This window comes from Spinacia oleracea, chromosome 5, assembly GCF_020520425.1.
Source record: "Spinacia oleracea cultivar Varoflay chromosome 5, BTI_SOV_V1, whole genome shotgun sequence".
Taxonomy (NCBI): domain Eukaryota; kingdom Viridiplantae; phylum Streptophyta; class Magnoliopsida; order Caryophyllales; family Amaranthaceae; genus Spinacia; species Spinacia oleracea.
This window is the reverse complement of record NC_079491.1, coordinates 12,214,279-12,285,521: the sequence shown is the minus strand read 5'-3', so window position 1 is coordinate 12,285,521 and position 71,243 is coordinate 12,214,279. Positions and strand designations below refer to the sequence as shown.

General features: G+C 39.2%; 4 protein-coding genes and 2 long non-coding RNA genes across 12 annotated transcripts; 3 read left to right on the top strand and 3 right to left on the bottom strand.

The window, feature by feature from the left end:
* The first annotated feature begins 20,534 nt into the window (after positions 1-20,534).
* Positions 20,535-23,712, top strand: LOC110789846 (uncharacterized). The gene is made up of 3 exons (XR_002533671.2): positions 20,535-20,674; positions 21,845-21,973; positions 23,140-23,712. It is a non-coding gene; the product is annotated as an uncharacterized lncRNA (long non-coding RNA).
* A 7,713-nt stretch (positions 23,713-31,425) lies between these two features.
* Positions 31,426-33,177, bottom strand: LOC130461318 (uncharacterized). Its single transcript, XM_056829365.1, has 3 exons — positions 32,608-33,177; positions 32,001-32,526; positions 31,426-31,433 (listed from the first exon to the last, which is right to left on the bottom strand). The coding sequence occupies exons 1-3, from the start codon at positions 33,109-33,111 to the stop codon at positions 31,426-31,428; spliced, it is 1,038 nt and encodes a 345-aa protein (XP_056685343.1). The 5' UTR covers positions 33,112-33,177.
* A 61-nt stretch (positions 33,178-33,238) lies between these two features.
* LOC130462007 (uncharacterized) lies at positions 33,239-34,481 on the bottom strand. Its single transcript, XR_008922102.1, has 2 exons — positions 33,385-34,481; positions 33,239-33,306 (listed from the first exon to the last, which is right to left on the bottom strand). It is a non-coding gene; the product is annotated as an uncharacterized lncRNA (long non-coding RNA).
* Positions 34,482-44,914: 10,433 nt separating this feature from the next.
* Positions 44,915-48,255, top strand: LOC110789879 (protein Asterix). Its single transcript, XM_021994582.2, has 3 exons — positions 44,915-45,122; positions 45,345-45,445; positions 47,962-48,255. The coding sequence occupies exons 1-3, from the start codon at positions 44,979-44,981 to the stop codon at positions 48,023-48,025; spliced, it is 309 nt and encodes a 102-aa protein (XP_021850274.1). The 5' UTR covers positions 44,915-44,978; the 3' UTR covers positions 48,026-48,255.
* A 2,618-nt stretch (positions 48,256-50,873) lies between these two features.
* LOC110789877 (pentatricopeptide repeat-containing protein At3g12770) lies at positions 50,874-58,122 on the top strand. 5 transcript variants are annotated; one of them, XM_021994580.2, is made up of 6 exons: positions 50,875-51,124; positions 51,610-51,722; positions 52,131-54,102; positions 54,686-54,739; positions 55,931-56,055; positions 57,966-58,122. In XM_021994580.2, the coding sequence occupies exon 3, from the start codon at positions 52,164-52,166 to the stop codon at positions 54,003-54,005; it is 1,842 nt and encodes a 613-aa protein (XP_021850272.1). In that variant the 5' UTR covers positions 50,875-51,124; positions 51,610-51,722; positions 52,131-52,163; the 3' UTR covers positions 54,006-54,102; positions 54,686-54,739; positions 55,931-56,055; positions 57,966-58,122. The 5 variants fall into 5 exon arrangements, with proteins under 5 accessions (XP_021850269.1, XP_021850270.1, XP_021850272.1 ...); XM_021994579.2 differs by having other exon boundaries at positions 52,114-54,102; XM_021994577.2 differs by having other exon boundaries at positions 50,874-51,124; positions 51,610-54,102.
* A 125-nt stretch (positions 58,123-58,247) lies between these two features.
* Positions 58,248-61,250, bottom strand: LOC110789876 (uncharacterized). 3 transcript variants are annotated; one of them, XR_008922245.1, is made up of 3 exons: positions 61,038-61,249; positions 58,809-60,023; positions 58,248-58,716 (listed from the first exon to the last, which is right to left on the bottom strand). XR_008922245.1 is itself a non-coding variant. In XM_021994576.2 (3 exons), exons 2-3 carry the CDS (start codon positions 60,018-60,020, stop codon positions 58,661-58,663), a joined length of 1,056 nt encoding a protein of 351 aa, XP_021850268.1. In that variant the 5' UTR covers positions 60,021-60,023; positions 61,038-61,250; the 3' UTR covers positions 58,248-58,660. The 3 variants fall into 3 exon arrangements, 1 of the variants encoding a protein (XP_021850268.1); XR_002533675.2 differs by having other exon boundaries at positions 58,949-60,023; XM_021994576.2 differs by having other exon boundaries at positions 59,021-60,023; positions 61,038-61,250.
* Positions 61,251-71,243: the final 9,993 nt, after the last annotated feature.

Sequence of the window (71,243 nt, the reverse complement as noted above, 5' to 3'; positions counted from 1 at the left end):
ACTTGACTTGTATTTATTTTGCATTAGTGTGGGAAAATAAAAAATGAATGGAAAGCATTTTTTTGGTTCAATGAATCATATGAACCCGGTGCATGCATGACTTTTCATTTTGTTCACTTACACACGCTTCCCACACACACCAATTCCCAACACCCAAACCCTTCATATTCCAAATTCTTCGCCTATAAAGTTAAGAAGCATCAGATCAAACCCCTCACACTTCCCGGAATTTTGAAATTCAAACCCTCATCCTTATCACTCCTGATTTCTCGTCAACCACCTCTCCTATATAATTATGACCCTCTACCGCCTCACCTTTCCAAATTCCACAAACCCTCATTCTCCCTCAATTCCGATTATCACCGCCGTTCCCCTTCAAACTATTCCACCACCACCCACTGATCACATGGCCCCTAAACCTCCAACTAAGCAACCAGCTTCCAAGTCTGCTGCAAAATTGACAACAAAAAGAAAGTTCTTAGTGAAGAAGGAGCAGCCAGCACCTGCTCAGGGGGAACTCCAACCACCGATGGAGAAGAAAGTCAAACCAGAGGAACCTAGGTATCATTTCTTTCCTAATGATCGCATGCTTCAAGGGTTAAGTGTCGATTTTGCTTGGTGTAGGGAAGTAGGGTTTGTCGAACTATTGGAATGTCTAGAGTCACAGGGGTGGACGTTTTTGTTTGAAGTCTGTTCAAATACTTGCATGTTTCCAGAAGCTATGGGGGAATTTTGTTCGAATTTTGTGTATTCTGAAGGGGTCTGTCAGTCCAGTGTCAATGGGACAAAAATTAGGTTTACAGCTGAAAAATTGGGATCATGGTTTAAGGTTCCTGTTTTGGGGGAAGAAGTGTATTATAAGGGGAAGGGTCAAATTGAATTAGGGAGCACTACAATGAAAGAAGTCTACTCGTACTTTGGGGGACCAGGGAAGGTACCAAAGGCCCTTAACCAGTCGTCTCTCACCCCTTTTCAAAAGGTTCTATTCAATGTGGTCCGCAGGGGTCTGGTTCCTCGTACAGATAAAAGGGCCTTAGCTAGAAGACTCGATCTGATCTATATCTATCTCCTTGAAAATCAACCTCAAATAAACTTTCCTGCTATTTTCATCGCCCACCTTACCCACTGCATTTCCCAAAATAACTTCATTGGCTATGGGTCTCTTCTCACCTTTATCATGCGAAAAATGGGAGTTGATCTTACCTCTTACACCTCTGAGCCACTTACCCAAGCCCATATCCTGTCTCGAGCCTGTCTAAATGGGATTAGTCTGAGGGTCGTAGATGGTGTTGTCTGTGTGGGGAAGATGGGACCAGGTGACCAAGCTCAGCTTGAGGAAGAAGAAGGTGAGGAGATAGAGGAAGAGGACGATGTGTCTGAAGAACAAGGTGAGACTGTGTTTCCTTGTATGGTCAAAGGAGGGAACTCGGAGGGAGGGCCAGTTGATTTGAGGCCTAAAGAAATATCCCCCCCTCTGTTTCCTGCAAAATCACAGTCTCTTCATCATTCACCCGCTTTTAACCCTCCTATTAGGCGCAGTCGTCGCATAGCTAGCTCCTCAAAGGGTGTTCCTCCATCAGCATACCATGTTGATGTATCTGATTCAGAGAAGGATGGAGAAACCCAGTCTGCGGCACCATCACATGACACCACTCTCAACATGATAATGGACAAGGTGGATCAGCTACAGCAGGACAACATTTCCATTCAAGCCTCAATCAAGTCACTTCAGGACCTGATGGTTCAGGTGCAGATGGATCAAGCTCAATTCTTCAATGATATGACAGAGCGGTTAGCTGATATGATCCAGGAGGAGGTGGTCCATACTGAAGAGGTTGCTGAAGATGATCCTGCCACTCCTCACCCCTGATCCTGCCAAATCCTTACTACAAAAATCCCCCCTTCATGTTACCTATAAACAATTTTTTTTGGTTCTTGGTGTTTGTTGCGTGAAACTTGAAACATTGTGTTTTGTGTTGCTGCGCCGGGTTTATCATGGCTAATTTTATTAGCGCGCTTTTCCTACGTTCTGATGGTTTGATCTCACTAACTTGCAGGGTACTTACATATCTTGTTTTATATGCTGTTTTTGCCTAAGTTTTGCTTGCAGGGGTGCGGTCAAACTCGTTGACCGACCTGAGCTGCAATGAGGTTCACTGTTTGGGAGGGTAATATTATTCTGCATGCTTTCCTTCTTTAAATCGTTTTTCACATCCCCTCTTTTTGATCATTCCAAAGGGGGAAGAGATTCCTATATTGGCAACTTGGTTCATTCTGATTTTACTCATACATGGTTCAAGCTATAGTTTCGAAATGTCTGTTTCCATGCTCATCACCATGTTATTTTTAAAAAGAATGTTATGTTGTCAGTCAAGTTGAAAGGTTGTCATCATCAAAAAGGGGGAAATTTGTGAGGGGGTCGAAAAAGCGCGAGGCTAATGCGTGACCTTGTCCCTCGTGGGTGTGACGATTCTTTTTATTCAATCAAGTGTAATTGGATTTCCTGTGAGTACACACCCAATTGACTAGTAATATAGGAGTCGCCATTCATTTTTTAACGACAATGAGAAAAACTGATAAAACCCGGTTATCGCGACATAAAGGGAGTGCAATTATGTTTGACCACAACGGCCGTAGGTTCCCTTGTGATCCCTGGTGTGGGGATCTCTCAATATACACCCGCAAGGTAGAGATTGAGGGTTCGGGGGACTGTAACTACCGAGAGGAGTACTTCACTCGTCGATAACTCCAGAGGCAGGATATCCTTACTAGCTCAGCATAAATAATTGAAGGGACATGCGTTAACTATTAAACTAATCTGAGTTGATTTTAGCAATATGCAACATATAATACTAATTCGATCGTGATTATCTGATTTAAATAGCATTAAGGGACCTAGCATGATGATCCGATTTCCCAAAAATATTATATTTGTTAGGCGTGATAGAACAATCAGATTAGGTTAGTTTAATAGTTCATAAAAAGGGCGAGGAAAGCAGTTAAATCATCGAAAAGGGACACATTACGACGCACCCTTGAGAGGTGCGTCACGGTTCTCAGAAAACTAACCACTTTGACTTTGCTATTTCTCCTTTTTATTTAACGAATCTCAATTATGGGACAGGATACGTTCTGTTCGATTTATGGATCGATTGCGACAGAACGCGTGAACAGTTTCGCAGCGAGAGGCTTAGGCTAAGGGTTGGAGTCAATACTCAGAATATAATTATGTGTTGTTGTGTGTTCTTTCACGTCGAAACTAGGGCCTATTTATAGGGAAGAGTTCGTGGAAAGATAGAATTGCAGAGTTCTAATCCACAAAGAATTAGGAAAAGAGACGTACACAGGTATTTTCAGCGCCCAGGCCTGGGCGCCGAAGATTTCGGCGCCAAGAGCCAGGCGTTGAAAATAGGGTCTGGGCAGTTTTGTTTAGTCAGATTCGGATTACTAAAATCCGTAGAGTTTGAGATTAATTCGAGTCTTTTAGCGCGTATCAACTTTACGACGGAATGCGTCTGGGCCCGTTACGAACTCTAGGCTCGTTAGGATTTTAATTAATACGTAACTCTTATTTCCGAATCATATTAGGAATAGGATTCTCGCAGTTTTCTATCTCATTTACGATTTACGTTGGAGTGCAACACCTAATTCTGACAGGTTTCTATCTTTTATGACTTGCCACTTTTAGAAGCTACCCTTTACGGCAGTTACTATTTTTAGCAGGTTTCCATAAATAGCAGGTTTCGGGTGAAATTAAATGGGGAATCGAGATTCGTTTATTTTATAGGAGATGCGTTGTCAAGTGGAGATTTATGCTTTCATCATCGAACCTTTCCCTTGCGGGAACGGGGACAAAAGTAGGTGTCTACAGTTAGCCCCCACTTTGACTGAGTCTTGGAGTAAGACGATGGTCAAAGTATTAGACGGAGTGCGTCACACAAGCCATGGTGTATGTGACCTATTTTGCGAGGGTCTCACGAGCCCCCGAGTGATAACATTTGACTTAAGGGTCATCACTTGAAGTGTCGACATATCCCTCACGTGTCATTGGGATTTGTCAACTGATAGCATAGAAACTTCCTCACTTTGTCATTGGAAGGATCTAAAGGTGCGTAGAAACTCCCTCACTTTGTCATTGGGAGTAACTACAGATGTTTTCGAAATTAAAGCTGTAAAGTGTAATTGGGCCTGGCCAAGCCCAATCACGAGGTAAAACGTTTTTAAAGATTCTCATTTTCAGGGCTAGCTAAACGAGAAAACCCCCTTGTTTTTATAGGACGTAAAACGAAGGAAAATCCAGCACATCGTTCTTTTTTGGAAAAACGGAAAACCAATCCTTTAATTTTTGGAAAAAAGGGAAAACCAATCCTTTAATTTTTGGAAAAAGGGAAAACCAATCCTTTAATTTTTGGAAAAAGGGAAAACCAATCCTTTAATTTTTGGAAAAAGGGAAAACCAATCCTTTTATTTTTGGAAAAAGGGAAAACCGATCATTTAATTTTTGGAAAAAGGGAAAACCGAAAAAAGTTATCGCTGCAGCGACTAAGGACCTGCGCGGTTAGTGGCGCAGACCCCGCCGGCTGAAGATGGCGAGCCTGTCCGCTGAGGGTGGACGCCCTGTCCGATAGAAGTGGACGAATCTGTTTTGAAATCTGCTTGCGGTTTTTTGAAAATAAGGACCTACGCGGTTTGTGACGTAGACCCCGCCGGCTGAAGATGGCGAGCCTGTCCGCTAAGGGTGGACACCCCGTCCGATAGGAGTGGACGAATCTATTTTGAAATTTGTTTGTATTTTTTTGAAAATAAGGACCTACGCGGTTTATGACGTAGACCCCGCCAGCTGAAGATGGCGAGCCTGTTTCACTTTGTTTTTGAAGACTTCATTTTTGGAAAACTGAGGACCTGCGCGGTTAGTGACGCAGACCCCGCCCGCTGAAGGTGGGCGAGCCCTGTCCGCTAAGGGTGGACATCCCTGAATTCGTTTTTTCTTGATTTGGAACTTGCGCGGTTCGTGGCGCAATCTTGCCCGATTGAGGTGGGCAAGTCCCTATTTCATTGGTTCTTGTGATTTCTTTGAGAATTTCTTTTCTTATTCATTCTCGTAAGAGCGAATTCTTTCGAGGGATGCTCGGATTTAGTTGTTAACCTGAATGTGGGTTGACAACGTGCTTAGACGGACCATTGTCTTGTGGTCATCATCTTTCATGGTTTTGAGCTAGTCTTTATGGCTCAATCTTGCCATTACCTGGGTCCTTGATTAGGGGACTATGTATAAGTGTCAATGGCGACCTTTGTCTTGAGGTCGTAAACTGGTTTTATTTTTTTGAGACATCTAAACACGGGACTTCGTACAGCGTAGTCTGGGAATATTGTTTTAACTTTGCATACCCTTTTTTTGAGATATATTTTTTCTTTCGAGCCACCAAGTACTCGTGCTTGGCGGTCAGTTCTTGTCAAAGAGGTTCTTTGGGGATACGCATTTTGTAATGTCCTTGATTGTGTTTGGGATCGTGCTCGTAAGTGCGAGCGATCATCGTAGTGGTGTGCTACTCTTGACAAAGTCGTGAGGTGCAACTTTCAGTAAGGTAATTGGCAATTTTCGAGTCAAATGGATGCGGCAGGGCCCAATAGAAGTTAGGGCCTTTTTTTTGAGCCTGGGTTCATTTTCGGCGCCCAGGCCTGGCCGTTGAAATAATTCACGCCCAGGTGGGGCGTTGAAAGTGTTGTTTGGGCTGGTCTTTTGATGACACAGTCGGCCTCTTGTTCATTCTTCTATTTCACTTGGAAGTTCTATGTATTCTCTTCTCTTTTGTTTTTTCTTTATTTTTAGAACGTGATGATTTTCTTGAGAAGCCGTAGCCGATCGGTGGACTACGGTGCTTGTCGCTTTGGGGCAATTATATTAAGGAACTGTTACTTTTTAAGGCGTACAGTTATTGCAACAGTTGGGCGAGTCTATATGGCCCGAGGAACATACCTTGAGGCGTAAGACTTTGATCGCTTTTGTATATATATATTTTTTTCTTTTGAATGCGTTCGTGAATGATGACATGTATGTGCGAACGAGTGTTCATAGAATGGCCGTTGTGTGCGGTCCATTAATCAGTTTGCTTGAATCATTTTTTTTTTTGAGCAACGACTGATTTTGAATAGTTTGCTTAGAAGCTTGATAGGGTTCAGGCCCATTCATGAAGTGGGCTCAAACATCGTGCCCTTTCGATTGTTCAAACATTTGCTTCGAGATTTTTTTTTATTTTGCTATGGTTGTTTCGTAGCTTGGAGCCCCCAAGTATGCATGTTGGGATGCTTCCTTTTGGCGTACGATTTTTGTAGGTTCTTTCGAGAAAGATGCCTTGGGGTTCCGCTCGTGTAGGTGCGAGCTATCCCTTTCGTGGTAGGTGATATTTTGCTACCTTTAATCCTTAATGTAGAAGTCATGGGGCTTGCATTTTGATAAGTAGTTTTTGCCTCTTTTACACATGTTCCTTAGTGCAATATGCCTTACTCTTTTTTCTTAGACTTGTACCGTGGGATGGTTGAACTTATGGTGCGACGTAGGCTTGTGTGGCCTAACGGCGTGTCTTAGAACATTCTTCCAGGTGTTGGGATATCATTTGCATTGGAGTATTTCATCATGCCTTGTTCAGGTGCTCGAATAAGTGTAGCACCTTCTGCGTGGGTTTGCACGGCTTATTACTTCGTTCGATGCGAGGATTCATAGGTGTTTCTTTCTTATTTTTATATCTGGGTAAAACTTGGCTAGCAGAAAGATTCAGCGCCCAGGCTGGGGCGTTAAAGATATAGGCGCCCAGCTCTGGGCGTTGAAAATTATCTCTGGGTATATTTTGACGGTTCTTATCCTTGATTTTTTTCTTTCGCTTTTGCTTTGGAACGAGGTAGACTGTGTAACGGGCACTTGTAGGGCGAGCGTTATGTGCAGTAGTTTGATCGGAGTTTTGGTGACTCGCGATTTTCAGTTACCATTGATAGTGTTGTGACTTTATATATTCTAAGTAGTGCTTTAGAATTTGGGAGGGGTTGTAGCCATTCTAAGGTTCGTTTTACATGATTAAAGCTTAGGATTGTGCCCCTATGATGTATGTATAGCATTAGCGTCGAGAATTTGCGATAAAATCGTCATTTCGAGCATTTTTAGAGTGTTTTTCTCAAGCCTCCAGCTGTAGCTACGGGATTGGCTTAGTTCTATAATGCCTTGCATACGTTTTTGTGCATTCATGGTGACATGGATCATGAATAGTTTGAACCAGACTCGTTTACTGCGAGGTACGTTCGAGTAGTGATCTGCTACTTCTCTTGTTAATGTCGCATTGTGCGACATTGCCATGGTCAAGGTAATTACATGTTGAAGTGTGCCTTGACCAAAAGCTAGGTGCCTTTCTTTACCCATATTTAGAAATATTTTTGACTCACTTGCAACATCGAAGATAAATACATACTTAGCTTAAACCAACGACACTTTATTATGTTCGAAGAAGTCTTTTGAAAATTATTTGAAATCCGAGTCCTACTGTGTACAATCCGAGGTGTCCTAAGTGAGTTGACTTATAGAAGGGTTCGTACAGGATTACATGAGTGAATCAAAATACTGTTACGATTTTTGGAATGATGTCTAAGGATTTGCTGGAAGCCAGGGTGCAGGCGTCAAGATATACTTGTGTCCGTTTGGCATATGCTTTAGGCTTTTAGGGCCATCTTTATCAGAATTGCGGGAATATAAACCGTTTTCAAATTGACTTAGATTTACTTGGTGTATGTCCGTACAAAAGGTCAAGGTATACTTAGTTCTTTCCCTAGTTTTTTCATTTCAATCTTTTAGCCCCCAGTTGCTATTATGTCTTCCCATTAATGATGCTTTTAGATTTCGATTTTAGATGCCCGAGTCATATGTCTGAGTAGGGTGAGCCTTGGTTAAGTGCCAAGTCCTATTGACAATTTCTGATTTTTTTTTTCAAAGGGGATTAGCAAGCATTTGAATTACCATGAACGGGTGCCCTGAGTTCGAAGGAACGATGGGGCGATGCCGTAGAACAATCTTTTCCATTGCAAGCTTACTGCCTTTACTACTTGTTGGCGATTATGACTGTGTCTAGTGGTGAAAGAAGGTCTTTAAGCGAACGACTATGTCTAGTGGTGAAAGAAAGTCTTTAAGTGAGTTAGTTCGCTTTAGGGAGGGTCAAGCCGAGTACTTTAGAGGTCATGGACGCTTGCGCTAGCCCCCATTCAATTGAGGCAAAGCGATCTTTTTGAGTCTTGGCTAAGTGCCTAGGAGTGTGAGTGCTCCTTCTGGCAAGGGTACGTGCCCTTATTATTTTTCGATGTGTGCTTATTAATTTTGGCATTTTGATGACTTGGATTCTTCATTTTGACTTAAATTTTTCTTTCGACTTGGATTGCAAGTAATTAAATTTCAATAAGGGACTTCTATTTTTATTCTTGTTTTTCTATAGGCTTTAATATTTTTGTCAAGTTGGTTGGACCGAATCATGGATTGCCTACGTATCCGCCTTAAATAGATTTAATTTGGAATCAGGTCTTGCGTAGTTCTTAGCCTAGAAAATGGTTTCTTAGAATGCCGAATTCGATAAGTATGTTCTGAGGTGGAAACATATTATTTGAAACGGTAGAATAAGTGAAGTCTATTATTTTTTTTTTTAATCTGCTGCCTTGCGTAAGCCAAAAATTTGTTTTATATTTTTTTTGAGTACATGTATTTTTTCTTGGTGGTACGTATATCTGAATACGTGCTGTACCCCCCCAAGTGTTCGTTATTTTTCCGTGTATGTGCGGATGAAAATGACGAGCACTTCTGGACAAAATTTGGCGAGCAGAGAGATTCAGCGCCCAGGCTGGGGCGCTAAAGATTTCGGCGCCCAGCTATGGGCGCTGAAAATGACTTCTGGGAGGATCTTTTTTGGTGCGCTAAATGCTCCTTTTTCTTTTAGACTAACTTTAGAGGCGCTTTGCAAAGTTCCTTCTTTATTATTTATTACTTTTTTGTACTTTTCATTTGTCTTCCTTTTTTATTCGTGACTCAAGACGGTTTGAAAGACGGGTTGAATGAGATAGGATAAGTTGTATAGGTGTTAGTCGAGCATGAGGATTACACCTGCTAGGGCTCACAATTTGCAGCCTCAAGCTAGTGTCATGAGTTTTAATCAACCAAGGTCAATGAGTAGTATGGGGACGGCTTAAGGGTATATCAACAGTATGTATCCACACAAGTTATATGGTCATTATGCTAATGGTGGTGTATGAACAGGTTTTGGGCTTTGGAAATAATGGATATGACGCACGTGTCAATGGCCGTGCATGGTTTGCGGTTGACAACAAGTTCGAGAACAAGAGTCGAGGTAATGGTTTCTTGGGTTATGGCGATGAGAACATGGATGGGTTAAATGAGCTGAACAGGGGCCACAGAGCGAAGGCGTCTAAGAACATAAGGACTGGAAAGGGTAGACATCGTAGAACTTTATGTAGCTTTGTGGCATGATTTGGATTGGTTGACTCAGTTCTTTTCCTTCTTTACTTGGGTAAATGTTGCACTTTGGGAGGTATGGGATAAGTATTCCATGGCTCGCTCTTTTCGCTCTCCCCTTTCTCTTTCTCTTTTTTTTTTCTTTTCGCTCCGGATTTCTCCCCAACATAAATCCTTCAATCAATTTGGGCTAAAAGGTAGATGGTTGTGGTCTTTGAGTCACAAGGCGAGACTGAGTGAGCCTCGTTTGGTAGGCCTATAGTGGACCTTTACCTTTAGTGGGCCTAGGGTGGACCTTTAAATTGTTTTACTTTGCAAGCGTATTTAGTCATTTATTAAAATGTGCAAATGGCGTAGATTCAAAATCTTGTTTTTACTTTATTGAAATTTAACGAAAGAATTACATCGAAATTTTTTTTGCTTCTTTTCAGATTCCAGTTTTCGGGATTTAATTAGACTCAAACTTTCATTAATCTTTCTGATTATAACCCGTGTATGAATACAAGGAGGTGGCCTAGACTCAAAATAATGACATGGCGGAAGCCTATAATACTTGACCAAGCGACTTTCAGACTTAGGCTAATTGGACCATAACTTTCGTTGGTTGACACTTTAGATTTTAACCCTTGGGTGTTCATTTGTCATGCGCCATTTTGTTTAATGTTGGCAAGGTAGTTAATTGGGGAGATCGAATTTTTTATTTTTGCAAGACTAGAATCATTAGTGCGGCTTCTCTCTTAGTGTGTATTGCTTTACCCCAATGGTAGCCCTATTGGTATGCCGATTTGGGTATTTTCATGGTTGGTCATGTTGCATTCATGGAAAATCTTTTAGTCCGTACTTAATAGTATTTCAAGGAGTGAGTGACTCGAGAGGACTATGATAGTCGTGACCCAATGTGATCATAAGCCTTGAGGCCATTAATTTTGCCAATGGTATTGATACCTTAGGTTCACTTTGGGGGTTGTGCGACTATGGGGGAATGATTTTCAGAATGTGATCGTTTCCATTTTGCAAATACTATAATATATTCTTTTTATTGGTGAGAGAGTATTGAGGCCGTAGACTCTTAGCAAGGGATGACAATTACATATGGGTGCTTATTGATTTAAATGTTAGGAAGGGAGACTCAATATGTTTTAACCTTTTAACTTGCAGAACGACACCAAGTATTAGGACCGATTCTATGGATAAGACAACTAAGACTTAGGATTTAGACTGTACTTTGGCATAGCCTAGTCTAGACTTTGCCCATGTGATATTCATAGTTATTAGCATGTTCGATTTTGGTGCCGAGCATTGTCGTCGTAGGAGGCCTAACAACGACACAAAAAGTTATTTTATTTTTTTTACAAGTCGCTTTTAGAATCGAGTGCTTTTTCATACGCCCTCGCAACAATTTTTTTGAAAAGTTTTTTTTGCTACGTATATTTTTTTTATGCGCGGGTACCGAGGCTGCTGTGCTTGACCACAAGGCCAGGCAGCAACTTCAGCGCCCAGCAGTGGGCGTGAGAAATATTGGCGCCCAGCCAGGGGCGTTGAAAATGCGTCCCTGACTGGTACTCGTTTTCTGTTCGCGTATATTCTTTTGTTTTATGCGACTTAATTTTGCGTGCTTGCCTAATAACGTCCTTTACGCGTTGTACAGCGTTTGTGGGATTCGTTACAGGCCATCCCGAGCGTCGCTTGTTTTTGTGGCGATCGTTCGGGCTTGCGGAACACGTATTTTGGTATAACTCTTTGGCAAATTAGTTTATGAATGTTTGGGCAATTTTTAAGGTCGTTGGTTTTCTAGCATTATTTGTCTAGCATTATTCGTACACACAATCATAACATAGTCACATAGTTCGCTACACATAACTACATTACAAACATGGATTTGAAAATTAAATATGTCACGTAGTTTATGATAGGCTTCTATGGGTAGTATTTGCGCCTGGCTTGGTACCGCTTCTATCGTAGATCCAACACATGCCCCGGTCGAGGTAGTGTCTTCAACAGACGAATTTCGCTCAAGAGGCCAACCCGCAAGTGCAAGCCAAGGGGGCATGCAGGCGAGAGGGACCTAATGAGCGAGCGATTGGGTTCGGTATAGGTGTACTACCTGCACAAGTACCGAGTGGGAAACATGCGCGGCGTATGCACCCCCCTATTGGCGAAAAAAGGTATCCTTAGTCCCAACTCCCGAGGGAGCCGAGATTCGTTATGATGTTCTGCCCATTCACATTAATATGTTGATTTTCAGGTCGTCCCAACTTGATGGGGAAATAAACGCGGGGTAGGATCGTTTCACCCTTCGGCTATTTTGATTTCCTACAAGCACGAGTATTTCCTTCACTATCCCCAGTGGAGTCGCCACTGTGAGGGGGTCGAAAAAGCGCGAGGCTAATGCGTGACCTTGTCCCTCGTGGGTGTGACGATTCTTTTTATTCAATCAAGTGTAATTGGATTTCCTGTGAGTACACACCCAATTGACTAGTAATATAGGAGTCGTCATTCAGTTTTTAACGACAATGAGAAAAACTGACAAAACCCGGTTATCGCGACATAAAGGGAGTGCAATTATGTTTGACCACGACGGCCGTAGGTTCCCTTGTGATCCCTGGTGTGGGGATCTCTCAATATACACCCGCAAGGTAGAGATTGAGGGTTCGGGGGACTGTAACTACCGAGAGGAGTACTTCGCTCGTCGATAACTCCAGAGGCAGGATATCCTTACTAGCTCAGCATAAATAATTGAAGGGACATGCGTTAACTATTAAACTAATCTGAGTTGATTTTAGCAATATGCAACATATAATACTAATTCGATCGTGATTATCTGATTTAAATAACATTAAGGGACCTAGCATGATGATCCGATTTCCCAAAAATATTATATTTGTTAGGCGTGATAGAACAATCAGATTAGGTTAGTTTAATAGTTCATAAAAAGGGCGAGGAAAGAAGTTAAATCATCGAAAAGGGACACATTACGACGCACCCTTGAGAGGTGCGTCACGGTTCTCAGAAAACTAACCACTTTGACTTTGCTATTTCTCCTTTTTATTTAACGAATCTCAATTATGGGACAGGATACGTTCGGTTCGGTTTATGGATCGATTGCGACAGAACGCGTGAACAGTTTCGCAGCGAGAGGCTTAGGCTAAGGGTTGGAGTCAATACTCAGAATATAATTATGTGTTGTTGTGTGTTCTTTCACGTCGAAACTAGGGGCCTATTTATAGGGAAGAGTTCGTGGAAAGATAGAATTGCAGAGTTCTAATCCACAAAAAATTAGGAAAATAGACGTACCCAGGTATTTTCAGCGCCCAGGCCTGGGCGTCGAAGATTTCGGCGCCCAGAGCCAGGCGTTGAAAATAGGGTCTGGGCAGTTTTGTTTAGTCAGATTCGGATTCCTAAAATCCGTAGAGTTTGAGATTAATTCGAGTCTTTTAGCGCGTATCAACTTTATGACGGAATGCGTCTGGGCCCGTTACGAACTCTAGGCTCGTTAGGATTTTAATTAATACGTAACTCTTATTTCCGAATCATATTAGGAATAGGATTCTCGCAGTTTTCTATCTCATTTAGGATTTACGTTGGAGTGCAACACCTAATTCTGACAGGTTTCTATCTTTTATGACTTGCCACTTTTAGAAGCTACCCTTTACGGCAGTTACTATTTTTAGCAGGTTTCCATAAATAGCAGGTTTCGGGTGAAATGAAATGGGGAATCGAGATTCGTTTATTTTATAGGAGATGCGTTGTCAAGTGGAGATTTATGCTTCATCATCGAACCTTTCCCTTGCGGGAACGGGGATAAAAGTAGGTGTCTACAAAATTGTTGATCCCTGAGTTTTGATGATGACAAGCTTATTTGTGCTTACGTTCTACATTCTAGAATGACAGGTCTGTAAGTGAAAGAGCTACTCTCAATATGTATTGATAAGAATGAAGCAGCCTTGAAGGAAAGAGAACAAGTCAGATTAATCCGTGAAGCAGCAATAGAACAAGTTGACGAAGTCAAGGCCTACAAATGAAGCTGCAAGAATTAAGCTTCTATGAAGCATTAGGAAAGTATATGGTAAATACGAAAAGGTACAAGGTTATTATATCAAACATACTGCTGAGTCTTATCGCATATAATTTATAAAACTGCAAAAAATCAATTCACCCCCCCTCTTGTGGAACTCTACGAAACTAACAGGAAGATTTTTCAGGTGCTATACTCTTTGTTGGCACAATGGTTAATCCTCTACAGAGGTAAAGATAAGGCAGGTAGGAAGTTTTATTTAAGTTTTGCTCAAGGATGGAAAGGTTAAGAGTTTTTTTTTTTTTTTTTTGCTTTAGGACTACTTTCTTGTTAAGAGTTTACGTATGATTCAACTTATTTTATCCGAAATTATCTTAATAGAACAGATTTTTTATCTAAATTTATTTCAGTTAATACGTTACTTGTAAAATTTTGTAAGTGTTTAGCAAGATAGCAGTTTGCAGTTGCAGCAGTTGAGATATATTTAAAGTTATGTGTACCATAAAGTATATGCACAAATGTGTAAATTTTTTATGGAAGTACACGGTACAGTGGTACACCTAGTCGTTTGTATTTGGGTGTATAACTTAGAGGCTTTCTGAGACTCTAACTACTATACCATTGAAATGGTATACCCGGGGTAAATTGGTATTTTCAAGTCCTTTTTTTGTTTGGCCCATTCCCATTTTCTTTTCCCTTTAATTTTCCATTATCTCTCTAGATTTCTGGTTGAATTTTCAAATTTCAAAAAATTTATTGTTTTCCTTTTAATTTAATTGGGTAATAAATTAGGCAACTGTACGTAAATTTTTAATAATTAATTTGGAAATTTAACTCCCTCTCTCTCCAAACTTCCCGCTCGTTTCCTCTCCCTCCAAAATCGGAAACTCTCCTTTTCATTAACTTCCTTGAAACGCTCAACCGCTGTTCATAACTGGCGTCACTTCAGTATATATTAGGGTTTTTGTAGCCGCGTTTTTGGAAACTGCATATTGAAAACTTATTTTTTGGGTTGAGGAGGGAGGAAGTTGGTTCTACTTGTCATTACAGGTAAAGATTTAAGCTTTCAAAAATATTATTTGATAGTTATTTTGTTAGAATTCTGTTTGTTTATTTCGAATTTTTGGGTAATTTAATTATGATGTAATTAGGGTTTGAATTTTCTTTTGATTTCAGGATTTTTGGGAAATTTAATTATGATGTAATTAGGGTTTGAATTTTCTTTTGATTTCAGGACTTATGATATGTTTTGAAGATGCATGTAACTTTGTTTGTCTTTGTTGTTGTTTCTGGGTTTGTGAAATTCTAATGTAGTAGTAAATAAACGTTTTTTGAATTTGGGTGTTTGGCTTTTTAAGTTTGTATGAAGAAACCTGATTAGTATAACCTAATTATTATTTAATTCCGAGGTCTTATAAGTTATAATTGTCCTTTTGTTCAATTGTAATTTGTCTTGTTGTTTTCATTTTTGTTCAACTGGTCTTTAATTTATGAAAATGTTTATTAGTATGTTAAATGGTTTTTAAATTGAGGAAACTTTGTCTTCTTAGGAGTTAAAATATATAGAGACTTTGATAATGTTTTGGTTATTTTCTCATATGTTGCTCATATTTGTTTGGTATTCGCTTAGTATTCTTAAAGGTTCAAACCCTGAAGTTATTGTTAGTTTAGTAGTTTGCTCATATTCAGTGTCTTATTTGTTTGGTATTCTTTAGGTGTTGAATCGTTATTTGATTGTATTCTAATGGATGTACTTGTACTTTGATGGCCCCTTGTAATTTCAGGATGGTCGATCTTCAAAAAGGGTCACACTGAATCAAATAAGCAATGGGTGAGTGTTGTTAAGGGTGGATTAAATAATATGAAAGTTGTTAAATTGGATCCAATCATTATAAATTGTGTATTACTTAATCATGAATATGTTTGTTCATTACTTAATCACGAATATGTTTTCGTATAGCATAAATTTTCAATGAATGAAGTTGTTAAGGATAATTTTCCCTAGGTACCCGGCACTAGTAAGCGTAAGAAGTATACGGAACCGGTAATTGAAGAAGATGATGAAGAGTACGAGGAAGACCCAATCCGATCAGGGGATGATAATGAAGATACATCATATGAAGAGGAGGGTGAAGAACTAGAAGATGAAGATGACACTTTCCGCTTTAGTCTGTTGCTTTATGCTATTTTTGGTCATGAAAATGATCAACTTACCCCTCTTAAGTCTTATCTTACAAAATTCACATATTTTCACTCACTTTCTCTTACTTTATTCATTTTTTTTCTTACATCTACTCACTTTTTCAGACTATCTCTTTTACTTTAGCCCTGTTTTATTATACACACAACCCACTTTTTTACACATCTTATCACGTGCATGCATTTGTGTTAATGCTAACTGTAAATATCATATTATAAAACAGAGGTAATATATAAATAGTTCAAAGTTGAAGTGATTTATTTAAAAAATGGAAGGAGTAACAATGATTAAACTCGCTCCTCGTACCGTAGCTGGACTAATGCATCATGCATACACGATTAATGCACGATTAGTTACCAACTGAATAAATATACAAAATAATGGATGAAAGTTGAAAAGCATATAATTAGTTGGAGCTGGCAGCCTGATTCTATTTATTAGTATCAATATATAATTATATACCATTATACCAACTAATTATTTGAACCAAACTAGCTAGTGACTAGTCTGTAGTATAAATAGGGACAATGCGATTAACTTCCGAATTAAGATCAGAAATAGTCCCTTAAACAAACACTTAATTAATATTCACAAGTCGTAAAATCGGGTTCCATCAACATGTCTAAGAAGATTAATACAATAGCGATTCTTCTCATCCTAGCTCTCGGTAATTAATTGTATTTATATTTGCTTGTTTTTATCTACGGAGTACTCCGTACTTCACTAATTTAAGTACTTCGTCTAGATAGTGTACTAGCTTATTTGTCTACAATACACGGAATATTTACACAAGTTTGTAGATTTTGTAGATAACTCGCCTTGTAACTTGAAAGTCACAGGATAAAGAGTTCCATAAGGTGCTAAATGCTTAAAAGTTGCTTAAGTATAAACCTACGTGGCTGTACTAACCTTATAAATTATAATAAATGTTGGTTTAGTATAGTTATTTCTTCTTACTTAATTAAAAATAAATACTTAGTATTTATTTTCAATTTTGACACTGCAAATGATAAAATACTTAGTATTTTTTTTCAAATTTGACAGTGCAAATGATGGCTGGAAAAGCAACAGGAGAGTGTAGTATAGGATTTGAATCGTGTCGTGGATTATTTAAAAGCTGTTGTGCGGGCTTTTATTGTTCCACCCGGGACAGTAGTTTCCAATGCAAACCATGTAAGTCAAGCTAACCTTTGGCATTATTATTATTATTATTATTATTATTATTATAAATCAAATGCTAACAAAGTCAAATATTATTATTATTATTATTATTATTATTATTATTATTATTGTTATTGTTATTATTTTTAAAATTTTAAAAATATCACCCTTAAACATGTTATTTTACGGATTTACAGTACAACCTTAAACTTTTATTTTTTCAAACTACAACTTGAAAAGTCATTCGATATATAAAACTACATTATCCGGTCAAATCCTGTTACAAGAAAACGAAAAAGTGATATCATTGATAATAAAATATTTTTTATAAATACTAATTAAAAACATTTTTTTAAAAATTATTTCTTAAACTTCATTAATAAAAATGATTTTTAAAAAAAACATACGGAATAATATTTTTTTTTAATAAAAGTTACTTTACAAAGAAAAATTATATTTTAAAAAATCATTATTTAAACTCATTTAGTTATTATTTCTAAGAAAATATTGAAATATTATTTATTTATTTTTTATTATTACTAGTGACATCACTTCCCTTAATTCTCCGTGTGTTAGAACCTGTCCGGACATTGTAATTTTAAATATCAGATGATGTTGTAATCAACAAAGTGTCAAGTTTTAGAGGGTGTATTTGACAAAATCTTCTTATCATTTAATTTATGGAGTGTTATTAATATTATTAGAATTAGAATTCTATAATTACAATGTTAATAGATTGTTTTTCAATGTAGACCCAAGCCCAAGCTGCAAACAAGTCGGGCAAAATTGTGGTGGAGGTCAAGGCCACTGTTGTGGTAAAAGCAATTGTTCAGGCCGCTTTTTTGGGGGCACTTGTCAAAAGCCTTGATATTTGATAATATTCACAAATACCACTATAAACTTGTGCTTCCTATTTACTTTCTTTGTTTTATCGAGTTGTAATTTTTTTGTACTGTAATTTACTTTTATTTATTTTTGTGTGAATTTACCTTGATTTGAAGGTACGGTTTTCCTAGCCGGTGTGTGAAATTTATTTCTGTTCGGAATTACCTTAATAAAAGAAAAAGAATTGTGACTTTTGTTTTGCGTTACGTTCTAATCAATCAGTTGGTTAACATTTACAACGTAATTGTTTGTGATCTCTTGTCAACTACTACAGTACTACCTCTGTTTCAGAAATTTCTTTACGTTTTGGAAATGTGTCTAAACTCTAAAGTATGAAAATTTTGACCGTAAATTTCCCCTATTATATACATCAAAATGTTACATGTAAGATTTTGTTAGACTGGTCTCGTTATTCATTTTCACATATTAAATTGGATATATTAGTAGTTAAATATTGCATTGGAGTTCGTGCAAATAGTAACGGTAAAGAACTTTGTGAAACGGAGGTAGTACGTAGTAATACCCACAGGCGTGAATCTTATTACTAATAAACGCATATATTTATAGTATATGGGTATAACCGTATAAGAATCTTTATTGTTTCTTTTCCCCTTTTTTTCCTTTGTTGATTCCATTTCCTTTACCTCTTTCAAACCAAACACCCCCTTACTATTATTATATTTCATCAAATCTTACTTTATAACCCAAAATTTGATTTCAAGTCAAGCATTACATACAAAGTACTCAATATCCATATGATTTTTGTAATACGTACCATTGATTATGTTTTTTTTTTTTTGACATGAAGCTCCAACCGGAGATAAGATAGGAAATCGAAGAAATACACTACTATAAAAAAAGGCTTAAGAGTAACTCCAATGGTTACAAAATGGACCTGCTCACAAAATGGAAATCGAAGAAATACACTACTGAAAAATGAATTTTTTTCTGATCTGATCTGATTTGATCTGGTCTGGTCTGATCTGATCTGATTAAATCTGAAATAAGTAATAAGGTCCTAAAATAAGGTGAACTAAACAGGGTCTTAATCTCATTGATTGAGAAATTTCTCCCAATTAAATGGCAATTTCGTAAATAAATTATCATTTTATTACGAAAATGCCATTAAATGCGGGCCCCAAGTACAATCCTGTGTCATTAATGTGGGCCTCATGTACCGTCAACATTGCATTTTCGTAATACATCTACATAATACACAGTCAACGACTAATATTATACAATCAACACCTATTAATACAATAAATAACTATAAATACACAATCAATGACTTACAAATAAACAATAATGCATTTTAATATACTGCCAACATGTAATATTATACAGTTAATAACTATAAACTAGTTTTTGGGCCTGGGCGATGCCCCGGGTTACTACATTAATAACATATACAATTACTTATATATTTTGTTGTTGCAATGATAACATGAACACAAGTAATAGCCTAGTGGTAAATACTTTAATATTTAAACTCAAGATTAATATTTTTAATGTGTATGAAGATTACATGGAGTGAACAACTCATAAGCAGAGCGTCACGTGTCATGTAAACTTTCTTAGATTAACTCGGAATTTCTTCCATTTGCTACAATCTTGGGGCCAACTTCAGCAATTATACGGAATGATTCATTCTCTTTAATTAAAAATCGATGAAGAAGACATCATTTGATTTTAGTTCACTATCATACTCACCCGTATCTTCATTCATATGACCGTATCCCATTAAAAAAACCAGATTAGAATAAACATCAATTACTTATATTGTGATGATTAAACTAATGCATCATGCATACACGATGAAGGAGACAACATTTGATTTTAGTACACTCGAGGGATTGTCCGGACCAAACAACAACCGGCTGATTCCCTACATTGTGATTGTTTTTATAAACTACTTTACTAATTAGATCGGCACATTTGGCAATTTATTACATATCTCTACTTTTCTATTTAATTTGTAATTTTTTTTTTGATATTTTGAAAATATGTATTGTGATTTGTGACTAATCCATCAACATGTTACATAATAACATTTGATTTTTATATAATGATCGATAAAAATCATACAAAGTATCAAATTTATTAATACTACCTCCGTTTCAAAATATCTCTACGCTTTTCGTTTTAATCTGTTTTATAATGTTCTTTACATTATACTATTTTTTGTCATGAAAATGTACTAATTACCCCTCTTACAGTCTTATCCTACAAAATTTACATAATTCGTATTTTCACTTACTTTCTCTTATTTTATTTTTTATTTTTTACGTCCACTCACTTTAAATTTCACGCTATCTCTTTTACTTTAGCCCTACGGAATATTTTAGTATACACAGCGACTCACCTTTTTATTATTACATTTGTCTTAATATTTGAGCAAATAGTAATTGTAAATGTCATTATAAAACGTGTATGAATAGTGTCAAAGTCGAAGCTAGTGATGCATTTAAAAAATGGATCGAAGGAGTAACATTGATTAAAGTCGCTCCTCACAGCGTACGTAGCTGGACTAATGCATCATGCATACACGATTAATGCACGATTAGTTAACAACTGAATCAGGTTATTAAACATACAAAATAATTGATGAAAATTGAAAATCATGTACGAAGTAATTTGTTGGAGCTGGCAGCCTAATTTTATTTTATTTTATTATCAATATATAATTATATACCAACTTTTGAACCAAAGTAGTTAATGCCTATTCTGTAGTATAAATAGGGATAATTCAATAACTTATGAATTAAGATCAGAAATAATCTCGAGCTTAAACAAACACTTAATTATATTAAGGATACTCAAGTCGTAGAATCAATCTCGATCTCTCAGCCAAAGTCGGGTTCCATCAACATGTCTAAGAAGATTAATACAGTAGTGATTCTTCTCATCCTAGCTCTCGGTAATTTTATTTATAATTTTATATTTGCTTGTTTTTATCTCCGTACTTCACTAAGAACACATACAACCTTGACATGTAGGTTGGGTCAAGTGATAATTGACATAACAAAATGACTATAATGTTAGCGGTGTATAAGGGTCAAAATTTTATTAACTTGACCCGGGTCGGATATGTGACCCAAAGTCAAGTTAATAAATATGGAATGTGGGGCCAAATTCAATGGCAACTTGCATGAATTACCTATTTTGGTTGCTTCCTGTACTGATCTTTGCTCCAAATGTGGACTAAGTGCCTAGAGTTGGCACCATGCATGCGCCAAATTCAAGTAACCTGTGATGGCCATGCAACTTCATGGTTTGCATATTATTATTTTTAGAAAATTTTGAATGATAATTATTCTTTAGAAAATTTTGAATGATAATTACTTTTTAGAAAATTTTGCATGATAATTTAATTTCATATTTATTTGTTTGTTAAAAATAATAATTGTGTTTTGAAGGTGAATTTAAAGTGGGATATATGTGAAAGTAAAAAAGTATGTAAGAGAAATTAATGACCTTGAGTCAAAATTGTTGAAAAAAAATGAGAGATTTAAGTAAGAGATATGTCAAGTTAGTGGAAGATGAGGTGGAAGAGGAAGAAGAATGATGAGAGAGAAATTATTTTTCACTTGATCGAAGGTCAAGAATGCACAAGGTCTAAGTACTTCGTCTAGATAGTGTACTACAGAGTGGCTTACTTGTCTACAAAATACGGAATATTTAATAGTAATATCAAATTATCAACACAAGTTTGTAGGTTTGGTAGATAACTCGTCTTGTGGCTTGGGATTTAAAAGTGACTTAAGTGTAAACCTATATGACTAACTAACTAATTATCAATTGAGGTTGGCATGAGTGGTTAAGGGTCTCTTGCTCCTTAACCAAGGTCTCGGGTTCGAGCCTTGGGAATGGAAAAAATCTCAACTGGAAGGGATGCTGCCCATCGAGGTACCCATGCAAACTCCCACGGGAGATTACCTCGCCGAAAGCGGTGGGAACTCTTCGTAGTAGAGCCAAAAAAAAAAGATATGACTAACTAATTAACCTTATAGTAAATGCTGATTCAGAATAGTTATTTCTTCTTGCCTAATTAAAAAAAATACTTATTATTTATTTTCAAATTTGACAGTGCAAATGATGGCTGGAAAAGCAACAGGAGAATGTAGTATAGGATATGAATCATGTCGTGGATTATTTAAAAGCTGTTGTGCGGGCTTTTATTGTTCCACCCGGGACAGTAGTTTCCAATGCAAACCATGTAAGTCAAGCTAACCTTTGGCATTATTAGTATTATCAGGACAATTGTAGAAATGCAATCCCCAAAACTTTTCATTTTATGGTTACAACTCGAACTATTGTTTTTGTAATTACAACTTCAAAAGTCAATCGATATTTAAAACTATAATTTCTGGTCGGATTCTGGTACATAGAGACGGAAAGTGATATCATTAATAATAATAATAATTTGTGTAAATAATAATAAAAAAAAATACATTTTACAAAAATCATTTTCTTAAACATTGTTAAATAAAAATAATTTTTTAGAAAATTGTATTTTAATTAATAAAAAAAATTATAAAGAAAAAATTATATTTCCTCCGTTTTTTTATTTTTGCACCATTTTTGCCAATGCAAATAATTAATCATTAATATCTCTTATTATGAATTACGAGTAGCTAAAATTATAAAAAGTTGATATTCGAAACTATATATCGGGAGGAATCTAACAAGATCTCACATGACTATATAATTCCTTATGTATAAATCACAAAAACATTGATATATAAAAGAAATTCTCACTAAAAGAAATTGTACTATTAACGACGGGAAATCCCATTGTAAATGTCAAAAATTGTTGATTAACGACGGGATTTTCCGTCGCGAACCCGTCGTAAAAGGGGGCCGTCGTTAATGGAAAGTCCTGTCGCTAGAAGACATTTGCTACGGTTTTTCCCGTCTTTGTTGGGTTGTTATCCCTGTCGCAAAAGCCCATTTACGACGGGATTTTTACTCGTCGCTATTAGGTTGTCATAAAAGATACAAAATTTTATAGTGTCTTGAATATGTAAAATTGCAAATAGTGCAACAATAATAAAAAAAATGGAGGAAATATTTTTTAAAATTAGTTAACAAAAAATCATTTAGTTATTATTTTTAAGAAAATATTGAATTATTATTATATTATTATTATTATTATTATTATTATTACTATCATTATTATTAATGACATCACATTTCTTCTCCGTGTGTCTGAATCTAACCGGACGTTGTAGTTTAAATATCAGATGAATTTTCGGATTGTACTCCGCAAAGTGGCAAGTTTTAGAGGTTGTAGTTGACAAATTTTCCTCATCATTTTATTATTAATATTATTAGGATCGTATATTACAATGTTAAAAGAGTAAAGAGTGGTTTTTAATGTAGACCCAAATCCGAGCTGCAAACAAGTCGGGCAAAATTGTGGTGGAGGTCAAGGCCACTGTTGTGGTAAAAGCAATTGTTCAGGCCGCTTTTTTGGGGGCACTTGTCAAAAGCCTTGATATTTGATAATATTCACAAATACCACCGTATTGTTCAGGCCGCTTCCTATTGAAGTACTTTGTTAATTTCTTTGTAATTTCTGTGTGGATTTACCTTGATTTGAAGGTATGGTGTTCCTAGCCGGTGTGTGGAATTTATTTCTGTTTGGAATTACCTTAATGATAAATAATAATTGTTTGGGCTCCCAATTGAGACCATTCTCCAAATGGTGAGTATACACGGAAATGAACCCCCTCGGTGGATGAGTCACCCGAGGACGCTCTTGTTCAGGAAGCTCGCACCAGTACCCCAAGGCATGCTGAATTCCGTATAGCTCCTCGGCCTTCCGATGATAATTCCCTAACTTCGCTTCCACCAACCAGTCACCGCTGACCGATTTCTCCAACGGACCGTCGATCTGCGTGGTCTCATGCAAAATTGAGGCATACTTGCCCTTCGGATCAGCTTCCGTCCAATGAACTGGAAACTCGGAGTAACGACGAAGAGCACCCGAAAAGCCAGCTCTCTCACCAGAGGTTGCGCGTTCATCTTCGGAAGCATCCCAACCAATCGAACTCTTCACCAGCGGCCTCTCCGAAGGTCGACCCCTCGAAGATTTCGGTAACCTCCCCGAAGGCACGTTCTCTCTCTCACTAGAGGAACCAACAACGAACTTGCTTTTGCCCCTATTCTTTGCCATGGTCGCGAAATCTCGATCTAGGGTTTAGATTGAGGGGTAGAAGGAAGAGCGAAGAAAAAAAGAGAGCTCAGAAGCAAATTACCTTTTTCCGAAGCGGAATTCGCCGATAAAGCGAACAACACAAGTTCCCGAAGTCTAAAGTTGGCCGAATTTCGTAGATCTGAAGAAGCAAATTGCACTGCGATCGCCGGAATTTAGAGAGAGAATGGGTTTGAAATAAGGAGTAAAAAGTTCAAAAGGAGCAAAGCACCCAGTATTTATAGAAAAGATAAAGGGCGCATCAACTTCCTCAAACCCACGATCTCCATGACACATTACAATTCCCAAAACTTGTCATCAATGCAAATCATCCCTTTTCAAAAAAGAGAGGGAACTTTCGGACTTCTGACAGCTTGAAACCCACCCATTTAATTCTAAATGGACCGGGTCTGGGGGGCATGTTGTTTGGGCTCCCAATTGATTCTCAATTGGGCCACTAAGTCCAAAGCCCAACGGCTCTAAACAACAACATCAAACCTACCAATGGCTATTCAGCCATCCATTAAGGCCCAAGGCCCAATAACAATAAATGACCTATGGGCATTTATTATGCAAACACTATAAATAGGCCGCCAAGGCTCACACCTCAAGGTACGTCCAATTTACCGCCTTAAGACTACTCTTCTAGAGAACTTCTCTCTAGAATCCGAGCATCATTCTTACTTAGGCATCGGAGGGGCTTTCCTCGGAAACACCCCCGAGGCTAGTGACTTTGCTCTTGTGCAGGTGAATTCGGACTCCACTCATTCAAACAAGCAAGATCTTCAACACATACAAAAGGGCCTTCATTCGAAGCCCATTGTTTCCATCTTTACAACACCGGAACAATTTGGCGCCGTCTGTGGGGAAGAACACTTCAAAGCCTTTGAAAGACATCAATCACCTCTTTCCGCGAAAATGGTGAACGATGTTGTTAACAACAATGACGACGATATGATGGTGCGGTCAGATTCAGAATCTGACCAAGAGGGGCACCCTCAATCGATGGCGAGGTCACAGCCAAGCAGAGCTACGACCGCCACAAATGCAGGACCTCCGATTCCAACTAGGGAAGAGCTCACTGCGGCCATGACCATCATGCAAAACTTCCTCTTCAATGAGAAGCAGCAAGGACTGGCAAATGACCGCAGAGAAGAGAGGAGGACCAGGCGAAGGCTGAACGAGCCACCCAGTGTGGAAGTGCCCAGACCCGAACGAGAACTCCTTCCCTTGACAGGTACACACTTGACGTCGAGGTGGATGGAAAGCACGTGGGACACCCAAAAAAGGGCACAACAGCAACCAGATTGGTTTGCGAGACCATCGCCTACTCCAACAGCTCTCCAAAGCGAATCAACTACTCGTAATCCTCGGATCCGAAGCTCGGTACTCAGCAGGTTGAGGCCCTCGGTCCACTCAAGGTTAAGACCTTCGATCCATACGAGACTCGGGGTAGGTGAGTCGAGCAGATCTGGCGAGCGACCCGAGGTCAGTAGCCGAGAAAGAAGAAGAGACGGGAGGCATGATCGAACCCCTAGCCCCCATCGTACGCCCGAACGTTCTAATCACAGAGCCTCGGCAAACGAAGGCATCAGGGCTAGACTCGGGAAAAGAATCATGACTCCTACGTCATCCCCTTTCTCGGACGAGCTGATCATGGAAGAAATACCGAAGGTAAGGCTGCCAGCTCACCTAACCTACAGCGGAATCACAGATCCGAGGGATCATGTCATCTCCTACGAGCAGCAGATGTTCTTGAGTCCCTACTCCGAAGCATGCTGGTGTAAATACTTCCCAACCACGCTAACCGGAGTGGCGGGAGAGTGGTTTAGATCGCTGCCGAAGGGATCGATCAAGAGTTGGAAAAAGCTGAAAAAGAGATTCTGCACACAGTTCGTGAGCAACAATCGCCCCGAGCGAACCACAGCAGAACTGACCTCAATCCAACAAGAAAGAGACGAAAGTCTGAGAGAATTCATGGCCAGATTCATGAAGGAATCAACAAACATACCAAACTTGCAGCCAGACATGGCCATCTTCGCCTTGAAGCACGCGCTCCAGGAAGGGAAGTTCCGTGACGAACTCTCAATGAAGAACCCCTCCAGAATAGCTGACGTGCTCCAAATGGCTGATGCGTTCATCAGAACCGAAGAGTTCAACAAGGCCGCTGCAAGACTGAAAGGATCGTCGGATCCGAGAGACACAAAGAATACTCAGAGCAAGCCCGAGGGCGGCTCAAGGAAGGGGAAAGAGAAAGTAGGAGCTAGAGAGATGAGCCCGAAGAAAGACGGGAGAAGGGGTGAACTTCAACCCAAGTACACCAACTACACTCCACTAGCTCTGCCCCGAAAGGAGATATTCAGCCTCAATAGAAATGACGAAAAGTGGAAACTACCTGGGAAGCTCAAGTCCAACCCAGCTCGGAGAAACAAGAACAAATGGTGCGAGTTCCATGATGACTTCGGTCACCATACCGAAGAATGCAACTCGCTGAAAGACAACATTGAGGACCTCGTTCGCCGAGGCTACCTGAAACAATACTTGTTAGACCGGAGGGAGGAAAAAGAAAAGGCCGCAAGCGGCAAACAACACGAGCAACCCCAGAAAAGGGTCTACGAAGCAACAGGGCACAAGAAAAATGACATCCTAGTGGTGTTCGGGGGACAGAAGTCTGGCCAGGCCAGCAAAAAACACCTAAGAGCCCTCTCCCATCGGGTCAACTTCAGCGCGGTTGGAGACAACCAACCACACCCCCCGAACATGACCTTCACTGCTGATGATTGCTTCGGAGTCCAGTACAAACATGACGATCCTCTGGTCATTTCCATGGACCTCAACAACCACAACGTACATCGAGTGTTAGTCGACGGAGGAAGTGCCGTCAACATCATCTTCAGAAACTGCTTCGAGCAGCTGATCCTCGAAGAACCAGAGGAAGCACTGACGAAAGTCAGTTATCCTCTGATCGGATTCAACGGATCCGCAGCTATCCCTCGAGGAAAGATCACCCTGCCAGTCACAGTGGGCGAAGGCCAGGCAGCAAAAACCCTTCGGGACGAATTTTTGGTGATGGACTGCGACTCCGTATACAACGTAATCATGGGGAGAACCATGATTCACAAGATGCAAGCAGTCCCCTCCACATACCACCAGCTGATGATATACGTCTCGGATGCAGGATTCGCCGAACGAATCAGAGGTGATCAAGAAGTGGCGAGAAGAACCTGCCACACTGCTGTCCGAAAACCCAAATTGGAGGACGGCCCCGAGGAAGGAAAGGGAGCTAAGGGAGAGGAAAGCGAGGCAAAAAGGAGAAGAGCAAGCACGAGAAGCTTGTCTCCCGCAGAAGTTGATGCCCGCCCCGAAACCCTATCTCCCGAACCAGATCAAGAAATGGAGGATATCTTCCTCAAAGATAATTCAGACAGGAGCGTCCGAATAGGCAAGGGCCTAAGCTCGGGGCTCCGAATCGATTTGATCCGACTACTCAGGGATCACAAAGACATCTTTGCATGGTCAGCAGCAGATATGCCAGGGATAAATCCGAAGCTGATTTGTCACAAGCTGGATGTCAACGCTGAAGCTCGGCCAATCAAGCAAAAAAAGAGAAATTACTCCTCGGAGAAAAACAAAGCCATCGCCGAGGAAGTTAAAAAGTTGCAAGAGGCCGGATTCATCGAACCATGCATGTATCCGAAGTGGCTGGCCAACGTGGTGATGGTCAAGAAAGCGAACGGCTCATGGCGAATGTGCGTAGATTTCACAGATCTGAACCGAGCCTGCCCCAAAGACTGCTATCCCCTGCCAAGGATAGATCAACTGGTTGACTCCACCAGCGGCCATGCACTGCTCAGCTTCATGGATGCCTTTTCAGGCTACCACCAAGTATTCATGCAACCCGATGACAGGGCAAAGACAGCGTTCATCACAAGCGCAGGAGTGTTCAACTACAAAATGATGCCTTTCGGCTTGAAAAATGCCGGAGCCACCTACCAGAGGTTAGTTGACCACGTCTTCGCCGACCAGAAAGGGAGGAATGTGGAGGTCTACGTGGATGACTCCATCGTAAAAAGCATCAAGGAGGAAGACCATGTCAAAGACTTGGCAGAGACCTTCGGAAATCTGAGGAAATACAGCATGAAGCTGAACCCAAAAAAATGCGTCTTCGGGGTGAAGTCAGGGAAGTTCCTCGGATTCATGGTGAGCGAAAGAGGAATTGATGCGAACCCTGACAAAGTCCAAGCGGCATTGGATTTACCCGAGCCGAAGACCAAGAGAGATGTGCAGAGGCTAACCGGCAGGTTAGCCGCACTAACAAGGTTCATATCAAAAGCCTCGGACAAGGGAGCCCCCTTCTTCAAGGCACTGAAACCAAAGAACCTCCCCGGAGGAGAAGCAGAACCAGTCAAGAAAAAGGGGGTCCCGAGGAAAGTGGATCCAGAACTGATATGGGAACAGGAGCAAAAAGAAGCTTTTCAGCAACTCAGAGCCCACCTAGCTCAACTGCCGACACTGGCCAGACCAAAGGAGGGGGAAACCCTGTACCTATATGTCGCAGTTAGCCCTGGAACCGTCAGCGCAGTGCTTCTTCGGGAAGAAGAAAAGAAGCAACAGCCAATCTACTTCACCAGCCGAACACTCACAGGAGCCGAAACCCGGTACCCACTCATCGAGAAAGTCGCATATGCAGTAGTGGTAGCTGCACGAAAACTGAGGCCATACTTCGACTCCCACCAGATCACAGTGCTAACTGACCAACCGCTCGAAAAAGTACTCGACAAAATAGAGAGGTCAGGAAGATTGGCTGCCTGGGCCTTCGAACTATCAGAGTTCGGCATCAAATATCAGCCGAGGACAGCAATCAAAGCACAAGCATTGGCAGACTTCTTGGCCGAGTGCTCATACCAGGAAATGTTGGATGATACGAAAAGCACTTGGGAGGTCTTCACTGACGGATCTTCCACAGTAAACGGCTCAGGGGCAGGAGTTGTACTAATCCCCCCGACGGGGAAAAGCATAGAGTATGCATTGAAGTTCGGCTTCAAAGCAACCAACAACGAGGCCGAATACGAGGCCGCAATCGCAGGGATAGAGCTTTGTTTATCCCTGGAGGCCGAACATGTTCGCCTCAAAACTGATTCCCAGCTTGTAGCCAACCAGATCCGAGGGGAGTATGAGGCCAAATGGCCCAGCATGACAGCCTATTTAGCAAAAATTAAATCCTTAACGTCAAAGTTAAGATCCTTTGAAGTCATCCTCATTCCCCGAGGACAGAACACGCAAGCAGACGCACTGTCAAAACTCGCAAGCTCAACACTCGTCGACCTAAACAGGTCGGTCCACGTGGAAGTTCACCAAAAGAGAAGCATCGACTTGCTACCCACCACAGTATGCAGCTTACGTACCGAACCTAGCTGGATGGACGCAGTAGTTGCATACAAAGAAAGGGGAGAACTTCCCGAAGATAAGCTGCAAGCGAGAAAACTGAAAAGATTCAACAGATGGTTCATCATCAGCGCCGAAGGAGAGCTCATGAGGAAATCATTCTCTGCTCCGTTGCTAAAATGTGTGGGTCCAACAGACGCTGACTACATCCTAAGGGAAATCCACCTCGGGATATGCGGAAACCACATTGGAGGTAGGACATTAGCACATAAAGCCCTTCGGGCTGGGTACTGGTGGCCCACTATGGTTTCCGAGGCAAAGCAGATGGCAAGGAAATGCGAGAAATGCCAAAAGTTCGCACCAGCCATCCATCAACCAGCTCAAACCCTACAATCAACACTGTATCCCTTACCATTCGCACAGTGGGGGTTAGACATCATTGGTCCCTTCCCCTCAGCGACGAACCAGAAGAAGTGGTTGATTGTAGGAGTCGACTATTTTAGCAAATGGATCGAAGCCGAAGCTGTCTCCTCCATCACCGAACCTCAGGTCCGCAAGTTCATATGGCAGAACATCATCACAAGGTTCGGCATACCAAGACTGATGGTCTTCGACCACGGGAAACAGTTCGACAACACCCCGTTGCAAAAGTGGTGCAAACAGTTCGGCATACACCTAGCGTACTCGGCAGTCTGTCACCCACAAAGCAACGGGCAAGCCGAAGCTGCTAACAAACTCATCCTCAACGCACTCAAGAAAAGAGTCGAGGATGACAAAAACAAATGGTTAGAAGAGCTACCCGGAACGCTATGGTCCCTTCGGACCACTGAAAAAGAAGCTACCGGACAAACACCGTTCCACCTTGTATACGGATCCGAAGCTGTAATTCCTGTGGAAATCGGAACAGAAAGCCTGAGGATCCAGGCATACAACAGATATGATGGGCTCCAAGGAGAAAGCAACAATCAACTTCTATCCGAAGCTCTCGATCTACTGGACGAAGCTCGGAACGATGCAAGGACACTCAACGCAGCCTATTTGCAGAGGGTCAACAAGCATTACAACCGAAGAGTCAACGCCAGACCTCTAAAAGTCGGTGATCTAGTACTCAGAAACGCCGCCTCGGTTCAGAAAGGACGGATCCATGGCAAACTCTCAGCCACTTGGGAAGGACCATACATCATCCATTCCGAAAAAAGGCCAGGCACGTATATGCTGAAACAGTTAGATGGAACAATCCTGAAGAACCATTGGAATACCGATGTTCTCAAGAAATATTTTGTATGATCTCTGTCTGTAAACCAAGTAAGTTGTTTAATGAGAAGAGGAAAGCCATTGGCACCATGTGTTTCATTAAACTTATCTCTATAATTATTGTCCCTTTATATATATATGCAGCCTCGGATCTGATCAATCCGAGACTAAAAACAGGTTGACTTTGCCCATTCCTTGATAAAATGCAAGAAATGACCAAATCATACACTTCAGGGAATCGTCCAGAATCCTCGGATTCGCGGTACCCTAATAAAATTTGTTCGCAACAAACAGTCGCTCGAATCAAGTTATAAAACTCCGGCTCAGATCCACGGATCGCCGAAGGCATAACTAAAGAGGCAGACTAGCGATCTCTTGCCCAGGTTTCCGAACCACAAGAGATCGGAAGAACAATCCAAACCTCTGAGCAGATCGACGGATTTGAAGAGTCTGGAAACTAAAGAGTCTCTTAGCAGATCTACGGATTTGAAGAACTCGCAAAACTAAAGAGTCTCTTAGCAGATCTACGGATTTGAAGAACTCGCAAAACTAAAGAGTCTCTTAGCAGATCTACGGATTTAAAGAACTCGCAAAGTCAAAGAGTCTCTTAGCAGATCTACGGATTTGAAGAACTCGCAAAACTAAAGAGTCTCTTAGCAGATCTACGGATTTGAAGAACTCGCAAAGTCAAAGAGTCTCTTAGCAGATCTACGGATTTGAAGAGCTCGCAAAAGTTAAAAAGTCTCTTAACAGATCTACGGATTTAAAGAGCTCGCAAGATCAAAAGGTTTTTAGCAAGTCTACAGAAAGAGGAGCTCGAGAAATCTACGGATCTAAAGACCTAAAATTGCGAAGGTACAAATTGAAAAGAAGCAGCCAAGTAACAAACATTCATTTTTTATTCAATATTTGGGGGGAGTACAAATACACTGAAAACCTCAAAAATTGAAAACAAAATGAAACAGTTAAAATCGGCAGCCATCAACAGACAATACCGGCCTACCGAAGTACTAAAGAAAGCAAAAAGAAATGAGTACAACGCAGCGCCGAGGCAAAAGGGGGAAAAGCAAGCACATATTCGGAAGTCCTCAACTGGAACCGACCGACTCTGAAGAAGACGACTGCCCGAATCCCTAACTCTTGGGAGTCTCAGGAGCGGCCCCTAGGGGAGCATCCTTCGAAGAACCCCCAGCAGTGGTATCACCTTCGGAAGTTGCCTTCTGGGCCCGAGCCTCTGCAAGAGCAGCTTGGCGTTCAGCTTCAGCTTCATCTCGATCAGCTTGGCATTCCACCAAGTGGTCCTCGGCCTGCATCCATAGAGGAACTTTCTCGTTCCAAGGGAAGTGAGGCATGTGCTTCGCAAACATGCGCCGAGCACCCAGGATGCCGTTCCAATACTGCTCTCTACACTGATCAGCAGTGTAGAGGTTGACTCGCTCCTGCTCCAGCTTCCGAACATAGTCATCCTTTTCCCGAAGCTTCAGCCGAAGGACAGGCACCTTATCAGCTTGCTGCTGGATCAGCTCCCGATGCTGGACAAAATGGTGGAGCCTTAACTCCACCTCTTTATGCTCCTTGTCGGCCGCTTCAAATTTAGACTTCATCTCCTGGAAGAGTCTATCTTTTTCCTCAAGTTCGCTAGCGAACTTAGCGGCCATATCCTTCTTTTCCTCAGCAAAGGAAGCGATCTTCTCAGCATCCTCTTCAACTCGGAAGATGAGCTGGCCAACCTCGGTCCCGATCTTCTCAGCAGACTCTCTAGCCTCGCGACTATAGTGAAGGTACAGCTGCTTGAGTTCCGTAAGCTCGGAGAGGAGTTGCCCAGCCTTCTGGTCCAAAATGGGAATATCACGAGCATAAGCCTCACGATATTTCCTCAGTTGTTTCTCCTCAACCGAGCTACACTCGGAAGCGAACGAAGACCAGAAAACAGCCTGGGAACGAGAGAAAGATGAGCAAAATAGGAAAAACATAAAACAAAAACACAACTCAAAGAGAAAAATCTAGCAAATTACCTCGTTCAGATAGTACTGGGCCATCATAGCCGGATTCCTCTCTTCGGCCCCAGGAACCCTCCACTGCGGGTTAGCACGAAGCAGATTCTCCCGAGCAGCCTCGGGGCCCACCAAGGATCCCACGTGAGCCAAGGGGTCCTCTCCCAAAATCGGAGCCCTGGCATATCGAGCCATCGCCTCCCTTACTTCTTCGGGGATCCGTTTTAGCGGAACATCCGAACAGGGATCAGCATGGATCAGCCTATCCAGGGCCGAGGTAGAAGTAGAACCCAAAGTTGAGTGGCGCCTCTTCCTCGTCAAACCTTGCTCGGGCTGCTCCTCCTCTCCAGCAGAGGGAACCTCCTTCTGAACCTCGGGGACCGCAGCTTCGGGGCCCGAGAGATCTATCATCTCCTTGTCTGGACTCTTCTCCCTCTCGAAGGGAAGATCAGCAGACTCCTTCTTCTCCCCAGCTACCTCAGGGACATCCGAACCAGGAACAAAATCGGCTTCAATCGCCTCCATCACCTCGGTGATATCCTGGATTTCGATCCCCAAAGCAGCAGATGGTTTAAGGGGAGAAGGGATGATATCTTCCTCGACCAGCGGCTGATCCACGGGCGGCGGTTCAGCAACCACCACACTCTTTAACTTCTGCCCTGGCAAGGGCATGAAGTGAAGAAGATTCTTAGGAGGAGGCATGACTTCCGAAACCGCTTCCTACATAGCAAGCGTTCAAAGATTAGTTTCCGAAAAAGGGAGAAACGAACTACAAAAAATCCAAGTCAGAACAAATACCTTCTCCGAGGGCTGAGAAGCCTTCGCTTTCTTCGGATGCGTGGACGGCCTCAAAAGAGTGCTACCCTTCCTTTTGCGTTGATCCTAAAAAGGGGAGACCAAGGGTCAACGAATATAAAAGAAGAAAAAGGAAGAAATAGAGAAAAAAGCGGGAAATACCCGGTTCCTAGATAAAGTGATATCTATCCGAGCCGGAGATGAAACCGAAGGAACGGCACGCGGCACAGCGTCAGTCCCAGGACCCTAAAAAGATGGTCCAGGACCAAGACGTTAGCCGACGGCCAACCGAAAAGAAAAAGATAAACAGAAAATCGAGCTTATAAATGAACACTCACCGGGTCCGAAGTTGTCTTCAACTCAGGAAGCACAACCTTCACAGGAACAGCTTCAACAGAAGAGGCGGAATCCCACGGATCAGCTCGAACTTCGGATATCCGAGCAACCCCCGAAGGAGACAACACGTAATCCTTCAGACGAGGATTACGAGGGTTATCTTTTCCGAACTTGTACTCGGGAGCCGGGTCGTGAATAGTCTTCAAATCCAAAGAAATGCCCAACTTCTTAGGATCAATGCAGCTAAAGCCGTACTCTGCAAAAACAAAGCACAAAACATGTCAGCAAAACGAAACAGGAAAGAGGACAAACTCACTGAAAAAACGGTCTCAGCCGAAAGACACCTACCCCTGTCAAAAATCCTGCTGAGACCGGCAACAGCAAGAATGTCCTCCCTCAAAATGTAATTGAGATTCGGGAGCCAGCTAGACGGCAGTCGATGGTTATCCTCTTGAGCCAAGAACCACTGGAGGAGGTCCACATAGTGGCGATGGTTCCGATCTGGAGCTGCCACACCCCTCATATCAGGATCAGGAGCCACGAACCACTTCGGAGGACGATAAAAGTTGGGATGCTTCGGATCCGTCGGCACACGGACGAGCAACCACTCCGTCTTCCAATTGTGGTCAGAGCTAAGGTAGGGGTACGCCGTGATGTAGTTCGGATCCCCCCTCTTTCGGGACTTCTTGTTGACAATGGTCCACCAACCATACCCATCACCCTTGGAAGCATGGTTGAGAACCAGATCGTGAAGATCCCGAAAAATAGCGACAGAGCAAGGGAAATTGACGAAGTCACACACCCATCTAAATCCGATTATGTGCCTCATAGATTTGGGTGTGAGCTGGGCCAAACTAATGTTGTACGACACCAAAAGCTCGGATACGAACGGATCCAAAGGAAAGCGGAGACCATTCTCCAAATGGTGAGTATACACGGAAATGAACCCCCTCGGTGGATGAGTCACCCGAGGACGCTCTTGTTCAGGAAGCTCGCACCAGTACCCCAAGGCATGCTGAATTCCGTATAGCTCCTCGGCCTTCCGATGATAATTCCCTAACTTCGCTTCCACCAACCAGTCACCGCTGACCGATTTCTCCAACGGACCGTCGATCTGCGTGGTCTCATGCAAAATTGAGGCATACTTGCCCTTCGGATCAGCTTCCGTCCAATGAACTGGAAACTCGGAGTAACGACGACGAGCACCCGAAAAGCCAGCTCTCTCACCAGAGGTTGCGCGTTCATCTTCGGAAGCATCCCAACCAATCGAACTCTTCACCAGCGGCCTCTCCGAAGGTCGACCCCTCGAAGATTTCGGTAACCTCCCCGAAGGCACGTTCTCTCTCTCACTAGAGGAACCAACAACGAACTTGCTTTTGCCCCTATTCTTTGCCATGGTCGCGAAATCTCGATCTAGGGTTTAGATTGAGGGGTAGAAGGAAGAGCGAAGAAAAAAAGAGAGCTCAGAAGCAAATTACCTTTTTCCGAAGCGGAATTCGCCGATAAAGCGAACAACACAAGTTCCCGAAGTCTAAAGTTGGCCGAATTTCGTAGATCTGAAGAAGCAAATTGCACTGCGATCGCCGGAATTTAGAGAGAGAATGGGTTTGAAATAAGGAGTAAAAAGTTCAAAAGGAGCAAAGCACCCAGTATTTATAGAAAAGATAAAGGGCGCATCAACTTCCTCAAACCCACGATCTCCATGACACATTACAATTCCCAACACTTGTCATCAATGCAAATCATCCCTTTTCAAAAAAGAGAGGGAACTTTCGGACTTCTGACAGCTTGAAACCCACCCATTTAATTCTAAATGGACCGGGTCTGGGGGGCATGTTGTTTGGGCTCCCAATTGATTCTCAATTGGGCCACTAAGTCCAAAGCCCAACGGCTCTAAACAACAACATCAAACCTACCAATGGCTATTCAGCCATCCATTAAGGCCCAAGGCCCAATAACAATAAATGACCTATGGGCATTTATTATGCAAACACTATAAATAGGCCGCCAAGGCTCACACCTCAAGGTACGTCCAATTTACCGCCTTAAGACTACTCTTCTAGAGAACTTCTCTCTAGAATCCGAGCATCATTCTTACTTAGGCATCGGAGGGGCTTTCCTCGGAAACACCCCCGAGGCTAGTGACTTTGCTCTTGTGCAGGTGAATTCGGACTCCACTCATTCAAACAAGCAAGATCTTCAACACATACAAAAGGGCCTTCATTCGAAGCCCATTGTTTCCATCTTTACAACACCGGAACAATAATTAAAAAAAAAGTCGTGTCTTTGGTTTTGTGTTACGTTCTAAACTTCTAATCAAACAGTTGGTTAACATTTTTAATTAAGTTGGTACTAGTATATATGCCCTTGCAGGAGTACGAGTACCTATAAAATGTATAAAAAAATCTCTTAAACGATTAAATACAAAAACGTTTTTAAATATTGTATATCTCTTATGCAAAAAACAAAACCCGAAGTAAGAAACTAAAAAATTATTCAAATTAAGTTATAAATTCATGATAGTCCAAAAAAAAAAAAAATTAAACATATTGTACTCTACCTTCTCTAGCTAGTCTGAATAATTCGAATCCGCAAATCTTTGTATTCTTATTGGTCACGCAACATGGTTCGGTCATTCCTAAACATTGCAACATAAGGACGGTGTCGTTAGTCCTCCGTTAGCCAAGCTAGATACCCTTACTAATGACGGTGCCGTTAGTCCTCTGTTAGCCTAGTTTCACAATTCACCAAATACCCCTATTTTAATACTTATTTCACCAAATACCCCTACTCTGAAACATAATTCACCAAATACCCATAACTTAAAATTACTCATTTTGATGCTCAACGACTAGTTTTTGTGTTTGAAAAGTAGTCATTGTTTATTGATTGCTTATAAATACCCCTTTTCTGAATGGTTATTGTAGTTTAGAAATTATTTTGTTAATTTTATATTATTTTTGTCATGAGTTTTCTTCCCAAGGGCCACTAGAAGAGTCTGCAGACAACATCTGTACATGAATTGCAAGAATGGAGGTTGGAGTGGAGAACTATTCCACAAGCCGTTCTAATTAATGCCTACAAGCTGTCACGAACTTTCTTTCTTAACTACTCCTTTGCACCACCTCAGCTTGTTGCATGGATCACACTTGTAGTAGATTCTTTGTGGATTGAGTGTTGTGTTGGAGCTTCTGATCGATGACAAATTTCCTCCCACAATAACATAATTTGTTTGGGACTCTTACGTCCGTGGACTCATTGGGTGTACGTGAATGATGATTTGGGAAGAAAATTCATGACAAAAATAATATGAAATGAAGAAAACAATTTATAAACTACAATAACCATTCAGAAAAGGGTACTTATAAGCAAACAATAAGCAATGGCTATTTTTAAAACACATAAACTAGTCGTTGAGCATTAAAATAAGGTAATTTTAAGTTATAGGTATTTGGTGAATTATATTTCAGAATAGGGTATTTGGTGAAATAAGTATTAAAATAGGGGTATTTGATGAATTATGAAACTAGACTAACGGCGCCGTCTTTAGTAAGGGTATCTTGGGTATTGAGTCATTTGTGAGGGGTATTTTATGAATTATTGAAACTTGATGGGCGTTTGATGAAATATTGCAAAACTCGGGGGCATTTCATGAAATATCCGTAAGGATTTACATTGTGTGTTTGTAGTTCTTGTAGGATTACAAGGCTTATCGTAGAAGATGCAGAATCATCCATCACATGCATGTGATTTTTTTTTTACGGGGCCTGCTGTGATTTGTACTTCATTATCGGTGTCATAAATGTGCAATTGCACAAACTTTAATTTGGCAATTACTCCCTACGTTTCTTTTTGTTCTTTACGTTTGTCTTTTTACACGTTTATCAACGACTAATTAATGTACATTGAGATTCCTCTGTTTTTTATTTAAACAAGGCAAATTGCCTTTATTTATAATGTTTTCACTTTTACCAAAATTCTGATATTGGGAAATGAGAAAAATATAATGTCCCAATGGAAAACTATGAAAGATTAAATGACCCAATGAATTTAATTATATTGGTTAAAATAATTATTGGACACAAATTTTGATAAAATATTAAAGCATTTATGTGATAATATGAAAGGAAATGTAAAGAAAAATTTGAAACACCCAAAAAGGAAAACGTAAAGAACAAAAAGAAATGGATGGAGTACTAGTACTGTATTATATATTTATTTATTTTGGTAAGCTAAAATATGTAATGTTTCCATTTTGTACCATATACTTATCACGAAATTTGAAAGTGAATAATTATTTAAATTATTTTTTTATTCTTTCTTGTCCATTGCTCTTAATTATTCTTATTTCCAATTTAGTCTCCCCGTTAATCATGCGTAAAGATTTTAGTTGATATTTTTTTTCTTCTACCATTTTAAATTGACCAAATTTCCTTAAATAACAATACATGAGAGATGAGACTTGGGGTTTTGGAACCCTCATATTCATCACCACTCCGTTTTAATAATATGGATATATGTTTTCAGTAATTGTATGCACCTTTGATGGTTAAACACATCACAAATTCTTAATTACATCCGGTGTATAATTAATATTGTAAGTCGGATGTAAAGTGACCTCAAAATGCTTAAAAGTTACCCGATATAATGTAAAAGTTCTTTACTTTTTGGTGATACATTTTTACTTTTTAGTAAAAATTGTCTTCAAAATCAATCATGCGGTGTATGTATAAAGGTATGTATATAATCCTTTAAAAAGTTTATCCTTAAAAATTACTCCGTAATATAAAAAGATAATTAAAACATGTTAAAAATTATAAAATTTTGGATAATAGTTACTCCGTTGTACAATAAATTTGTTGAATACCGCGTGAGTATGCACAAGAGTACAAGACCTATTAAAAATGCATACTCTTGATGAATCGACCCTTACGTGACACCAATGAATGAGTGTCATAGTATAAGATTGGGACATATTTCTATTATCGTAATTTACGACCTTTGACAATACGTACCAATTATCTATGTGATGAAATTATAGAGCACCTTATCCCTAGGTAGCTTGGTGCATACAAGACATTTCAACATGATAGACCAAGGTTGAAGAAATTAGATGCAAGAAGAACTTGATGCCATAGACAGAAACAGACCCACTTTGCACATAAGGTAGACCATGGTTGAAAAAATTAGATGCAAAGAAGAACTTGTTGCTGTAGACAGCGACAGACCCACTTGCAGATAAGGTAGGCAATTGTCTAGCCTACTATATTAACCTTGAATTTTTTTTACGGTTTTTTCATGAAATGCCCCTGAGGTTTGCAATAATGCACCAAATACCCCTGCGCGTTTCAAAATTCATAGAATACCCCTATTTTTTCAAACCTGTTCACCAAATACCCCTATTTTGACTTTCCGTTAGTCCTCCGTTAAGTCGTGTTTATAATTCACCAAATACACCTATTTATAAACTTTTTGCATAGTATACACCTATTTATAAAGTTTTTTGCACCAAATGCCCAAACAACTTATACCATTAATAATTGAATTTAAAGCCCAAAATTGAAGAACAATACATCTGAAAATTGAAGAACAAAACCCATAATATTGAAGAAGAGAATATTAATTTTGAGAGTTTAATTCCTAAAATCGAAAATCTAAACTACAAATTCGAATTCTAGTGTCTATAATCTCTCTCTAATATACCTAAATTCTGCTGTTTTTCGCCCCTTGTTGCTGCCACTGCTATTCTATGCTCACGAAGAACTCGGCTCCAAAATCTAAAATAGGAAAACCAACGAAAATACAAAAACAAATATTGCTCCAAAATCTCCTCTAATTTCATATGCTCCCTCGAACCAAAAAGAAGAACATAAATGCCGAAGAACGAATTCGAGAACGAAAATCTGCACACACACAAAAAAAAAAACGAAAATCTAGTTCTGTATTCTCTCTTAATTGCTGCGCTACCCTATATGCTCTCTACTCTATCTATTTTTGTTCTCCGTCCTTCGAATCCAACCCCCAAATTCGCAAAAAAATCAGCCCAGAAAATAGGGGCAACATGAAGTCTGAATTCAGCATCTTCAATTTCAACAGAAATATGAATTCATGTCCTGCTGGCTTCATCATCGGCATCTTCAATTTCATCTTCAATTTATTACTCAGTACCGCCGCCGTAGTATCATCATCACCATTCATCATCGTCTTAAACCTCCCCTTCTTCATCAAACTTCAATTCACGATTTCAATTCACTCGAAAATTTGGCTTCGATTATTTGGGGATTTGAGTTAGCAATTGATGTTTGATGAAGATGGTTTGAAGAAGGAAAAATTGTGGTTGGTTCACCATTTTGATACCCAGGAAAAAGAGATGTGAGATTGAGAGGAGAGAGGACGGTGAGGGGAGAGAAGGGATTTAGAGTTAATTAAGGTTCATTAGGTGTTAATTAGGATTAATTTAGGCATTAATTCACCTCAAATTACCCAGAAATACAAGCTGCTTCTTCCGGTAATTTGGTGGTGCAGGTGGTGGAAAGTTTGGCGAATCCACCATTTTCGCCGACGAAGGTTGAAGGTTGGCGGCGAGAGGAGATGACGTCCGGCGAATCCATTTTATCGGAGAAATTCATTGAGAGGAGAGGACTAAGCGCGGTAGCAGCGGAGGAATGAGAAGACGGTGGCGAGAGAAGAGAAACGATGAAGAAGAAGAAGAGGGGCGAGTATTTAAGAAGGGTCAAAAACAACAGAGGAGATGAAAGGAGAGAGAAGTAATTAGATTTTTTTTTTAAAGTTGAAATGTAGAATATTGGGTGAATAAGGGCATAAACGTAAATTAACGCTAACGGAGTACTAACGGCCGTTAAATCCAAGGGTATTTGGTGCACTTTAAGTTTAAATAGGGGTATTCTATGAATTTTGAAACGCGCAGGGGTATTTGGTACATTATTGCAAACCTCAGGGGCATTTCATATATCAATGAGCAAATCATTAAAAATCCATGTTCTCTTTTAACAAATACATACCCTCTATTTACCTCCCCTTTGTTCTCAACAAATCATGCTATATCATATTGGCATTGATAATGATTGGAATTAAGGTATTGTATGGTTGACCATAGGAAGTAAAAGTTCCTAGGAATGAGATTTTTCCATGTATTATTATTATTATTATTATTATTATTATTATTATTATTATTATTATTATTATTATTATTATTATTATTATTATTATTATTAAGAATTTTATAAGGGCAAAGTTATATTTTCATATAAAAAACGCGGGCGATTTTAGCGTATGCGAACGTCGAATAGCGATACACTAAAAAAGGTGTATGGAACAACAAAATTGTAAAGATTCATAATATTGTAAAGGAAATCAAATTCATTGAAAAAAAAATACTTAGCATCATGGGAGAACGGATAAGAGCACAAGATAAACAGTAACTATGTGCTTTTATAAAAAAAAAAAATTGAGTAGTTCTGGTTGCTTTTGGCCTTTAGGCCAAGTTTGCACCTAAAGCTAAGGTGATTCAGGGGTCCTTCCTGATTCAGGGGTCCTTCCTACAAGGTTTGTCTTGCACATTGTAAATGATAGCAATAAATTTTGTTTGTTTACCAAAAAAAAATCTTAAATCTTGTAGGATAAAATAGTACTCAAAAAGTGCTATTTGTTGAAGCAATACATTATATAGTATTATTGATAAAAGAAAACAAAAAGGTTTGTTAACTAATATTGGTTTTTTCTTTTATTATTCGTATTGATTTTTTTCACCAGCAGATTGCAAATAACATGTGATTAGTAAAATACATTATAAAAAATTTAGAATATTAATTATATGCAATCAAGGTTGTCATGATCGGGATCCTACCTTGGATCGATGAAGGGGGGTAGAATCAGACCGGTAGAATCAACCCGGTAGAATCGTAAGATCCTACTAGATAATAAAAATAATATTTATATTATTAAAATGTAATGTAAAATCATGTACTCCGTATTCAAGTAATCTTAATATTTGAAGATCATTTTTTTTGCTCACATAACATTAATACTTGTGTAGATTCAAGTGCAATTAATTAGATGTGAGCAAGTTTGTTGAAATTTAGATTTTAGTTATGATCAATTTCAAATCTTAATCGATAAAATTATATGAATTTCTTTTTAATATCAATGATACTTTTTTTTTTTTATAACTAATTTATTGACAGAAAAGTATGATATTTCTAATGATATATGATTATGAACTACAATATTTAGTAACAAAAAATGAATTTCTATTTAGAGATATAATATGTTGAATTGAATCGTTGGATCGGATCGTGTTAACATCCTACCACTCAAAATTTTTATCGAGGTAGGATCGTAAGATCCTATACACATTAAGATTCGGATCGGTGGCGTCTTTTTCAATTGTAGAGTTGTATAATCGAAAGATCCAAATCGGGAGTTTAACAACCATGATACAAAGTAATAGAGACATGTGTATAAAGCTAACTGCCTAACTAGAAAACCCTTTAATATATGTATCCATCGTTCTTTTTTTTCATAATATAAAAAAATTAATCACAAACATATTAAAAATTTCAAGAAATAAAATTACTTTAATTACGTACGTAGATAATTAATTATGTGCCACATAGATATTTTAATTATTTAATTACTAATATATACAGTTTCAACCAAAATCAAACACTCTAATAATTAAAAAATAAATCTAAAATAAAAATCATCCAAAATCAAACACTAATCTAAAATAAAATTCAATCCAAAATCAAACATTAATCCAATACTAGAGCGCGACGTAGGAAATCTAATGGTTTCGGTCAATAAAAAATAAGATTTCAAAATTATTTTTAAATTGAAAAAATCGAGTGCCACGTAAATAAATGATTAGGTTCCACATAGATATTTTTATTAATTAATTATTAATATTACGCGTATACAATTTCATCTACAATCAAACACTCTAATAATTAAAAATAAATCTAAAATAAAATTTAATTTAAAATAAAAAAAACTAATCTAATATATATATATAAAGGGGAGTTATTTCAAGAGATTTTGGAGTGCCACATAGGATTGTACAGTCACAATTTTATTCTATATTAAATACTTCGTAAAAGATAAAAACGAATGGGGATAAAACAATATGGTTGGACAACTTATCACAAATATCTTTTTACAGATTACTTTACAAAATTTATCTAATTAAATGATAAGTTATAGATTGACAGAACCACCACAAATATCTCATTCTTATATATTATTGTGCAAAACTGCAAACAACGTATATGAAATTAAACCATATGGCGTAGTTTTTTTTTCCCACCGGTCTCTCTATCGTCCCTACAATTCTATGTTCAAGGTTTTTTTTTTCTTATAATTATTTAAGTTGGTTGTATTCCCTGTTACATAGCATGTTGATTTCAATTATTTTATTTTATTTTATTGTGCACTCTATGTTAAATCCTGGCATTCTTGCCGGAAAGGCGGATAGAGATTCACGGAGGTTTCTTGGTCATGAGGAGGTGTTGAGATATCTAGCGTACTTTACTCATAATCCTGGTTTAAACAGAGCGGTGTTGGTTCTACCAGGTTGTAGTCTTGATAGGGAGTTCTGCGAGCGCTGTCGATATATGATAACTTGTGGCTCCATCCAATGGTAAAACCACTCACCTAGGGTAAGAAATAGGTGGCCATCATGAGAAAAAGTTCGTTGATGGCATTGTTTGTCCCTGATGGCGGGGATTAGTATTTACTTAAGTTGTGGAAACTAGATCAGTAAATTAATGTATGACAATCAAAAGCAATCCTGCTAAAATTACTACGCATCTACTAAATTCTATAGTAATCAAAGCATTCAAATAATTAATGTTTGATAGATATCTTTTTCTAGATTATACTCCGTATCTATTTATAGTTTCATTTGTTCTTGAGGTAGAGATATATTGTTGTATATATTGATTGATGGAATTACTATAGATTAAAAAAAAACAGGGTGTATTTGTTGGTTGTAGAAATAATCTTTATCCATATAAAGATATACGAGAACATAGTGGGTACTATATTGATAATGGGTATATAATTGATGGGTGTTAATTTAGGTGAAGATTAGAGTATGTCCGGCTTAAAAAGGTTAACTACAATCCTCAACAAATGTAAGATCGTCTAACGGTTAGACCACTTTTTTGGTACTAACTAAACTAGTGTAAAACATAACTAAAAGTAATAAAATCATAACTAATTGAATAACAAAATAGTTAAGGTATAAAGATAAATAGTTAAATTTATGAGTCGAATAGTTATTATTTTTGAACAAACTTATTATTAACTAAAACTCATAAAATCTTAACTAATCAGTTTCATTGTTTAACTAATTGGTTTAGTGCTTAACTAATTAGTTCGGTTGCATAACTAATTGGTTTCGTTGCTTAACTAATTGAATTTCAGACTTAACTAATTGGTTTCAGTGGTTAACTAATTAGTTGTCCCAGTATATAAAAGTGGTCTAACCGTTAGACCGTCTTTCCTAAAAGTTTGTAAATAATTAATGAGAAGAAATATTCGATACGAAAGAAAACCGTTATACATAAACCCCATTATCTAATTTTTATAAGTTAGTATATGTTCTTCTATTTTAATAAAATACTAATTAAAGTTCTAGATTTTATTTCTTAAATTGTCAATCCATTTATGAAGAAATATTATGCATCTCAAATAAAATTAAGAATGACATGGAAGTTTAAAGCGAATAAAACGCTTAAAGGATAAACACAATCTTTTATGGAAAAAAAGATAAATGAGTAAAAGAAAATAGAAATTACTCATAGAAAATTAAGTAGATAATAACTGGCACAAAAAAATGTGTTACTCCACTCTAAACAATATTTTAAAATCATGGAAAATTAAAAAATAAAGAACAACGCACGGCCTTATGTTAAAATACGGATTTTAAGAAAAATGGAATATAGTACATGGAAAAATGGAATAAAATATATGGGTTTTCAATGCATTTTTAATTAATATAAAAAATGTAATCCGTGCATCGCACGGGCTTTAAATCTAGTCTAATATATTACGTTACACATAAAATAACAGTTGATACATATATGAGTTTAATTTTAACTTAACAATTTAATAGAATTCGTGCATCACAACCAAAATCTAGTTTATTATACACCAAAGTACCAAACCCATAAAACTTTTGTTCCAAAAATACGTTCACAATCGCACTAAATCTCGATCAGTCGTAAAGGGGAGAGAGAATGTCAACATCAGGAAGCGATCCAAGGTTACCATCGGCGGCGAAGCCATTCAACAGAGCTCCTCACGATGTTCCCCCGGAACTCCCCGTCGATTACTCCGGCTTTATCGCCGTCTTATTCGCCGTCATCGGTGTCATGCTCAAGGTGTACTCTTCAATCCCCTAATTTCCTAAATATTGCGAATTTATGATTTTTTGGATCTTTGTCTACTTCATTCCAGAAATTGTAATTCTAGTTTTAACAATTTGTGGTTAAGATAATACAAGTATTAATTTCCTCCCTAATTTTTGAATTAGATTGCTGTTATTTAGGGAAAATCTTGAAATGGCTGTTTATTTAAGCCCTTTTTTGTTGTGATTGTTGCAGTATAAGTTGGGATCTTGGCTCGCTATAGTCTTTTGTGCACAATCACTGGTGAACATGAAAAATATGGAGAATGATCTTAAGCAAATTTCCATGGCTATGATGTGAGTTATCCCTTGACCCTTTATTTAGCTCCTTATGTTATTGCGATTGGATTATAGCTCGTAGTCGTGCTCGAATAGGTTGTTTCGTTATATACTCATATGTATGTGATTACTGTTGATTCTGAATATTTGTGTTTAATCTATTACCTAGAAGCATTTGTCATATTGAAGTGGCTGAAGTGAAGGATTGGGTATGATTAATCCAAGCTTAGTTCATGAAACCTTGGAATTTATTGATCATCGTAGAAGTGTGATGATTTTGTTCTCGTAGCAAAGTTTTATGGTTAGATTTAGCGTCCTTTCACTTGTTGTTTCCACTTATAGGAGAGAAATAGAAATTGTTACTTTAATGTAAGATCAATGAAATTGCAAAGGTATGTGTACCCTTGTACTATTGTACATTGGTACGTCTGATGTAAGTATCTATTAGTCGTAAATTTACGTGTAGTTGATTCCTTATGAGTCATGACAACGTTTGTGAGGCATTAGACTCACTAAGGCAGTAGGGTCTTAAAGTATTATGAGGTGTGAGGCGAAGCCACGTGCTTAGCGGAAGTGAGATGCACGTTCCTGTAAATGAAATTAGTCATTTATCTAAAGAAAAATGATCTAGGATCCTGCATTATGTATATAAGAACCTATATAGGCTATATGTCACTGGTTTTACTGTTGTAAGGTGTCCTTTGTATTGTATCATATAAAAAAGAGTTTGAGATTCATGACCTTTTTGAATTCTTTAGTAATGAACTTAGATAAAGGCGTATCTCTTGGGCATAAGGGCACATCAGATACATCACTTCACTTAGAGTCATGAAGTCAATCACCCCGTATGCCTCACACTTCAGTACCCCTCGCGTGTTTCTTCAAGTTAATGAATGCGAGGCAATTTCCTTGGATCTGCGCCCTTTTTGTCTGGGTTTGTGATGGGGAAACTTCAAGCAAGTCTGATCCTTTTTTTCTAGTTAAGGATGTTGATTATGCTCAAAGCAGCTATGCTGGGTATAAAAGCATTTCCTATCGAACAACCAAATTTGCCCAATTGTATAAATATCTTAGAAATGGCAAAACTATATGCATCCCTTGATGAGATAACTTACAGATTGAATATTGGAGAAAGTGGATATTATTCAGGTTCATGCTTACAGCTACAATTCCCCATTTTCCCTTTCTATCTAGTACTGTAATCTGTAAGAGAAGATACGAAAAAAAAAGTAGTTAATGTTGATAGCGAGCAAACATTTTATTACAGGGGAGGAAAAGAAGAGTGGGTTCACTTCTCTCTATATATGTTCTTTCCAGAGCGTTTTGCTATATTCCTATATACATAATACATGTCAGCTGTGATCCGCATTTCATGTGATGTACATCACCTTTTTTTGATAGAAAATCTTTTACATTAGTTACATATGCATTGCATTTTAGACGGTGGTTTGCGTATCCATTGCCTAACACAGGATACGGCAATCCCTAATTACAAATAATGCAGGATCATGTGGTTAAAGTTTTGGGTAAATGAAAGTTCTATTGATGGTAAAGATTGTGAAACCAATGCTATTACATGTTGGGTTCTGTGGATACTGTTAATATTGATGGTATGAGTAACTTTTATTCATGGTATACTAATGACATACGGAGTAACTGGTACGTGTAGAGTTGTGTACAACTAGCCAGTATATGCTTGCACATTATGTATTATGCTTAATTTTAAAAACTCCGCAGTGAATGATTATTATGGTAGCTTTTTGAGGGGTAAACTGTAGGATATGAACTCCATTCTTCCTAAAGAAAAGAAGAATTGACTGTGTTTGATTTCATTCGAGTACTTGGACTTCTGCTACTATTTCGAAAGCCGACATCTTTTACAGAAATTCATAATGCGGGGGTCCCCTTTGCTAATGAGTAATGACTTGATGCTCCGTCACACATGTACATAACTTGGCATTTGTGCTCCTTTATCTCCGAACATGAAAAGAACTGAAAATATTACAGAGGGTTAAACATAGAACGTACTAAGAAATTGAACCATCAGCTGTTAAATAGATTTATGTGATTTTTATCATAAGTCTTTTGGTAAGTAGCCAGAAACAAGGCAAGAGTGCAAGACTACTTTTGAATTATTATTCTTGTTTCTCTCCTTACCCTCCCTTCTCATGATGCTTTGTATTCAGACTTGACTTGTGTAAAAGAGTTTAAATCTTCTCTTTCCTTCCTTTCATTCTTCCGGATATAACTAATCTGCCTTTCAAAGAGGCAGACTAGATTTAGGGTACCAATAGAATAGCCCAAGTTGGAGGCTATTGGATTGAATTTTTTGTGCAAACATGGAATTCTGAGTGGAGTTAGGGGATTGTAAGTTTGATGTAGCCTGAATACCTGGTAGTCTGGTACTTGCTTTATAAAAGGGTAGATAATATTTTGGGGACATATCTCCTGCTGTTTTTCAATTACTAGTTTGTTGATTTCGTGTTGGTTCTGACCCTGAATCCTTTTCAATGTTTTCTTGTCTTTGATTCCAGGTTTGCAATAATGGGATTGGTGACAACTTACATGGGGCCGCGACCATCAAGCGCAAAAGCATGATAGTGCTTTAGTTTTCTTGCTTACAACTAGTACCCTAAACTTCTACAGTTTTGGAAGTCTTGTAGCAATACGAAGTGTTACTTGTTACACACTTACACCCTTGTGAAATTTATTTTCCGTTTAGGCAGACCAAATCATTGTAAAGGTGGTGCCCCTTGTTAAGCAAATGTTGTGATTATGGTTTGGATGGAATGGGGATAATTTCAATCTACAGCGATTTTCAGATCTCATTTTCAATCTCCAAGGGATTGTTAGGTGAAGTATCATTTTTGTTTTTCAGTTTGATTTTTGTTCTGGTTTTACAAGACTAAAACAAAACTACCATTAGAACATAAATTATTCAATGGTGCTAATTTTCGTTGTTTACACCATTCCCACCCTCTCTTCCTTCTGGCACTGTTAATATCATCATCATTACTCGATGTTGCAAAAATTGCTTATTGCAATGTCTCTTACCGTCCATCATACTATGGCTTAATCAATATCTGCATACACCTAAGAGAAACATTGGCGCATAAGGTCTTCGGAAAGGGATGTTCCGTATCCGGAGAGAGCTTTAGCCACTTTATATACCAAAAGCTTACTTGCTGGAAATCAACAAGTTTTAGCTGCCACATAAGTGGTATCTGCCCGGTAGATCGGTTAAGACTCATACTTTGTCTAAAGGGGTGTTTGGTTCGCGAACTTTAGGTATGAGGTATGGGTTTAGAATGGTCTAAACCCATACCCTTTGTTTGGTTGGTAATTTTAAGAATTTCAAACCCATACCTCAAACCATCAAGGTATGGGGTTTAGAAACCTTGGGGGGAGGTGGGTTTGGCTCATACCTTTACTATAGGTATCAAATCAAAGGGAAAAACAATTCATTCTCGATATGAACCAAACACATGGTATAAAGAATCAAGTTCCAAGCCCATACCATCTTGATATAATTCCTGATTCCAACCCCATACCACTTTGCGAACCAAACACCCCCTATATCTCTTCCAAAAGCTTCGCTTTAGCTATAAAACAAGCAAGGGCCTAGACGAACAAAAATGGCTAGTCGCAATGTCTCCTATCGTCCATCATACCACCGCTCAAATAAGACAGCAAAATACGGTTTTTCTTGGCGATTGATGAGAGAGAAAGAGAGAATTTTCAATTGTTCAATCAAAAGTCTAGAATTTTCTGAATATGAACCCTAAGAATAAATCGATGGTGCAAAGCGATGTTGAATTTGTTGTTTAAACTCTATTCTCAACATTATTGCTCGTCAAAAGTTGCTAACTAAGTTCAAGAACACCAAAGGAAAACAAAAAAGAGAATTTATTAAAAATTAAATTTTTCAAATTTTATGAAACGACACTACGTATTGTCCGGGCGAATAACTAGTTGATTTTGAAAACTAACAATAAAAAAATGAAAACTAAAATCGAAAACTGAAAACAAAAATAATAGAGTAACATATAATTATGACCGACCTTATTCTCAAACAGTTCACAAACGTATCAGTTCGTTTGCTCCCTCGAGCTCAAGCTCAAGCTCAAACTTGCCTTATCTGATCTGATTTAATTTGATACAATCTAATCTGAACTTATTTTTTCTGATTCAATTTGATATAATTTGATCTGAACCAGGGCCGGTCCTGAGAATTTAAGGGCCCTAGGCGAAGTTGGAAAAAAGGGCCCCCTTAATAAAAAAAAGACCAAATTTTTTTTTTTCGCAATCAACATAATACTACATTATTATAAACTTAGTTTTGCAAACAATTATTCCAAAAAATGACGATTATCCATTTTCCCCATCATTCAACTCTTATCAAAGCATAAAAACCGATATCTTCGAGCATTTTGGGATGCAAAATCATTTATGATCACGTCAACATTAATGTTTTCCAACATATTCTTCTCAATTGATAAAGTTGCCAATCCATTTAGCCTGTCTTGTGACATTGTTGACCGCAAGTAGGTCTTTATTAACTTCAGTTTTGAAAAACTTCTTTCGGCTGATGCAACGGTCACAAGCACTGTCAATAATATCCGGTAAGCAATCGCCGCGTTTGGATAACAATCTGCACAATTAATAAATTTCAGAACTTCGCGTTGCGCCGCCGTCTTTCTCACCTTTGACGCCTCGCGTTCCGCCGCCGGGCGCCGCAAGGTAGACGAAATTTAAAAAAAAAAAAAAAAACATCGATTGAAAATTTGAAACAAAAACAATCTGAACCGCTAAATCGCTAATAGCAATAAGAGAGGGGAGAAAGTATTGAGGATTGATGAATAATTCCCTTTCCCCCTCTATATATCTTGATAAAAATATTTCCGTTGCCATTGATTTAATTAGAAAGCTTGAAAATTGAAAGTTTGAAATTAGGGAATTGGAGAAGAAAATGAGAATCAATTATTCAATTAATTGATTTATAATAAGAACTACTGAATAACTAAATTATGTGAACAAATTCAACGAATTTGATTAATGAAGGGAGGAAGAATTTAGAAAATAGAAAAGAGGAAGGTGAAGAGATTGACGGAATTGCGGAAATCAGAGGGTTCAGTTTTTGGAAATAGTTCCATGATTTTAGCATTTAATATTGTAACTGATACTTTGTTATTGGGCGCATATTATTAGCAAACTAATAATAATTTTTTTTTTTTTTGGCCCCCTTTGGCTTGGGCCCTAGGCGGTCGCACTCCCGGCCTACCCCTAGGGCCGGGCCTGATCTAAACTTATTTTCTGATCTGATTTAATTAAATCTTATCTTATCTAAAATAAATAACAAGGACTTAAAATAAGGTGAACTACGCCGAGCTTAAAAGTCTAGGCTAAACCTCATGACCCAGGTGTACTTAGCTCCTCTCAGCTCATATACATCCCTACGGACTACGGCCCTACCGAAAAACCAGCCAGCTTCTTCAAATTTGGTTCCTCCTCTCTTCACACTTCACACTTCACACTTCAGAGTGTTACTCAGCCACATCCTCTCTCCTCTGTTCTAATCGGCGAGCGGCAACTCGACGTCAAGCAACCGCAATGTTCGCCGGTGCCGGAGATGGACAGTAGCAAGGGCTGTCCCGTGTTGCAGTCTAGCCCGGACAATCTCAGCAAACACCACTCAAGGTCAGTTTCTCAGTTGATTGCTTCTTTAATTTCTGATTTTTTTCTTCTTCTGGCGTGCTCCGTAAGTTCAGTTTTCTCAATTGCCCAATTGCTTAATTTCTCTAAAACTTTGATGGGTTTCTTGCTTAATTAAATTAAGAACAAAAAGGTTAGTTCTTGAATATTTTGAATGAGGTTTTATTGCCTTATTGGGAATTTTGATGATCCTTTTTGTGATATTTTTTTTGTTTGATTGAATGTCAATTTGACGAATAAGGATAATCTGAAGCCTTGTTTTGAGTTTCTGTATGAAAAATTAGCATATTTTACCAAGCACAATGCTCTAAACCAAAACATTCCCTTGAAAAATAATTTCTAGGCACTTGATTGGAGGAATGGATGGAGCTTATTTTCCGTTTAAGTTGGCTTATGATCATTTTTTGGGTTTTCGAGAACATTTCTAACTTACTTTTGTTCATATTTGGGTGTTTAATCACTATACTCAGATCTTTTGGGGGAGTTGATTGTGATGAAGGTTGATTGAGGAGTCGGCTCTTGGATCATCAAAGGTTTCTTACATTGTAAAAATCCGGAGAATCTAGAGGAAAAATAAGCACAAGTATCCCACTGAATCAGAACTATCATTATATTTCATATTTGGTTTTACAGCTTTCTTTAGATATAAGCTTCTATGCCCATAATTTTCCCTGCTTTATTTACTTTTCTTTCGGTTTTCTCAAAATCTAAACGGTTAAATGTGAGGCTCCGGTTTTCATCTTCGTATTGTGTAAATGATTATATTGACGAAAACTTCGATAACCAAGTTGTCCATCTTAAGCATCTAAATCATGACTCTGATGCTTCTTCCGTCTATACTTCACTTTTGAGTAGCTCAAAGCATATCATTGATTTGAGGCAAATTCATGCCCAGATAATACTTTCTGGATTTCATACTAGAGAAAGCTTCTTTGTCTCTCAGTTCATTAATGCATGCTTTAATATCGGTGAAGTTGGCTATGCTCGTCAGGTATTCGATGACTTTCCTCAGCCAAATATATCTATGTGGAATGCCATTGTTGGAGGATATAGTCGGGGTGATATGTTGCGTGAGACAATTGAAATGTATGCTGGAATGCAGCGAGCTGGGGTGAGTCCTGATTGCTATATTCTTACGCGAGTTCTTAAAGCATGCAGTTTGCTACAGCTGCTTGAGACTGGTGGGGCTATCCACGGGAATATATTTAGGCTTGGGCATGATTCTAACATGTTTGTGCAAAGTGGGCTTGTTTCACTTTATGCTGAGTGTGGAGGTATTGATTATGCCAGGAAGCTTGTTTCTTCTAATGGCTTGTTGTGTAGCAGAAGATCTATAGTTGTTTCTTGGACCGCCATTCTATCAAAATGTGCGCAAAATGGTAATCCCATGGAGGCTTTGAGACTATTCAGTGATATGAGGATGATGAATATGAAGCCCGATTGGATTACTCTAGTGAGTGTTCTCAGAGCTTGTGCTGATCTTGATTATTTGGAACAAGGAAAATCTCTTCATGGTTGTGTCCTTAAAATGGGTCTTGAATCAGAAGAAGATTTGCAAATTTCACTCACAGCTATGTACGCAAAATGTGGGCAAGTGATGGTGGCAAGATATTTGTTTAATCAGATAAATAAACAAAACGTGATACTGTGGAATTCTATGATTTCCGGATATGCTAAAAATGGTCATGCTGAGGAAGCTGTAGAGCTGTTCAAAATATTGGCCACGAAGAAGAATATGAAGCCAGATTCTATCACTCTAAGGGCTGCTATTCTAGCTTGTGCCCAACTTGGTTCACTTGACCTGGCAAGATGGATGAATGATTATGTCAGTAGAAGTGATTATCAGAATCATGTATATGTTAAAACAGCACTTATTGATATGTATGCTAAATGTGGAAGTGTGGAAGCAGCTAGGCTAGTTTTCAATAAGATTCGTGATAAGGATGTTGTTGTTTGGAGTGCCATGATCGTGGGATATGGATTGCATGGTCGTGGCAGAGAAGCTATTGATCTTTATGACGCAATGATGCAAGCTGAAGTGAGGCCTAATGATGTCACTTTTCTTGGCCTTCTTATGGCATGTAAAAATTCAGGTCTGGTCAAAGAGGGATGGAATTTTTTTCATAGGATGAAAGATTACGGCGTAGAGCCTCTTCACCAACATTATGCTTGTGTTGTTGATCTGCTTGGTCGTGCTGGGTACTTGGCAGAAGCCTACAAATTCATTGTTAGAATGCCCATGCAACCAGGGGTAACGGTATGGGGTGCTCTTCTGAGTGCATGCAAAATCCATCGCCATATACAAATGGGAGAATTTGCAGCTGCCAAGGTCTTTGAGATAGATCCATATAATACTGGACACTACGTGCAGCTGTCAAATCTGTATGCTGCAGCACGTATGTGGGATGAGGTTAATGAAGTTCGCAAGCTTATGAAAGATAGGGGTTTGAGCAAGGATTTTGGATTTAGTTTGATTGAGATTAATGGAAAGCTCCAAGTATTTCGTGTAGGAGACAATTCACATCCAAGATATGAGGAAATTTTGAAGGAGCTTGCTGATTTAGAGTGGAGGTTGAAAGAGGCTGGTTTTTTCCCAGATTCAGAATCTAATTTGCATGATTTAAGTTATGAAGACATGCAGGAGAGTCTTTGTAATCATAGTGAGAGGTTGGCAGTTGCTTGTGGTCTCATCTCTACACCATCAGGAAGCACTCTACGGATAATAAAAAATCTCAGGGCATGTGTCAACTGTCACTCTGCCATTAAGCTTATATCAAAAATCACCAATAGGGAAATAATTGTTCGAGATGCTAATCGATTTCATCATTTTAAAGATGGAGTTTGTTCTTGTGGAGACTATTGGTGAAAGCATTTGCACATTTTACTTATATTAATTGCATTGAACCACTCCGGAGGAGATGCTTCAGAGTTCAGAACTACACATGAAGGATCATGACTGCCAGGTATCAATTGCAGTATTGTTGTAAATAATTGATGGCACCATGCATTATAACATGTTCGTATTCCATGATCATTTGCTTGGAATGAAGTGTTTGGCATCTATTATATGTCAGGCAGTCCCACGTCTCAAGTAGACATAGCTTTTCTATACCGTACCCAATGACTTAGACATCAATTTTACGTATAAAGCAGATATGTTCCCAGGCCTTAAGTAGGTTTTGGCTGTTAGGGCCACTAGGAAATAAGCCATTCCTTGGTCTTCCATCTAGATTTGACTATGGTATGTGGCTCTGTGAAAGTGGGGTTCACTTGCAAGATTAGGATTTCAAGAGCCAGGACTCAGTATGTTTATAGTGGTGCATGTTGTATAGTGAATTAAAATTGTCATGGTTAAAATTGTCCCATTCCATTGTTCACGTGATCATCAAAATTTCATCTTTTTTATTAAACGTTCAACTGTTTTTATAAGCTTTTGAGTCTTTAAAAGTTCGTAATTTAATGCCTCTGCACTTACTCTCAAGAATTAGTATTTCTCAGAACGAAACCCTAAGCCAAAGCTCATATACTCCCTCCATATTTTACCAGGTGTCATATACCACTTGCGGCAGTATTTATTTAGGGGTTACATTTCTATTTATGGTAAGTTTTTTGCCCACTCTTAAATTATTTAATATATTTTACTTACCTTTGGAGCCACTACTACAATAAGCTCCCTCTTTACTTTTTTCTTTTTGTTTATTACTCCCTCCCCCACTTGCTTTATTATTTATATTACATTCAACTCTACTTTCTTAATACTTTTGTCGGTCAACATGTAACTCATAAAAAGTTAAAGAGGGAGTATTATCTTTTGAAATACGCTTTTGTGATACCCACAATAGCTTGAAGGTCTGATTTAAATCATTTCAAGGTATGACCTTAGATGGTCATGGCTTGCTGAGAGAGAACTTATGAAGGATCTTCTTTTATGTTACCATGTGTATAAGCAAAGTATACACGCTTTTGATTGTTACATTGAAAATTCATATTTTTGTTTCTGCTACGAGGAGTTCCCACCGCCTTCGGCGAGTGGACTAATCTCCCACGGGAGTTTGCATGCCTACAGTTGAGTGAAAAAAAACACACGTAAAAAGTCAATACACGAGAATACAAAATGCCCCTAATGCTCTGCGCTTATACTACATATGCAATGCAAACAAAATCATCGAAGAAATGGCTTAATATAATTTGGTTTGCAACTAGTTATTTTACTCAGCATGTAAAAAACTATACTTTAGTAGACATCAGTGGTTCAGTAAAATGTTTTGATCCTTTCTTCTGACTTCTCTAAGTAGTAGTTGCTTTCCTCCATTGTTATTGTAGATTTGTACCGGCTTTGTCCATTAATGTTTGACAGTTTCTGATCTCTGTAGCACAGAGCCACTGAAAGACAAAATGGTAATTTGGAAAGCAATATGATCCTGCTTTCGGATTCTCAATTACTATTACTCAACATCAAATGCCAGTGTAACATTCACAAGCTCTGTGGCTATGTCTGCATATTTCGTAAATACTAAATAGTGCATGTTACCAAACTAGGTGATATATAGTTTATTTATATTCTAAGATATGAAAGGAACCTTTTTAGATCTTCTGTGCTGGATCTCTGAAGCTGCTACTAGTTGCTTTCATATAACTATTTGTTTGCTTCTGATCTGTGCTTAGTATATTGATGCACAGAATATCCACAATTAAATATCTGAGCACGCTTACTCGATCAGGGATGATGAATTGTAGATTGAGTAATTCAAGAACTCCTTCGGAGTCTAACTTCCCTCTTTCTGGCTGCAGTTGGGTAGTCGATGTCGGAAATGGTGTCTGGAAACTTCCGAGCAGCTGCAACTAAGGCACAGAAGTTTTCAAGGAGAAGTTGAGAGTTCCGGTAACCCATATTCTTGAAAAGTCTTATAATTAAAGTAAGTCATCTTCTACCCTCTTTTCCTTGTGATTTTGCGAATCAAGAACTGATTGTCACGAGTTTGCTTGAATGGTCACTTATTAGAGTTGAGAGGCTGCCATATGTGCTAGTAAACCTATGTGTTTAAATGGCGTATCCAGGATTTTGAAACAGGGTAGACACTTTTAAAAGAAATAAAAACTTCAATTTTTTTCTAAAAAAAGATACAATGAAAATGAAAATTTGCGGAGTACTAATTAGTAATTACAATGCTTACATAAAATTTACCAATTTCACCGTTCACCCTTATTTCATAAATTCTAAGATTTCAAAGATTATACAAGGTAAATGTATAAGGAGTATTCCGTGTTATATAAGCAAATAACAACAAAACTTTAAAAATATACGAAGTAGAAATTAAAAATCATATGAGAATATGAGATTCATCAAAGTAGTTTTACGCAATGGCGGACCCAGCTAAGGGTCAAGGGTGCACGTGCCACCCGGAAAAGAAAAGAAAAAAAAAAAAAAAAACTGGAATTTTAAATATGGCGAACTAAAAAAATGTTTATATATTTATTCTGCAACAAAGAAACATAAAGGCAAGATGTTGGAGTGGTCAACAAGGAAATTTAGATATGTTATTGTCCCCATTGGTACTGGGATCGACTCCTAGATTTTAAAAAAAATACCTAGCCTATTAAAATGATTTTTCAATTAAAAAACTGGGTAGACATTTGTCTACTCAGTGTGCACCATACATCCGCCCCTATATTTAATCTGTTGGGATCGAAAACCGGGAGCAGAGGCTCAGAGTAGGCTGTTTATGCTGGAATTATATGAAAATTGTGTGATAGAATATTGAGTTATCATGCAACAGATTGAAATTAGTTGAATGTAACTATGCATCTTATAAGGAATGACCTTGAGACTATGTTGTGATCATTTCTGTAATTATTTCTATAATCGAGTTTTAATGGCTGCTCAGTTAGTCAACTCCCTCAGCTAAATTGCTAATATTGGATGTAAAGTGGTTATGAGTCTTATGACATACGAAAAGATAATGGGTTCACATTTCAGATTCACAATATCAAATTGCTAAGAAGCTGCACCTGTTAATGTATCTACCTAATAAACGGAAGTTGTAATGTCGGACAGGTTCAAAATGGGACTCATAAGCCGTAACCCTGATGTGATTAACATTTGACATGATTTCCGTTATGTAAAAAGTTAAACTTGAATTATCCACGTGGATGGAATATGCATGAGAGAAAAAGCCAGGTTTTTGCTTTATTAGTGTGCTCTTACGGCCCGTTTAGTAGCCGGTAATAAATGTTGGGAATGGGAATAAATCTAAGTGTTATTTGACAAGAAAAATAACATAATAATATCCATGAAATAAAACTTATCTCAAACATGGTGTTTTTCTTCATAAATTTGCATTCTCACCCAATACCACTCCCCAAATGGCAATGGAAATTTATGAAGAAAAAGAGATAATTTTGAGTGAACTATCATTACCATAGGAATGAATGTTGATATTCCTTACCAATTTACTTACAAATTCATATCAAATGACACTATTTATGTCCGGTTACCAAACGAGGTGTTAGTTCTTTTTAACATCTTGAAAAATGATTAATCTGCATAGCATTTTTGTGGTCTTGAATGTTGTTAATAATGGATGCCTTGAATTTTTTTTGGTTTTTGTGTCTGATAAGTCGTAGAGTTCTGTCCGAAGGCTCAATATTCATCCCTTTGCACATGTACAATTCAATATAAATTGTAGATTACATTTGAATGCCGTCATGACTCATGAATCATGATCATTTGCTAAACACTTGTTGAGGATGAAGGTTCTAAATTGAAGTGAAAATTTGGTGTATGTATCCTTTTGTGGTATTGACTGGGTTTTTCTCAAATCTGTAGGTAGCCATCTTGGAGGGCATCATTGCTTGACCTGGGGCTGCTATTTCTTCTAATTGAATGTTAAGATTGGCGACTGATGAACTGCGTGTCTGCTTTTCGTGGAAAAAACCTGACTTGTCACTTGGTTCTGCGTATAAAGCTTTGTTGAGTTTGTTTTCTTCACCTTATTCTTATTTGCTTATTACATCAGACCAGAAGAAACAAATCACAAAAAAAAAAAAAAAAAAAAAAAAAAAAAAAAAAAAAAATCCATTTAGAGCAGACTAGAAAAATCATAACATATCAGGTGGAGAGAACAAAGCCTAAGTATACGCTTAAAAGGTGATACATTTTTCCAAATGTATTTGAGGACTTGTAAATTGTAATGCTATACAACATCTGTTATATTGTTCCTTCACATGAACAAGCCAATGTACCAATACAACCAATATAGAGGATCTTGGTGCTACTCTGATTCTGACAACCCGTAGACAGCTGAAGGAGTCTCCAAGAAAGCGTTGGCGACTTAGCACCATGGCTGCTTCCGGCATCCTTTTCCATAACCCATACGCAACTTCGGTTCAAGTTTGTTAAACCGATCATCAGTACTGAACCATGTTGCATTTTAGAGCTTGCTATTCTAGATTTTCAATCGGAAAAGTAAGTTCAGCAGAAACACTTTGGACAACGCATGATTGTCTGGGTAAACAGCTTCCCTACACCCTTGTCAACATACCAAAGCATGCTAATGCCCAAGTGTAGTTGTCTTGACCTATATTAGAGGGAAAAATTTTACAATCTATAATCATCAACTCTTCCGTATTCAAATTTAAAGGAAGGAGCAAGTATTGGAAGAAAGCTTACAAGCGAAAAAACATTCACTGGTAAGGAGACCAAAGGAACTCGTACAACCTCAACCCTACTACCTATTTTCTTCGTATAGTACTTATACTTTAACTCAAGGAGTAATTAAAATTAATTAAAAGAATAGTTAGCAAACATACACTGAAGTATCAAGAAAACTACAAGCACTTGGCCAAAACCAGTAACCTCCAGCATACCAAACGCTTACGCACCTGCTTCCGGAAACCTCATCTGTTGCTGCAACTCCTCGTCTGCATTCCTCAAAAACTGGTCCCAACCACTCCCAGTGCTCATATCAATATAATCATAAGGAACCGCAGTCTTCAAACCTGGGCGTACTGTTTGCTCGCTTTCCACTAATCTGAAATCAACATCTTCCTCCAACCTTCCATCTTGCTCCAACTCCTCCCAAGTAAACAATAGTGGCAATGTGAATGCACCCCAAGGATTAAAATCAATTAACTTTACCTTCCTATGTTTCGTAATATAAACATCAAAAGTGTAATTTTCGGATTTAAATTTCCCTTCAACCTTATCAATGAAAAAATCATGGATCAGATCTTTGAGCTCTTCTTTTCTTTCCAGTGCAGCGGGATAATAAGCAGTAACTTCACGTTGAGAAATCCCGACAAGTTGCTGAGCACGAACAAAGCAACGGAACTCCATCTCTGGTCTCAAAGAAGGGTACCACTTCCGTAGGGCAAGGTAGAAATGAGGTGGTCTTGACAAAGTCTTGTCACTGCATGAATCGTATGCATGACACAAATCATGGACCAAGGAATCAGACGATTTGAGTAAGAGAGCTATGTCACTAAATGATGTGCATTTGAGGGTTCCAGTGGTGCTGACCCATGCAGTATCTTTTGGTGAACTCCAATTTAACTTGGGAAAGACAGCACCATCAAGGGATTCAATTGAGTCTTTGATCTTCAATTCAAGTTCCGGGAACGAAGGGGGTTGTGATGGTTGCTCTGCCTCATCGTCAGATCCTTCCGACAGTTGGTAGTCCTCCTCATCTTCGGGTTTGTGAATCCTATTGGGAAAGGCGTCCTCATTTGACACAGACGTGGGAAGCAGAAAGGGGCCAGAATCTCCAACCAGATACTGAATAAAGGATTCTGGGAGTTGATGGATAACGGTCTTTATAGAGTCAGATTTGAAATTTGGATACCATTCTTGAATCTGGCAACAATCCACTTCTTCTTGCTTCATTTTCTGAAAAAAAAGAAAGCACAAGTAAGAAAAGAGAAGAAATCAAGTAACAATTACAAGGACTTCACCATAAATTAGAAAGACTGTCACACATAGTCATCCATAATCTTTGTCAACATTAGCAATTAGTCTTCCTGGGGGGTAAGACTCATAAGACTTTCTTTTTCCGATCCCATACTGACTATCCTACTTATCCAAATTAACCAACCTGTAAGACTAATTGTTATCGTATAATACACTGTTCAACTATGTTACTTCGAAATTTGGAATCTTCATTTTACCCCAAGTACCTCGGATCCTCGGCACGCGAACGTGGGTATGGACACTTGACATTTTATTTTGGACCAAAATAATGAATTAACATAGCTGTTCAATTTATAATCTAAACACGATTAAGAGATTCATGCCAACCCTAAAAGACGATAATTGTGGGATACATAGTAATCATAATAAGCTACGAAGTGTGCTGAGACTGAAATATAAGTATGGTTAGAATGATAAAAATGATATCCAAAGAACACAGTTTGAAGATCTTTACAAAAACTTCCTCTCACGGGAAAGAAAATTAAATGGAAGTATGAAGGAAAACTCCTTAAACAGTTAAACCTAAAAGTTACATCTTACTTTTAGCCGAGTAAAGCAAATAAGGGGATACAGATGCTAAGAGGTAGGTCTGAGAATTTGTAAAAGAACTAAAAGACTTGACTGAAATTGCAGACTAACTCACTCACTAACTCTCAGTCACACACTAACTCACTTACTCACAAATTGATCAGGAATGAATCGCATCAGATCGAGTTAATTAACAACATTAAGTTCAATGAAATTGATTTGGGCGGGACATTTATAAATTAAAATTTCGATAATACATAAATCAAATTAAAATTTCGATAATACATAAATCAAATTAAAATTTCGAAAATCAAATCAATTAGTCAAATGATTGTTGCGAAAATTTTAACAGAATATCTGAATTGCTCAAATTGAAGAGGTGAAGAACAAGAAGCAAAAATTTACCTTGTATTAGTCGAAAATTTGGTTGAAATCGTTCCTAAAAAAAAGGAGAACTTTGATTCATTTAGAGAAGAGAGGGGATGGCTTGATTCGAGCTTCAATTTGATCTTTGCATACGTCTATGGTCAGCTTCAATTCGAGCGGAGAAGATGATTCTAGGGCATTGTAACGGTGACAGAGAAAGATCGCGTTTTTTTTTTTGCTCTGTGTTGGGCTTCAAACAGGTTTTTGCTTTATATTGGGCTTCAAACACGCTTTGCTCAAATTTGGGCTACATTTCAAAGGTTAAAAGCTGGATCGTATAGAATCGTGGGTAGGATCGCGATTCTAATACGATCCTACCGATTTTAAACGATCCCATCGATTTTAAACGATCCCATCGATTTGATCCCACTAACGATCCTAATGCAGATACGATTTCAGCTACGACTCGGATCGTACAATCCTACGATCTGGATCGTGATTCTAACCACATTGTATGAGAGCGGTTTTCCTAGAAATAGCTAAATCGAAAACTAATTCCCAACTTGCATTGGTTTAAAAACTAATTCTCATGTTATCGTCCACGTAGGATCGGGTAAGAGCTTCGTATATATTTTTTTTAAAAAAAGTTCAACATAAAATCGCTAACGGTATTAGCGGTTTATATATTAGAACCATTAATCGTGGTAGCGGTTTATTTTAAAGAACCACTAGCAGTGGTAGCGGTTCTTTAGTATAAACCGCTACTGGTGTTAGCGGTTCTAATATATGAACCGCTAATACCTTTAGCGGTTTTATGTTGATTTTTATAAAAAAAAAAATATACGAAGCTTTTACCCGATCCTACGTGGACTGTACCATGGAAATTAGTTTTTAAACAAATGCAATTTGGGAATTAGTTTTCGATTTAGCTATTTGTAGGGAAATCGTTCCATTGTATGATATGGATATTTATGTGGAAAGAAAAAAATATTAAATATACATTGGGAAAAAATTACATAAGTGTCTATTTAGTCTTAAAATTTTGTCATAATTAAGCATCAATCAATCAATAACTATATAATAAAAGACACACCAGAAATGACATGGGTCATCTCCTGGTAAGTCTTTAGGATTTTCTTTTAATTTAAAAAATATTCATTAATAAAACTTACAAAAATGGAGATTTTTTTTTTGTCGTAGCTACTAGTCCTTATCGTAGAAAGTTAACTGTAACCTATATCTCTCATATGCATTATATAAATAATTATTTGGAAAAAAAGTACTACCTTTGTTCCATAATGATGTTCCAATTTCCACTTTTCACATTTGCCAATGCACATTTGCCAATGCACATTTTGTATCATTTGTATCTCTAATTATACATTAGCAAACAAATATAATTTTTTGATATTATCAAAGTAATAATTGAGACGAATCAAACAAGATCTCATATGAATATGTTTTTTTTTTCTTATGTATTGTAAATAATTTAGAAAATTCTCTTCAATTGTGAATAGTTTCAAGATTCTAAGGAACATCGTTGTGGAACGGACAGAGTACCCCATATTAATTAATTTAAGAAATAATTTTCCAAACTTTTTAACAGCATTTTAAACTTCTTTGTATTATATTAATTTAATAATGACTTAAAATCCTTTTGCCTTACGAAAAATGAATGTGTCGTAACTTCAAAAAGTTTACATAATGAAATCAATAATTTAAGTAAATAAATAAACTAGAATAGGGGTGAAAAGGGGAAAAGAAAAAGTTGCGAAAAGAGTAAATATGAGAAACTTTTATAAAAAAACTAAAAGAAAAAAAAAGATTGGCAAATTGTTACCTTATATTGAAAGTAAATACGAGTACACTTATTTCAAAGAATATAAGTTTAGATAAATTTAGTTAACTTAAAAATCTATTCTATTCGACTTATTTTGTCTGAACTCATATTACCTGAACTTATTTAATCTGAAATAAACTTATTTTGACTGAAATAAACTTATTTGTGTGTTAAAATGTGTGAAAAAAAAACTTATTTTTACGGACTTATATTATCTGAACTTAACTGAACTTATATGAACATATTTTGTCTGAAATAAGTCATAATAAGTCGAACAGAACAAAGCTAAATATAAGTTTTTTTTTTTAAATGTAGCTATCAAAGTACATTTTATATTTTAAAAAAAGTTTTATTAAGTTCAGATATAATTTTAGATACGATAAACTAATAAAATAAGTGAAAATCAGGGGAATAACAAACATCCTAATTCGTGTTGATGAACTCATTTACGAAATATATTTTAATTTATTAAATTTTCTGTAAATAATTATTAAATTATTAAAAGTGTTACATAAAAATATTTACGGAGTAGTAATCACCGTGCGTTGCACGGGTACTACACTAGTACTTCCCTAATACTGACTTATTTCTCTTGGACAATAATCTGTTCTTATCAAATCGATAAACTTCCCACATTCACAAGAACAATTAATCACTGATACAATTCAAATAAAAATTCAGTGAATTTCACTTTTAAAATTTACTCAGAACCGCAAAATCTCCCCATGAAGCTAGACATTTATCAATAATGGCATCATTCAAATTACATCTTATAATAGAAAATCAACCCTTAGTTGTTAATCAAATTCAAATTCTCCTCACAAAAATATAATTCACCCAGAAAATAAGAAACATGTGTTGGAATTTAAAGATGGAAAAGTGCGCTCAAAGCCTGCCTGCCAGGTTTTCCAAAATCGGCAGGTTTCGAGCGCAAGTTAAAAAACGTACAAACTTAAAAATCCTTTTCTAAAGTGCACCGGAAACCGGCCATTTTTGGAAAACCGGCCGGTTTTAAGAAACATCGTAGTTTATGAAGGTTTCTTTTTTACTCGGAACCGGCCGGTTTTGAAAAATCAATTGGACCGGTTTTGAGATCACTTCTTTGGTTTTGTCCAATTTTTTAGACTCCTTCTCTTAAACATCCTTGTAAATGTGATTTAAGGATGTTTATTATTTTGATTATTATGATTGAATGTAGTCAATTATTTCTATTGATTATGGAGGTTATAATCCCTTCATTATCATGGGTTTAATTGGATGTTTAAAGATCATTGGATTCCTTTGATTCCTTTGATTTCTTTGGTTGTTTTATCTCCTCCACTAATCCTATATATACTCTTTGTTCCGGTGTTGTAAATATGGAAACAATGGGCTTCGAATGAAGGCCCTTTCGTATGTGTTGAAGATCTTGCTTGTTTGAATGAGTAGAGTCCGAATTCACCTGCACAAGAGCAAAGTCACTAGCCTCGGGGGTGTTTCCGAGGAAAGCCCCTCCGATGCCTAAGTAAGAACGATGCTCGGATTCTAGAGAGAAGTTCTCTAGAAGAGTAGTCTTAAGGCGATAAATTGGACGTACCTTGAGGTGTGAGCCTTGGCGGCCTATTTATAGTGTTTGCATAATAAATGCCCATAGGTCATTTATTGCTTTTGGGCCTTGGGCCTTGATGGATGGCTGGCTAGCCATTGGTAGGTTTGATGCTGTTTGTTTAGAGCCATTGGGCTTTGGACTTAGTGGCCCAATTGAGAATCAATTGGGAGCCCAAACAACATGCCCCCCAGACCCGGTCCATTTAGAATTAAATGGGTGGGTTTCCAGCTGTCAGAAGTCCAAAAGTTCCCTCTCTTTTTTGAAAAGGGATGATTTGCATTGATGACAAGTGTTGGGAGTTGTATTGTGTCGTGGAGATCGTGGGTTGAGGAAGTTGATCGCCTCCCTTTCTTTTCTATAAATACTGGGTGCTTTGCTCCTTTCGAACTTTTTACTCCTTCTTTCAAACTTATTCTCTCTCTAAATTCCGGCGATCGCAGTTTTCAAATTTCTTCAGATCTACGAATTTCGGCCAGCTTTAGACTTCGGGAACTTGGGTTATTCGTTTTATCGGCGAATTCCGCTTCGGAAAAAGGTAATTTGTTTCTGAATTTTCTTTTCCTCTTCGTTTTTCCTTCTACCCCTCAATCTAAACCCTAGGCCGAGAATTCGCGACCATGGCAAAGAATAGGGGCAAAAGCAAGTTCGTCGTTGGGTCCTCTAGTGAGAGGGAGAACGTGCCTTCGGGCAGGTTACCGAAAACTTCGAGGGGTCGGCCTTCGGAGAGGCCGGTGGAGAGGCGTTCGACTGGTTGGGATGCTTCCAAAGATGATGTTGTTGGCGGGTCTAGCGTGTCTGAACGCGCAACTTCTGGTAAGAAAGCTGGTTCTTCGGGTGTGCGCCGTCCTTACCCTGAGTTTCCAGTTCATTGGACTGAAGCTGATCCGCAGGGCAAGTATGCCCCGATCCTGCATGAGACCACTAAGATCGATGGTCCTTTGGAAAAATCGGTCAGTGGTGACTGGTTGGTGGAGGCGAAGCTGGGGAATTACCATCGGAGGGCCGAAGAGTTATACGGAATCCAGCACGCCTTGGGGTACTGGTGCGAGCTTCCTGATCAGGAGCGTCCTCGGGTGACTCATCCGCCGAGGGGGTTCATCTCTGTGTATACTCATCACTTGGAGAACGGTCTCCGCTTTCCCTTGGATCCCTTCATTTCCGAGCTTCTGGTGTCGTACAACATCAGCTTGGCCCAACTTACCCCCAAATCTATGAGGCACATCATCGGATTTAGATGGGTGTGCGATTTTATTAACTTTCCTTGTTCTGTTGCCGTGTTTCGGGATCTCCACGATCTGTCTTTCAATCACGCTTCCAAGGGGGATGGGTATGGTTGGTGGACCATCATCAACAAAAAGTCCCGAAGAAAGGGGGAGCCGAACTACATTACGGCCTACCCTTACCTCAGCTCTGACCATAATTGGAAGACGGAGTGGTTGTTCGTTCGTGTGCCGACAGATCCGAAGCATCCACATTTTTACCGCCCTCCGAAGTGGTTTGTGACTCCTGATCCTGATATGCGAAGCGTGGCTGCTCCGGATCGGAACCATCACCACTACGTGGATCTCCTCCAGTGGTTTTTGGCTCGGGAGGACAACTACAAACTGCCGTCCAACTGGCTCCCGAACCTCAACTATATCTTGCGGGAGGACATTCTTGCTGTTGCCGATCTCAGCAGGATTTTTGACAGGGGTAGGTGTCTTTCGGCTGGGACCGTGCTTTAGTAAGTTTGTCCTCCTCCTTTTTGTCTCGTTTTATTGACTTTGTTTTGTGCTTTGTTTCTGCAGAGTACGGCTTTAGCTGCGTTGATCCTGTGGTTTTGGGCATTTCTTTGGATCGGCTCCTGATTACAAGTTCGGGAAAGAGAATCCTCGTAATCCTCGCTTGAAGGATTACGTGCTGTCTCCGTCGGGTGTCGCTCGGATATCTGAAGTTCGAGCTGATCCGTGGGATTCTGCCTCTTCTCCCGAAGCTGTTCCAGTGAAGGTCGTGCTCCCTGATTTGAGGACAACCTCGGATCCGGTGAGTGTTTCTATATCTCGAAGTCTTTTGTTTGTCTTTCTTTCTGGTTGGCCGTCGGCTAACGTCTTGGTCCTGTACCATCTTTTTAGGGTCTTGGGACTGACGCTGTGCCGCGTGCCGTTCCTTCGGTTTCATCTCCGGCTCGGATAGATATCTCTTTATCTAGGAACCGGGTACTTCACGGTTTTTTCTTTATTCCTTCCTTTGTCTTCTTTTACATTTATTGACCCTTGGTCTCCTCTGTTTAGGATCAGCGCAAAAGGAAGGGCAGCACTCTTTTGAGGCCTTCCGCGCATCCGAAGAAAGCGAAGGCTTCTCAGTCCTCGGAGAAGGTATTTGTTCTGACTTGGAGCTTTTTGTAGTCCGTTCTCTCTTTTTCCGAAACTGACCTTTGAGCGTTTGCCCTGTAGGAAGCGGTTTCGGAAGTCATGCCTCCTCCCAAGAATCTCCTTCACTTCATGCCCTTGCCAGGGCAGAAGTTGAAGAGTGTGGTGGTTGCGGAACCGCCGCCCGTGGACCAACCGTTGGCTGAGGAAGATACCATCCCCTCTCCGCTGAAGCCGTCTGCTGCTTTAGGGATCGAGATCCAGGATATAACCAAGGTGATGGAGGCGATTGAAGCCGACCTTGTTCCTGGCTCGGATGTCCCTATTGTGGCCGAGCAGAAGGAGGAATCTGCTGACGTTTCTCTCGAAAGGGAGAAAAGTCCAGATAAGGAGATGGTGGATCTCACCGAAGCTCACATAGAGGTTTCCGAAGCTGAGAAGGAGGTCCCTTCTGCTGAGGAGGAGCAACCCGAACAGGGTCTGACGAGGAAGAGGCGCCACTCGACCTTGGGCTCTACTTCGACCTCGGCCCTGGATAGACTGATCCACGCTGACCCTTGCTCGGATGTTCCGCTGAAACGGATCCCCGAGGAGGTAAGGGAGGCGATGGCTCGCTATGCTAGAGCTCCGGTTTTGGGGGAGAACCCCATGGCTCACGTGGGATCTTTGGTGGGTCCCGAAGCTGCACGGGAGAATCTTCTTCGGGCCAACCCGCAGTGGAGGGTTCCTGGAGCTGAGGAGAGGAACCCAGCTATGATGGCCCAATACTATCTGAATGAGGTAAGTGTTGGAAATTCTCTTTTGAGTTCCGTTTTTGGTTTGTTGTTGTTTTTTTTTTTTTCTTCTTTCCTCATCTTTTCTTCTTTCCCAGGCTGTTTTCTGGTCCTCGTTCGCTTCCGAGTGTAGCTCGGTTGAGGAGAGACAACTGAGGAGATATCAGGAGGCTTATGCTCGTGATATCCCTATCTTGGACCAGAAGGCTGGGCAGCTCTTCGCCGAGCTGGTGGAGGTCAAGCAACTGTACCTTCAGTACAGTCGTGAGGCTAGGGAGTCGGCTGAGCAGATCGGGGCCGAAGTTGGGAAGCTCACTTTCCAAGTCGAGGAGGATGCTGAAAAGATAGCTTCCTTCGACAAGGAGAGGAAAGAAATGGCCGCCAAGTTTGCGAGCGAACTTGAAGAAAAAGACAGTCTTCTCAAGGAGATGACGTCTAAATTTGAGGCGGCCATTAAGCAGAGCCAGGAAGCGGAGGCGAGGCTTCAGCAGTTTGTCAAGCATCGGGAGATTATTCAGAATCAAGCTGACAAGGTGCCCGTTCTCCAGCTGAAGATCCGAGAGAAGGATGCGGCCATTCGGAAGTTGGAGCAAGAGAGAGTTGACCTCTACACTGCTGATCAGTGTAGAGAGCAATACTGGAATGGCATCCTGGGTGCTCGGCGCATGTTTGCGAAGCACATGCCTCATTTCCCTTGGAATGAGAAGGTTCCGCTCTGGATGAGGGCCCAGGATCACTTGGTGGAGTGCCAGGCCGATCGAGACGAAGCTGAAGCTGAAAGTCAAGCTGCTCTTGCAGAGGCTCGGGCCCAGAAGGCGTCTTCCGAAGGTGACACCACTGCTGGGGGTTCTTCGAAGGATGCTCCCCTAGGGGCTGCTCCTGAGACTCCCAAGAGTTAGGGATTCGGACAGTCGTCTTCTTCAGAGTCGGTCGGTTCCAGTTGAGGACTTCCGAACATGTGCTTGCCTTTCCCCCTTTTGTCTCGGCGCTGCGTTGTACTCATTTCTTTTTGTTTTCTTTAGTACTTCGGTAGGCCGGTATTGTCTGTTGATGGCTGCCGATTTTAACTGTTTCATTTTGTTTTCAATTTTTGAGGTTTTCAATGTATTTGTACTCCCCCAAATATTGAATAAAAAATGAATGTTTGTTACTTGGCTGCTTCTTTTCAACTTGATTCGAGCGACTGTTTGTGGCGAACAAGTTTTATTTGGTTATCGCGAATCCGAGGATTCTGGACGATTCCCTGAAGTGTATGATTTGGTCATTTCTTGCATTTTATCAAGGAATGGGCAAAGTCAACCTGTTTTTAGTCTCGGATTGATCAGATCCGAGGCTGCATATATATATAAGGGGACAATAAATATAGAGATAAGTTTAATGAAACACATGGTTCCAATGGCTTTCCTCTTCTCATTAAACAACTTACTTGGTTTACAGACAGAGATCATACAAAATATTTCTTGAGAACATCGGTATTCCAATGGTTCTTCAAAATTGTTCCATCTAACTGTTTCAGCATAAACGTGCCTGACCTTTTTTCGGAATGGATGATGTATGGTCCTTCCCAAGTGGCTGAGAGTTTGCCATGGATCCGTCCTTTCTGAACCGAGGCGGCGTTTCTGAGCACTAGATCACCGACTTTTAGGGGTCTGGCGTTGACTCTTCGGTTATAATGCTTGTTGACCCTCTGCAAATAGGCTGCGTTGAGTGTCCTTGCATCGTTCCGAGCTTCGTCCAGTAGATCGAGAGCTTCAGACAGAAGTTGGTTGTTGCTTTCTCCTTGGAGCCCATCATACCTGTTGTATGCCTGGATCCTCAGGCTTTCTGTTCCGATTTCCACAGGGATTACAGCTTCGGATCCATATACAAGGTGGAACGGCGTTTGCCCGGTAGCTTCTTTCTCAGTGGTCCGAAGGGACCATAGCGTTCCGGGTAGCTCTTCTAACCACTTGTTTTTGTCATCCTCGACTCTTTTCTTGAGTGCATTGAGGATGAGTTTGTTAGCAGCTTCGGCTTGCCCGTTGCTTTGTGGGTGGCAGACTGCCGAGTAAGCTAGGTGTATGCTGAACTGTTTGCACCACTTTTGCAACGGGGTGTTGTCGAACTGTTTCCCGTGGTCGAAGACCATCAGTCTTGGTATGCCGAACCTTGTGATGATGTTCTGCCATATGAACTTGCGGACCTGAGGTTCGGTGATGGAGGAGACAGCTTCGGCTTCGATCCATTTGCTAAAATAGTCGACTCCTACAATCAACCACTTCTTCTGGTTCGTCGCTGAGGGAAAGGGACCAATGATGTCTAACCCCCACTGTGCGAATGGTAAGGGATACAGTGTTGATTGTAGGGTTTGACCTGGTTGATGGATGGCTGGTGCGAACTTTTGGCATTTCTCGCATTTCCTTGCCATCTGCTTTGCCTCGGAAACCATAGTGGGCCACCAGTACCCAGCCCGAAGGGCTTTATGTGCCAATGTCCTGCCTCCGATGTGGTTTCCGCATATCTCGAGGTGGATTTCCCTTAGGATGTAGTCAGCGTCTGTTGGACCCACACATTTTAGCAGCGGAGCAGAAAATGATTTCCTCATGAGCTCTCCTTCGGCGCCGATGATGAACCATTTGTTGAATCTTTTCAGTTTTCTCGCCTGCAGCTTATCTTCGGGAAGTTCTCCCATTTCTTTGTATGCAACTACTGCGTCCATCCAGCTGGGTTCGGTACGTAAACTGCATACTGTGGTGGGTAGCAAGTCAATGCTTCTCTCTTGGTGAACTTCCACGTGGACCGACCTGTTTAGGTCGATGAGTGTTGAGCTTGCGAGTTTTGACAGTGCGTCTGCTTGCGTGTTTTGTCCTCAGGGGATGAGGATGACTTCAAAGGATCTTAACTTTGACGTTAAGGATTTAATTTTTGCTAAGTAGGCTGTCATGCTGGGCCATTTGGCCTCATACTCCCCTCGGATCTGGTTGGCTACAAGCTGGGAATCAGTTTTGAGGCAAACATGCTCGGCCTCCAGGGATAAGCAAAGCTCTATCCCTGCGATTGCGGCCTCATATTCGGCCTCGTTGTTAGTTGCTTTGAAGCCGAACTTCAATGCATACTCTATGCTTTTCCCCGTCGGGGGGATTAGTACAACTCCTGCTCCTGAGCCGTTTATTGTGGAAGATCCGTCAGTGAAGACCTCCCAAGTGCTTTTCGTATCATCCAGCATTTCCTGGTATGAGCACTCGGCCAAGAAGTCTGCCAATGCTTGTGCTTTGATTGCTGTCCTCGGCTGATATTTGATGCCGAACTCTGATAGTTCGAAGGCCCAGGCAGCCAAACTTCCTGACCTCTCTATTTTGTCGAGTACTTTCTCGAGCGGTTGGTCAGTTAGTACTGTGATCTGGTGGGAGTCGAAGTATGGCCTCAGTTTTCGTGCAGCTACCACTACTGCATATGCGACTTTCTCGATGAGCGGGTACCGGGTTTCGGCCCCTGTGAGTGTTCGGCTGGTGAAGTAGATTGGCTGTTGCTTCTTTTCTTCTTCCCGAAGAAGCACTGCGCTGACGGTTCCAAGGCTAACTGCGACATATAGGTACAGGGTTTCTCCCTCCTTTGGTCTGGCCAGTGTCGGCAGTTGAGCTAGGTGGGCTCTGAGTTGCTGAAAAGCTTCTTTTTGCTCCTGTTCCCATATCAGTTTGGGATCCACTTTCCTCGGGA

Coding starts and splice junctions, on each gene's coding strand:
- LOC130461318 (XM_056829365.1), bottom strand. CDS start 33,111: ATGGAGGCGATTGAAGCCGATTTTGTTCCTGGTTCGGATGTCCCTGAG. Junction 32,527..32,607: donor CCCAGTACTATCTGAACGAG/GTAATTTGCTAG, acceptor TCTCGTTCCCAG/GCTGTTTTCTGGTCTTCGTT.
- LOC110789879 (XM_021994582.2), top strand. CDS start 44,979: ATGTCAACATCAGGAAGCGATCCAAGGTTACCATCGGCGGCGAAGCCA. Junction 45,123..45,344: donor TCATCGGTGTCATGCTCAAG/GTGTACTCTTCA, acceptor TGATTGTTGCAG/TATAAGTTGGGATCTTGGCT. Junction 45,446..47,961: donor CAAATTTCCATGGCTATGAT/GTGAGTTATCCC, acceptor CTTTGATTCCAG/GTTTGCAATAATGGGATTGG.
- LOC110789877 (XM_021994578.2), top strand. CDS start 51,795: ATGCCCATAATTTTCCCTGCTTTATTTACTTTTCTTTCGGTTTTCTCA.
- LOC110789876 (XM_021994576.2), bottom strand. CDS start 60,020: ATGAAGCAAGAAGAAGTGGATTGTTGCCAGATTCAAGAATGGTATCCA. Junction 58,717..59,020: donor GATGAGGTTTCCGGAAGCAG/GTGCGTAAGCGT, acceptor CCTCTAATATAG/GTCAAGACAACTACACTTGG.